Consider the following 68,905-nt stretch of genomic DNA (forward strand, 5'->3'; position numbering starts at 1 on the left):
TTTTCTGTATTATGTACATTACATGATTAATGGATTCAGGTCTGGATATACCTTTGGCATAATTACATGATTAATGACATCGACTAAAGGCTTTACTTCATTGGGAAACGATGCTGGATTCAGGCTAAATTGGGAAACGATGCTGGATTCAGGCTTTACTTCATTGGGAAACAATGACATCGACTAAAGACTAAATTCACAAAATCCACATTATAAAAAAGACTAAAGAAGAGAGAAACAATCAAGAAGGATGAGAGAGAAAACCTAGAGGGAGAAAGCTCTAAGTTTCGTAAGCAGCAAGGTAAAATGGCTCGATCAAAAAAATCTTTTAATAATAATCCTTCAAAAAAACAACAAAAAAATTCTAATAACAACAAAGCATCGTCATCTTCTAATCGAGCTAGGGTTCTGAATTTTGGCAAGGATGCCTTACGCCCGCTTGATTTAGACGATGATTTGGAAACTATTGATGAAGAGGAGGAATTGATTGATGAGGACGCTGACGCAACTGCCTGGCAATCGGTGGGACGTCCAGAGGTAAACCTTTTTAAAATCACTCTTGAGGATGTTAAGGATGAAATCAACTATTGGACGCCATCGGTGTATGGGTATGTTGTAGGGGCTAATCCACCATGGAATGTGATTTCTGGGTATTTGCATAGGGTGTGGACAGGGGTAAACCTGGATAAACTCTCTTTTATGCCCAATGGAATTTTCATTGCTAGGTTTAAGTCGATCAAGGATCAACAACAAGTTTTGAAAGAGGGATACTTGATGTTTGATAACAAACCTGTTATCATCAGAGAGTGGACGCCTTCTGTTGAACTTGTTAAGCAGGAACTCAAATCTCTTCCAATTTGGGTGAAACTGTATGATCTGGACCTGAAATTCTAGGGGACTGGATGTCTTAAAAAAATTGGGGGTCTGATTGGTAAGGTACTCAAAACGGATGAGGCTACTGAGAAAAGAAATTTTTTGGGTTATGCTCGTCTGTTGATTGAGGTACAATTGAATCAGAAATTCCCTGAGAGCATTCGGTTTGAGGATGAAACAGGTTTGGAGAGAACAATTAAGGTGATGTATGACTGGTTGCCTGTAACATGTACTAAATGCAAAGGAATTGGACACAAAGGTGCTGATTGCAGGAACAAGGTCAAGGCTGCACCTAAAGTGTGGAGGAATAAAGCCTCACGTGTGGTTCTGAGTACGCCTGTGACAGGGGGTCAAAGAGAGATTCATGTACCTCCTTCCCCTGCTAAGGCTATGAGCAGAATTAGTAGGCATGTGGTGCTTGTTGACACTGCCAAAACACAGAGTGATGGTTCAGAGACTGACAGAACAGTGGCTCCCCCTGCTCCAGAGAAAGAGAAGGTGCTTGAGCTGAGTGTCACACCAGCTGAGATGATTACTCAAGCTCTTAGTCAACCTGTTCAGAATGTGAGTCAGAATGAAGTGGTGCCTGGAAGTGGACCCAATGCTCTAAGTGATAATGGATAGTATTGGGTACTGGAATGTTAGAGGCATGAATAAGTTGAATAAACAGTTAGAAATAAGAAGATTTCTTCAATTGAATAATATTAGTTTATTTGGTATCTTGGAAACTAGGATTAAAAATAAAAATTGGGTAAATGTAAGGAAGAATGTTTGGAACAATTGGGCTATTTGTACTAATAACTCTTGCCACTCTGGAGGTAGGATTTGGGTTGTATGGAATCCGTCTGTGTATCAGGTTGATATTAGAAACATGAGTTATTAAACTATCCATTTGAAGGGCACTACTAGAGGGAATCTGAAGCAATTCTGGGTTACCTTTGTGTATGGCCTCAATAAGATAGCTGAGAGGAGGACCTTATGGAGAGATCTTAGAAACTATAGCTATTTGGTGGATGATGCTTGGGTTATTGGAGGTGACTTCAATAATGTCCTCTTCTCAAATGAGCGTTTGGGTTCTGAAATCACTCTAGCTGAGGTTAAGCCTTTCTTGGAATGCACTCATGACTCTAAAATCTATGATATGAAAGCTGTGGGATCATTTTTTACTTGGAATAATAAGCAAGAGGTGGCCACTAGAGTTTACAGTAGGATTGACAGGACTTTGATAAATGATGAGTGGTTAGATGCTTTCCCTGATGCGTATGCCCACTTTATGACTGAAGGGACATTTGATCACTGTCCTTGTGTAATTCATCTTGATGGAACACCTAGGAGAAAAGGGGCTGCTTTTAAATATTATAATATGTGGGCACTAGCTCCAACTTTTCAGGAGATTATTGAGAAGAGTTGGAGTGTACCAGTGATGGGGACCCATATGTTTAGAGTAGCTACAAAGTTAAAAAGATTAAAAGGTGATCTGAAAATGTTGAATAAGGAGATGTTTAATGATGTTGAGAATAATTCTAGTATGTTGTTGATGGCCCTGAATGATATACAGAAGAAGCTGAGACAGTCACCCCTTGATCCTGACCTTGTAGCTGCTGAGATAGCTATTCAGAAGGATTATAGCTTAATGGATAAAGCTAGACATTCGTTCCTAGCTCAGAAGGCTAAGGTGCAATGGGAAAATAAGGGGGATGATAATACTTCTTACTTTCATTCTGCTATCAAAAAAAGAAGAAGTTTGAATAGGGTGATCCAAATACATGACGAGGAAGGGAGGCTTTGTAACACCAGAGAAGAAATCAATGATGCTTTTGAAGTTTATTTTAAGAGTATCTTGGGCACTCATTCTTCTGTTACACCTGTCCATATCCAGACTGTTAGAAATGGGAAAATCCTTAATGAGGAGCATTACTCTATTCTGTCTAAGCCAGTAACTGGAGATGAAGTGAAGCTGGCTATCTTTTCCATTCCAGGTAACAAGGCTCCTGGGCCTGATGGATACAATAGTCAGTTTTATATAGATGCCTGGCCATACATTGGGGAGGAGATTACTGCAGCTGTTCTGGACTTCTTCAATAGTGGAAAGCCGCTAAAACAGGTCAACAATACTGTGGTCTCTCTTATCCCAAAAGTGGAATTGCCTACTTATGTCACTCAATTTCGCCCCATATCCTGTTGCAATGTCATTTATAAAGCAATATCTAAAATCCTTTGTACCAGATTGGGGGAAGTTCTACCTGAGGTGATTAGCCAGAATCAGAGTGCATTCATAAGGGGCAGAGATATTGTTGAGAATATTCTAATTTGTCGGGATTTAACAAAATTATATAATAGGGCATCTTCCTCTCCAAGGGTTATCATGAAGCTGGACCTCCAAAAAGCTTATGATTCCCTGGAATGGAGCTTCCTTGAGGAGATCTAAATTTCCCTAGTACATTCATCAGGCTGATTATGGAATGTGTTACTACATCTCACTACTCTTTGTCCCTTAATGGAGAGGTGTTTGGATTTTTTAAGGGGCAGAGAGGTCTGAGACAAGGAGACCCCTTGTCTCCTCTACTCTTTACTGTGGGCATGGAGTACCTAACTAGGGTCTTGAATGTAGTTCAGGAGTATAAGGAGTTTAAGTACCACCCTCTTTGTAGGAACATCAAGCTGACTCATCTGTGCTTTGCAGATGATCTGCTCATGTTTTGCAGAGGAGATAAAAGCTCTATGATACTTCTACTAAGGGCATTTGCTACATTTTCAGCTACCTCAGGACTGAAAATGAATGCTAATAAGACATTTATGGGAATGGAATCATTCAGGGATTACTGCAGGAGATTTCTGTCCTATCAGGTTTGAAAGTTGGCTCCTTACCTTTCAAATACCTGGGGATCCCTATTGCTTCCAGGAAACTTTCTGTCTTGGAATGCAATCTTCTGGTTGAAAGGGTGGTGGAAAGGATTAGGGCTTTAGGTGCTAGAAAGCTTTCTTATGCAGGAAGGCTAGTTCTTATCAAGTCTGTTCTTGGATCTCTCCATACCTATTGGGCCAGAATCTTTATTCTCCCATCTAGTGTGTTGAAGAAAATAGAAAGCATTTGTCGAAATTTTCTTTGGCAAGGTGATATTCATGCTCACTCTCCAGCTCTGGTCTCCTGGAATAGTGTTTGCCACTCAAAACAACAAGGTGGATTGGGTATTACAGATATTATTCTTTGGAACAGAGCTGCAATGGGGAAATACATCTGGTGGATAATGCAGAAAAAATATCATCTCTGGGTTAAGTGGGTGCATAGTATATATATTAAACAGTCTGATTGGGCTACTTATACGCCAAACTCTGGTGTTAGCTGGTCCTGGAGAAGTATTTGCAGATGTAAGGATAGTTTTATATCTGGATATACTGGGATTTGGTGGTAGGATGAGGATGGAACTTACACTATTGCAAAAGGATATAAATGGCTCAGAGGAGATCAACCTGAGGTTTCTTGGCACTCTTGGATTTAGAATTGTATCAGTCTCCCTAAGCATAGATTTATTGCTTGGTTAACCATCAGACAGAGACTGTTAACGAAAGATAGACTCTGCATGATGATTGGATGTTCTGAGGATAGGTGTGAAATGTGTGGGTCTGCAAAGGAGGATCATGCTCATTTGTTCTTTCAATGCCCTTACAGTTGCAGGTGTATCCAGTTACTCTCAGATTGGTGTGAGATTCTATTGCCCACAGCAAATTTGGTTGACTGGTGGAGTAGCCAGTCCTTTGGTTCACAGGAAAAGAAGGATATTGTTGCTGCTATTATTGTTGCTGCACTGTATCAGATTTGGTGGATGCGGAATCACTGCAGGCTAGAGAAGAAAATATTTAGGCCTGAGTATGTTTTACATAGAGTTAAAGAAGTTGTTAGACAAAGATGTCATAGTCAGTATAGAGGGAATTTCTCTATAGCTGGGATAATAGCTTTTGAGTATGTTTGGTCGTGTTGGATTTAACTTGATTGTAAGTCTATCTAACACAACATTGTAAGAGATGATGTAATTTTGCCAGTTGATGATATAATACTTCCTTACATTTTACCAAAAAAAAAAAACTAAAGACTAAATTCACAAAAATACTTAATGCTGGATTCAGGTTTAGGTTTCATAATTTTATGTTCCGGTTTCACAAGATAAGTTCCAGGATTTACAACATTGAGTAAAAGAAACATCTTAAGTGAAGATCAACTATTCATGACCAAGTTTCACAATTTCATGCTCCAGTTTCACGTAATAAGTTTCAGGATTCACAAAATTAGAAATACAAACTTTTTAAGTAAAGATCCTCCATTCATGACAAAGTTTCACAATTTCATGAATAGTTTCACAAAATAACTTCCATATTCACTAACTCTCTCTCTCTCTCTCTTCAACTTCCATATTCAGTGCTCCAATTTCATTTCCATCTTCGCCATAATCCAGCCATTATCATTGAGTTTTCCATCCGCCATTATCATTGAGCTTTTCGTCTGCCATTAGCATTACCATTTCTACCGTCGCTATCATCTGCAAATTAGGTATTTTCTATCTACTTTCTCAAGTTTCGATTCATCCTCCTTTTGTTTCGTATTTTTCACCATAATTTTCAATCAACTTCTTTAATTCGTCAAATTATTGTTGTTATTATCCAGGTTTTTGTTATTGAGGGTTTAGGGTTTTTCGAGCACAATTGAACACAATAGGAACGTATAAAATCAATTGAAGTCGATTTCTCCTATTTTTCGTATGTTCCTTTCCATTTTTTTAGTAGATTTCGATTCTCTTGCTTATTTCATTCAATTTTAGTAGTCTCTATATTGCCAGTTTTTGTAAGCTTGCTTGCGTATGGTTTTGTGATTAATTTATCGTTCTTTTGGATGCATGTTCTTTGGATGTATGTTTCATTATCTTATCCTTCTATATTGCCAGTTTTTAAATGTATTGTTCCTTAAGTTTTCAGTAGCTACACCTCATTTGCATTTCGTGAATCTAGGACCTACTTGTGTGAATCTAGGACCTAATTATGTGAATCTCAGACCTTGTTTTGTGAAACTAGAAGATAATATTGTTATACTTGTTAATAAGTCGATGAAATCACCTTCTCTGTTATCAAACTTACTTAAAATGTTTACATTTTGGATTTTAGTTCTGATGTTATTTTGTCTTACTTGGTGCATAATAGGAAGCAAGCTAAAATGAAGCGATCGGAACCAACTACCTCTACTAGTGAAGTATGTGAACCCGCTGAAAAAAAGAAAAGAACCTATAAAGAGCGATTGCCGGTGTTGAGGACTCGGATGTCTCCTGCTGGGCTTTACAACTTTCTCAACAATGAGGATAATCCACCATCATATAACCAGAATCAAGCTATACAACAAATGGGATTTGGTTCTCTCTTGCTTCTTAAAACAGATGTTGTTCCGGGTAACTTGGCGTATTGGCTAGTTTCGAATTACGACCCCTTTAAAGGATCGTTGTTTGATGGGAAACTCCCTGTTTTAGAGGAAGATATACATCTGTGCTTGGGATTGCCAATGGGTCCAAACATCGTCGTTGAAGCAAAAAATGGAGATAAGTGCCCTTTTTATTTGTCTATTTTGGAGAAGTTCAAAAGTCAATACAAAGGTAGTTCCATTGAGGTCAAAGACATTATGCACAAGCTCTCTACACAAAGAGATGGTGGAGATGATTTCAAGCGCAATTTCATCATTTATATCTTCAATGCTCTTTTAGGCCGTGTTGTAGGGAATCGGGCAAGTTTGAGACTTATTAAAAGTTTGGTAAACACTGACTTGATCTCCGAATTCAACTGGTGCAATTTCATCAAACAGAAATTGGCTGCCCAAGTTGAGTCTTGGCAAAAGGAGGAGTTTGAGACCAAAAAGCTGAAAGAGAATTGGTTTGGTGGACCTATTATGGTCTTGGTTTTCATTTATCTAGACCGATGTGTCTTCAAATCACGCCTTGTTACTCGGCAGTTTCCAACACTCTCAACTTGGATTAAAGAAGCTATATCCCAGAGAGTTAAGGAGGAAGTGAATGACAAAAATCCGGACAAGAAAACTTTCGGCAGGGGTTCTGTTGAGCCTTCAATGGTCATCACTCAGCATAAGCCACATGCACCTTTGCTGCTTCCTACTATTGAGTTTAGGCAGTCTTCAAAGCCAACGAGTGAACAACAACAATCTGAACATGAAGAACCTACTGATCCTCCTCTACCTAACAATTCAGGTTGTACTACTGAGTTTATTAATAAACTTGCGCTTTCCGCAAAGATTGATCCTCCTCTACCTAACAATTCAGGTTGTACTACTGAGTTTATTAATAAACTTGCGCTTTCCGCAAAGATCATGGCTTAAGCTTTCGTGGAGTACAAATGTCTTGCTAGTCAAGCTCTCAGCAAACTACCTTCCTCAACAACAGTTTCTAAACTAGTTGCAGCTGTAGATGGTATGGCAGATGGTTTTAGGTTATCTCAACAAGACAATAATGAGGAGAATGGGGAGAATGTTAAGAATGAGGAGAATGTGGGGAATTTGAAAAATGAGGAGAATGTCCATGTCCAGGAGAGTGTGGAGGGTAATGTGGAGAATAGTGGGGATAATATGGAGGGTAATGTGGAGAATAGTGGGGATAATATGGAGGGTAATGTGGAGAATAGTGGGGATAATCTGGAGAGAATGCGTGGGTGGTCTAACGCTGAATTGTTGGAGACATTGGACGTGATGGGTGAAGCTTTGCAACCAATACAGTCACATCGTTCACCACCAAAACCAGAATGCCCAATCATACCACTTGATGATCATCTTTTATCTCAACCTGAACCTTCAACGTCCTGTATTCAAGCTGATGAACAACCTGACCATTATGAGTCAACTCCTATGTTGCATGGTTTATCTCCCTCTCATAATACTGCTATTGATGATGTCCCTCCTGTCAATGAGCCCACAGTGGTAGCGGATGATCATCATAATCAAGAACGGTGGGTTGAGTACAATAGGAGGAGAACAAGCGAAAGAGATATGCAAACAAGTTCCAGTGCTATTGATGATGTCCCTCCCGTCAATGAGCCCACTCATCCCACCGTTACTGTTATAGCTACTCCTGCGACTTCTACTCCTCATGTGGTAGGGAACAGTGATCATCATATGGCCATTGATACACCAATTGTTTCCGGCCTCGATAAACCATCTGCCAGTAAGGAGTTGAGGGCATGCGATCAAATTACTACATGTTCTGAGAACCTATCTAGAGAAAAAGTATAAAATGATGCACTAGAATGGCCTCGATACACTGACATGGAATTGGTGAATTGTGTTCGAAAGAGATCAAAGAAAACTCAACAGTAATGTCATATTTTTGCTTTGATTTTTTTATTTTTTTTATTGTAATAAATATATCTACTAATTGCATTTCCTCAATAATGAAGTGAGGTTATGGTGTCCACTCCGTGGATGGAAGTCACAAGAGATGCTTTGCAGACCCTTGGACCGTGTGGCCTTATTATGGATCAAGTAAGTAACCCCTGAGTATTATTTTCCTTTTCCTGCCCATGTTTTCATTTTGTTCACGCCACTCAACTTGTTTCATTTTGTTCACATTTCATAAAATCAAGTCACTCGATGTCTATGTTTCCTAACAAATTTAATTTTGTAGGTCATTTATATGTTTTGAATTAAGTGCACACTAGGTAGAACAAATGTACTCTATTTGCCAACAACAGTATATGTCAGTTTCAAATCTTTTATATGTTGATATTCAAGTATTTTGCGTTCTTAAAGTTGTTTTGTTTCTAAAATAGCCTTTTTGTGACATGTAGACTCTTCATCGAGAAAACAACCCCATTGTTTGGGGTCAATACATAAAGTCTCATTATACTCCAGTTGATGGTAGCCATATGGACAAGGTCAGATATTTGTGATGTTTATTTTACTTATTTTGTGATTCCTGGACCTTATTTGTGAATCCTGGAACTTATTTTGCGAATTCTGGAACTTATTTTGTGAACTTATTTTGTGAATCCTGAAACTTATTTTGTGAACTTATTTGTGAATCCTGGAACTTATTTCGTGAATCCTGGACTTTGTTTTGTGAATCCTGGACCTTATTTTGTGAACTTATTTTATGAATCCTGGACCTTATTTTGTGAACTTATTTTGTGAATCCTGGAACTTATTTTGTGAATCCTGGACCTTATTTTGTGAATCCTGGACCTTATTTTGTGAATCCTGGATCTTATTTTGTGAATCCTGGAACTTGTTTTGTGAATCCTGGAACTTATTTTGTGAATCCTGGACCTTATTTTGTGAATTCTGGACCTTATTTTGTGAATCCTGGAATTTATTTTCCTTATTATAGCATTAATCTCTTGGTTTGTCTTGTACATTTACTATCTCGGGTTTTTATCCCTTTGCATAGTGAAACGGGGAAGCATTGGTGGGCTTGTGTTTGTGATATAAAGCAGGGAAAAAATTTCATCCTTGACTCAAGCGTGGATATTAATGTGGATCCTAACAACAAGCATGCCAAAGAGCTTGTATGATTTTTTTTTTTTTCCAAAATTTTGTTATTGTCTGTTCTTTTAAAAGTATACTACAAAATATATTTTGATCTTGTTATTGCCTTTTCTTTTCAGTTGTACCATGTTTCATCTATTTTGGGACAGTCATATAAATCTTTGGAGTTTATGCACACGAACGAAATTGCCAATCTCGAAGTCCCTCAACAAACAACATGGTATGTAAGCATTTATCTTTTTCCTTTTGTTAACATATCGATAGTTATTATTTTGAGAAGTTTTACGAATAAAAGTTGGACTTTCTCATTTGCTGTTTTTTTTTGTCTAGTTATGATTGTGGAGTTTTCGTGTTGAAGTGGTTGAGTGCCTTGGATGATGATAGTTTATGGACCAAAAGTGAATATTTTGAGGTAAGTTCATTAGTATACGAAAATAAAGCCTTATCTTGTCTCAGACCTTGTCCAGTGAATCTTAGGGCTTGTTTTGTGAAACTTGGTCATTATAAGTGGTTTAAAATCAACAAGCTCTGAGATTCACTGAACAAGCTCTGAGATTCACTGAACAAGGTTTGAAATTCACAAAACAAGGTCTGATATTCACCAAATAAAGATAGGTTGTCTATATACTTCATTAATATATGTCGCTCTTTGCAGAAATTGGCATAATATCGAAAATCGATCATGTTGGAACTACTTAGATGGGATGAAAATACTAAAAAGGTACACTTCATTGTCTTAAAATTGATGTGAAGTTCATTTCTTCATAACTTTGGCGAATATTTTGTAAATAAGTCGATTGTACTTGTTTTTGGTTGTATAGGTGTTTAATTAATAAGACAATTGTCCGTGTTGATGGGATGATGTGAAGTCATAATATGCAAAAGTGGGTCGAGGCTCCTCAAAAACTTGCACCATACGTAGATTTGGTAGGTCATATAGAAACAAGTTTTTTAAGGAGGATTTTGACACGATTGTTGCCTTCATCAACTCTTGTAAAGATATTTGATAGTTGTAAAGTCATAATAATTTTTCTGGGTCACTTATGTGACTTATGTGGCTAATTTGACATTGAGTTGAGTAATTTGAGCTTGTCTTGGACTACTGTTATACGATTTCCCACATTTAAGTTCATGTTTCACGAAATCACCTTCCACCTTCCGTAGGATTCTCAAACTTTGCAAGTAAACAATTGGACAAATTAAAGTCTAGCATTCACAACATTGAAAACAAATAAACGCCGTAAGTAAATCAACAAGCTCTGAGATTCACTTAACAAGGTTTGATATTCACAAAACAAGGTCTGATATTCACCAAATAAAGAGCAAAATAGATGATTTTAAACCACTTATAATGACCAAGTTTCACAAAACAAGCCCTAAGATTCACTGAACAAGGTCTGAGATTCATAAGATAAGTTCTGAGATTCACAAAATAAGGTCTGAAATGATAAAAACGCTTGATGCTAGATTCGGGACCAAGTTTCACAATTTTATGTTCCAGTTTCACAAGATAAGTTCCAGGATTCACAATATTAACCAAAATAAAACGAGCTTAAAACTTGTCTTCTTCAATCATCATCTCTATTCTCGTTGCTTAAGAATACTCCTTTACATCATTCTTCATTCTCGACTTCTTCCCCTTCTTCCTCTTCTTCCGATGTGTCTCCCTATGTGAAGAATAAAACCTTGATTAGATACTTTTTTTAAAAAAAAAAATAGTAGACAAGAGTAGTTGCGTTTTCAAGTAATAATAAAATGGAAAGACAAGAGTAGAATTATACATACTTGATTCTCAGGAGGATGCTCTGCAAACTCATTTGGACAATTTCTTTTATCGTGGTGTGACATGCGTTTACACTTAGCATACAACCTTTTCAGTTTTTTTGCCTTCATAATTGCCTTATTTTTGCTGCTCACCAACCTTTTACCACTACCTTTGTTTTTAGAGACTTTAGGTGGTAAGATCTTGATTTCTTTTGGAGCCTTGCAGTTGAGAAGGACCTCCAATTCTTGTTCCTTGGTCAAAGGCTTTGGGTTTGGCTCCAACTTCTCTCGAAATTCTTTAATTAGCTTGGCAAACTCTCTCATATCTGACTCTTCTTTTCTTTTGAGCATACCAACAGTTGTGTAAATCTCAGACCACACCCGAGACATTCCAAATTTACTATTACCAGTAAGATCGTAGTTTTCCAGCAGATTTCCATTCAAATCATAAACCGGGTTTCTGAGTGCATCTCCACCTACGCAAAATGTATTTCTCAAGTATTTCCTTAAACTTTCCCGAGCAAATCCAAATGATGTGGTTGCATAAAATACCTTTCCTTTCAAACAATTTACATGTACAACGAACATCCATTGTTCGCCTATTGTACTCAACTGCATATCTCTTTCGCTTGTTTGCGTCCTCAACAATTGAAACTTCAAAGTTAGTTACTGGATCTGGTGGGGTGTATCCACAAACACTACACGCATTTACCAAAAATTTAACCTCCTCTTGGAAGTCGAAAAACACTTCATATGTATAGACCTTCACTGCATGGGCCTCCCAGTTTGACCCGAATAGGGTTTCAGGCATTGAGTTGTGGCTCTGTGCTTCAAGAAGCTTTAGATTGTGCTTTTGTTGGTCCATGGCACTCTCAAATCTCATCCAAAATTCTACGCGAGTCTCATATTTATTTTCAAATCTCTTGAAGAAGCTATTCGAACTCTCTTATCTTTGTGTGGTTTTTAAAATATTGCCCATATTTATTTTAAAGTATCAGATTATTAGTTCAAATAATTAAAAAAAAAATTTGGTGAAGATTATGCAACGTGAAAGGTTCGGGTGCGGAAGCGTTTTGGTCGATTGTTTGCATTTGCTCGGCTTTGATCGACATTATGGATGATTCAAACGGATGAAATATTTTTTTGTATTTTTTTTTGTGTGAAATTTGGAGATATTTACCAAGCTAGACCTATAGCTTGATAATGGGCGGAATTCTCGTAATGCGACAAGAAATTACCATTAAACTTTGGATCACGTCCTCGGTTTAAGTCGAGATTCGAAACGCGTCGACTCTCTTGTTGTCTCGACACTCGTGTATGGCAACACAAGATCCTTTGACGGTTTCAGAGAAAACTTCTCAAAAACAATTTCAATTTCTTCAATCAATGATGTAAAAATGAAATACAACCTTGACTTATATAGCCTAGGATATACTTGGGCTCCAAGGAAGCATTAACTAGTCTAGCCTAGATTCTACCACAATCAACAAATTAAATTTTATGGAGAAAAAGAATTGACAACGTAAATTACAAAGTTTGACAAACAATAAATCGAAGCCTCGAATTTACGTCCAAGGATCATACACGGCTGCCTTTGACACGCCTCCAGCCGTGTGCTGCTGCTCCGCTTCCTTGATTTGCGTGCTTGCTTTATATCGTCAACCCGTAATTTATTACTTATTATATTTTATTTTTATTCGCAATTCCCGTCAGTTTTTATTGAAATTTCCACCCCCCCTTTCTACGCATCAGATTATGAGTTCACTTTTAAGAAAAGGCCAGGTTGTATGTATCAGGATATTTTGATGATTTGTTAATAATACTTCCATTCCCAAGAAAAGGACATTGAACAATCAAGCATTCAATCAAAAAATTTAATATATAGGTAATGCGAATAGGCACTGTTGACAGTTGTGCCAAATATCAGGCCTATAAATATCTAATTTCTGAAACATAATAGTATATCCTAATAACCTCTCTTCTCTCTTCTGTAAAACATTTCAAAACTCCCTATGGCACACAATGTCTCATTTATTTGTATTCCCCTATACTTGTGTTTTGGCAAATGTTCCAGGTTATATGGATCAAGGGCAGTATGTTTGTCGCGACCTCTCTAAATTGGCAGATTGTTTAATGAGCCAAGGTTATGAGATAGAGTCTTTGGTGCCTGTTATGTGCAGGCAGACTTCTCATTTTATGGGATTAGTACTAATTCAATTTGGCACAAATGACACTAGCTGCAAACAGACTTTTAAGTTGCAGGAGAAGTTCGAGCAATTTGGGCATACTAGATTTAAATGGCTGGCTACCTATTCCCGAGTTCAGGGGCCCTTTCTATGGGTAGCATCTAGGCTTGATTCAAAATATTTTAACTACACTCCAGTATGTAGAAGAGTCCCATATTCATCTAAACACGTAGGAAGATCACTCGCTGATGCAGATGAATGGTGCACCTATAGCTATATCAATATTGCTCTATGTGCATTGCCTCGAACAAGATTTTAATTATCAGCTTTATTTATTTTATTTTTGAATGTTGTTGTTTAGTTAATTCGAGAGCCATGAACCTGCGAAATTTTATGTGATGAAAAATTACAAGATTTTTAAGTTTGCTGAATATTACTTATGTTTTAATTATCACAATATCATCATTTGCTAAGATTCACTGAGTAAGGTCTTAGATTCACAAAATAAGGTCTTAGATTCACCAAATAACTAAAAGAGCGGAAAAGGTGATTCTAACCACTTATGATGACCAAGTTTCACAAAACAAGCTCTAAGATTCACTAAACTAGGTCTGAGATTCACAAAATAAGGTCTGAGATTCACCAAAAAAGGAAAAGAGCTTAAAAGTAACAGCAAAATCGACTCAATTCATAAACTCTTACAGTAACAATTCAACCAACTCTTACAGTCACACAATTAGGTCCTAAATTCATAAAATCGACTCAATTCATAAACTAAACTTTGCAAAAAAACTGAAATACAAAATCGATCCATATATTCCATAATAATCGAGCAGAAATTTTGACAAATGCAAATTGAATCAGAAAACATGAGATTTTACAATAATTACACAAAAAACGATATACCTGATTCAATAGCACTATTATCATCAATCATTGTGATATCTACAATCTCCATAGCAATTAGAGCTGCAAAATCGTCAAAAACAATGTAATAAGTGGTACGAAATCGCGAGAAAAAGGAAATCGCTCAAAATATTCGTCAAATTCGAACGTTCTATTTATGAAATCGTTCAATTTGATCAAATTCGAACCTGATATCATCAATTTATGAGTGAATTGACAGAATTGTATGAATATACTCAATTTTGATCAAAATTATGAAATTACCTGAAAATTAATCGAAATCTTCTTCTGAAATTACTTGAATCAACGTTGTTGTATGTTGTTTTGATGAAATCTACGAACAATCGCTGCAAATTGATGAGTATATGGTCCAGATTTTGTGTTAAACGATCGCACAAGCTTTGTTGCTGAAGAATTTTCAAAAAACGATTTTGTTTATTATATTTTTAGAGAGAGAGAGAGTGTATTTGGGCTTTTGTATGTTTTATTATTTTAGAGAGACAAAGTATTTTGGGCTAAATGAAAAGATTTGGAATGATCCCTCAATTTTCAGCCCAATGAATAATAGGAAGTTAGTCCATAAATTTGCTTAATGAAAGAAATTGGTGAGGCTAGCCGCCTCGCTATAATTAACGACCTCACCGGATCCGGCCCATATATATAGGTGAGAACCACCTACATAGTGAAAACCTTGAGAACTCCACCTTATGAATTTTTTTTCTAGAAGATAATGACATATTTGGATTCGGCGTAGAATTTTATGACTAGATAACATATTTCTTGGTCCAAAAAGAATAAATTATTGACGGAAATCGAGACGAGAAACATTTTATTAATTTTCATATACCTACTACTCATTTTTATGTATCTAACAATTTTCATGCACCTAGAACTCGTTTTCGTGCACCTAGAGCCTGTTATTTTCATGCACCTAGTAATAATTTTCATGCATGTAATAATTTTCATGCACCTAGTATTCGTTTTCGTGCATCTATAGCCATTTTAGTATACCTACTTGTATTTTTGTACATTAAATTTATGTTTTGTTAATAAAATCAATAAATTTTGTTTAGGTACACTAAAAATGTGTTTGAATAAACTAAACTAAGGGTAATTGATCCATCAAAACTTCCGGAACAAGATTTGATGATGATTTAGTAAGAGTTCTCACGGTTCTCATTATGTTAGTGGTTCTCACTAGGATCCGACCCTATATATATATATATATATATATATATATATATATATATATATATATATATATATATATATATATATATATATATATATAGGGTTGAGATCCTATGAGAACTCTTTTCCCATGAGAACCATGAGAACCTCAAGTTCAGAACTTTTGTACCAAATGTCCAGAACTTTTATACCTTAGGTTCAGAACCTTCGTATCAAAGGTTCAGCTATTTCACCGGCCAGTGAACAAAACAAACATAATAAGAACAACTGACACTAATTCAAAAGTAGATCGTAATTGCAAAATTAACAACTGATGACGACAAATTGAAACTAAGAGCATAAGAAATAATAAGGTTGAAACAAATATATAAATATGACCAATTTACAAAACAAAGAGCACAAAGTCAACTTAAACCATATAAATTAATCAAAAGAATATTCGAAATGTTTGTGTAAGGGATTCCGTTGTATAAGACATAGATCCGGGAATTAAAAAGACAAAAAAAAATTGAGTGATTCATACTTTAATGATAAAACAAAAACAAACCAAATGATTTGTAATAAGACAAAAAGGAGAGAAATTGAAGAAAGAATCCATAAAATGACAAAGGACATCGAATCAGATTAACATTTGGGAACTAAGAAAAGATGAGTACTGAAGAAGGCGGAGTGAATAACAAAACAGACAAAGTACCCTTACTTAAAATAACAAGTGTGCATGTCAGATGTGTGCCGTTAGATTATTTGATCTAATGGTGGAGAATGGTTCTCATAGGAAGAGGGTTCTCATAGGATCCTATATATATATATATATATATATATATATATATATATATATATATATATATATATATATATATATATATATATATATAGTGTCAAGTTCTCCTAAGTCCCTTACATCTATTGAGTCCTTAAGTCCTTATAAGGGCTCTTGGATGAAGGGAATGAAGGGATGAGATTACATCTCAATGGATGGCTACAAATCAATCTAGTCTAATTAGCTCCTCATTGCAATTAAGTTACCCACTAATCCATTCATCCTTCATTATCACAAACTCCTTCCCTCTCTCTAAATCTCACAATCTCTCCTTTTTCTCTCAAATAACAAAACCAAACAAACAAAAAAAAAACCCCAAATAATTACTCAAAAAAAAACCCCATTTTAACAGTCAAAACCAAAACAAAAGAAAAAAAAAATCACCCAAGCATTCCTCTCCTCCCCTGTCGACTGCCGTCCACCAAACCCGACCACCCAGATCTGCCGTCCACCAAACCCGACCACCCACTTCACTGCCGCCTGCCACCACCGACGACAACACACTCCTCACGCACACTTTGTCACATCGCAACAATACCCACAAAATCTACACTTTTTTTTCTATTTTCTTTAGCAAATGTTGATTTGTGTTTATGAATTTTGTTCTTCTCTTCCCTGTTTCGTTTTCTCTTTCTTCTTCTCTTCCCTGTTTCGTTTTTTTTTTTTTTTTTCAAAATTTTGTTTATGAATTTTTTTTTTCTTGTTTCCCAGATTTCGAAATTTTTTAAGTGATGTACACCACAAACAATAACAACACTAATAAGACGTTTCATCTCAAGCCTTTTTTTTTGTTTTTTTGGTCTTCTCAGATCTAGGTGTTTCATTTTTATCGTTTTCCAGATCTGATTTTTCTTTCTTTTTTTTTCTTTTTTTTTTTAAATTTTTTTTCGTTTTCGTGTATTTTTCTTTAGATGCTAAGTTTCTTAATGTAGATGATGGCGTTGTTGTGTTTTGTTACACCCGACGCGGTTTGGTTTATTGTTGGTGTTTTTTCATTATTTTTGGTGTTTTTTTCATTATTAAAGATCCGAAGGTTAATGGTTTTTGTGGAGTGTTTTACAAAAATACAAATTTATTTTGTGGTGTTTTGGGTTTTTTCTTTAATTAAAATTACACTTTTATCCATTAAAATTACACATTTTCTCCATTAAAATTACACATTTTAATTAAAATTACACATTTTCTCCATTAAAATTACACTTTTATCCATTAAAATTACACTTTTCTCCATTAAAATTACACTTTTATCCATTAAAGTTCTATTATTAAAGTTACACTTTTCTCCATTAAAATTACACTTTTCTATTAGAATTACATTTTTTTCTGTTAAAATTACATTTTTTCGTGTTAAAATTACACTTTTTTCCGTTAAAATTACACATTTTTGTGTTAGAATTACACTTCTGCTAAAATTACACTTTTTTCCGTTAAAATTACACTTTTTCCTGTTAGAATTACACTTCTTCTGCTAAAATTACACTTTTTATCCTTGGAATTACACTTTTTTTTGCTAGAATTACACTTTTTTCTGATAAAATTATACTTTTTTTTCTGCTAGAATAACACTTTTTTCGGCTAAAATTACACTTTTTCTGCTAAAATTACACTTTTTTTTGTTGTTAGAATTACACTTTTTCTGTTAAAATTACACTTTTCTCTGCTAAAATTACACTTATTTTCTGTTAAAATTATACTTTTTTTCTGCTAGAATAACACTTTTTTCGGCTAAAATTACACTTTTTCTGCTAGAATTACACTTACTTCTATTGGACTAATGTTACACTCTCAATGGACTTGGTCATATTCTCATATTCTCATTGGATTAATGTTACACTCTCAATGGACAATTTGGACAATATGGACTAACTAATTTGGACTATTTGGACTATTTGGACTAATTAATGGAGTTATTTACGACTAAATTGAATACAATATTTATAACTAAATTTGGACTAAAATTATAGAATTTTGGACTGAAAATACACTATTTACGAATAATTTTGAACTAATAATACACTATTTACGACTAAATTTAGAGTAAATTACACAATTTGAACTAAAGTTACACAATTCATTTATTTTGAGTCATTGAGATTGTGAAATTTCAATCATTGTCCACTAAAGTGTAACTTAGTAAATTGATAGTGTGTGTATCTTTTATCATTTTATGAGTGTAATTTTAGTCAAAAAAAGTGTAATTTTAGTCTACAAATGTGTAACTTTAATCCACAAATGTATAACTTTAGTCTACAAAAATGTAATTTTAGTCAACGGAAGTGTAATTTTAGTCAACGGAAGTGTAATTTTAGTCCATAAAAGTGTAATTTTAATCCAAATTGTATAACTATAGTCCAAATTTGTGTATCTTTAGTCCAAATTGTGTAATTTTAGTCCAAATTGACAAATTTTAGTCCAAATTTGTGTAATTTCAGTCCAAATTGTTCTAACTTTTGTCCAAAAGCGTAATTTAGTCATTGAGAAGGTAACCTTAGTAGAGATAAATGTAACTTTAATAATAGAGATAAATGTAACTTTAAAGAAGACAAGTGTAATTTTAAAGGAAAAAAGTATAATTTTAACAGAAAAAAGTGTAATTTTAAGGGAAAAAATTGTAATTTTAACGGAAAATTGTAATTTTAACCGGAAAAAAAGTGTAATTTTAACAGAAAAAGTGTAATTTTAACGAAAAAAAGTGTACTTTTAACAGGAAAACAACTTTGATTTTAACCAAAAAAAGTGTAATTTTAACGGAAAAAAGTGTAATTTTTTCGGTAAAAAGTGTAATTTTAATCGAAAAAGTGTAATTTTAACCGATAAAGTAATTTTAATAGATCCTAAATCACACAATACCAAAAGAAAATTTTAAATACGAAATTTGGCAAATATATATAACAAGACGGATATTAACAAAGTGATATCAACAAGGAAAAAGTAAAAAAATGAGATTTCATAACTAATAGATTTAGTACTAAAATCAAACTATAATTTGTAAAAATGAAAATAACCGGAAAAAAAAAGACCAAAACATCAAAATTGAAAAAAAAAAAAAAAAAAAAAAAGGGCAATGAAAATTGATCTCCTTTAGTAGATCTAAGATTAAGATAAAAAAAAAACTCACAAATTTGAAACAATATTATATAGCAAGACGATATATGGAGAAAAAAAAACAACAAAAATAAAAAGAACACCAAAACATCAAGTTTTTTCAAAAAAAAAAAAAAAAAAAAAAAAAAAAAAAAACGTCGGGGCGGCGGTGGTGGTGGTGACGGCGGCGGCGGCCGGTGGGTGGTGGTAGGTGGATGGTGAATGAGGAAAAGATGAGTAAATGATTTTTTGGGTTTTTTATTTGTTTGGTTTTTGGGGTTTTTTTTTTCTTGGTTTTTTTGGAGAGAATATGGAGAAGTGAGATATAGAGAGAGAATAAGATGTGATAATGAGTTGATGAATGAAAGATGAGGAGGATTAATGTAGTTAATGAGAAAATTAGAGGAAGATGGCAAAATTAGAGCATTAACCTTAATTTTTGGGTTCTCATCTTAGCCCTCCATTTCCAAGATTCAATGGCCCATAATGGGACTTATGGACTCAAATGTAAGAGGATGACTCATTTGATCTTATTACTATATATATATATATATATATATATATATATATATATATATATATATATATATAGAGAGAGAGAGAGAGAGAAGAGATCAAGTGAGTCCAACATGGACCATTGAGTCCATAAGTCCTCATAAGGGCCATTGAAAAGATGAGATGGGAGGTTGAGATTGAAGGGGAAAAAAGGGGGATTAATGCTAAATGGAGGGAATTGATGATAATTAATCACTTTCCCTCACTACCACACTAATCAACCCTCTAATTTCACTATATAAGCCTTCTTTTTCCACTCACTTCTCTCTCCTATCACACAAATTTCATTTCCCTCATCTCTCTAAAAAAATCCCTCAGAAACCAAAACAATTCCAAAAACAAAAAAATTCAAAAAATCAAAAAATCAAAAAATTCTCTCCTCTCATCCTCACCCCCAACGACTACCCCACCCTACCTCGACCTGTCCGCCACCACCACCCCACCCCGACCTCCCTCCCGTCCCTCCGACGACCATCCACCACACCGTCCACACACAGCCCCACTACCATTGTCGAAACCCCCGCCCCCACGCCCCACACCTCGACAACCACCACCACCCGCCGCCCCACAACACATACCATCGACACCCACAACAACTACCACTCCCTCCTCTCCACCATCTCACCTTTGCCGCACCACCACCGCCCCTTCTTTTTCCGGATCCGAGCGCCCGCAACTACAACCATTACCTCCTTCACACGTCACTCATCTCCGCCGCCGCTTGCTCTCCTCTTCCTCTCCCGTTTCTCTCCTTCCTCCTCCTCTCCGCCGCGACTGCTATCTTATCATTTCTCCTTTTTTTTTTTTTTCTCCAGATCTGGAGGTTATGCGGGTAGTGGTGGCTGTTTGGTGGTGAACCTTTCCTCCCCTCCTCCGCCGCCTTCTCCCTCCCCCTCTCCTTTTTCAATTCGCTTCTCCTTCTCCATTTGTGTTTAGTGATGTCGTTTTTTGTGTTTTTTGTGTTTTCATTGTTGTCCTTCCCATTTCTGTTTGTGTCGTTTGTTTTTATTTTTTTTTTTTTCGAAAAAGTGGTGTTTTTATAATATAAAAAGGTGGTGTTTTGTTTGGTTGTGGATGTTTGTTTTATAAATTTTCACATCTCGTCTTATAAAAAATCGTCTTGTTATATATATTTTTTTCAGATCTGGTTTTGTTGGGTTCCTTTTTTAATTTTTTAAATCTGGGCTTTCTTTAAATTTACAAGCATATTTATTAGATTTACACTCATATTACTTTAAATTTACACTCGTATTTCTTTACATTTACACTCACATTTCTTTACATTTACATTTACACTCATATTTATTTTACATTTACACTCATATTTATTTACATTTACACTCACATTTCTTTACATTTACACTCATATTTGTTTACATTTACACTCACATTTCTTTACATTTACACTTGTCACATTTTTTTACATTTACACTCATATTTATTTACATTTACACTCACATTTCTTTACATTTACACTCATATTTGTTTACATTTACACTCACATTTCTTTACATTTACACTTGTATTTGTTTACATTTACACTCATATTTCTTTACATTTACACTCATTTTTCAGATTCACACTCGTATTTCTTTACATTAACACTCATAATTTTTACATTTACACTCATATTTCTTTACATTTACACTCGTATTTTTGTACATTTACACTCGTTAAATTTATATAGATTTGCATTAATATATTTTTGTGGATATGAGTTGGTGGTGGAGGACGACGGTGGTGGTGTTTGTTGGTAGTCGGACTAAAGTTTACTCGTAAAGGACCAACGTTACACTTATAAAGGACCAAAGTCACACTCAAAGGACCAAATTTACACTCTTAAACCTTCAAATTTACACTTAAAATGTAACATTTACACTCGAAAAATATCACATTTACACTTGTAAAATGTTAAAATTATATAAATTCAAAATTTCCGTCACAAAAATCAAATTTACACTCTTAAAATGTTACATTTACACTCGTAAAACCTCACATTTACACTTGTAAAATGTTAAAATTATATAAATTCAAAATTTCCGTCACAAAAAAACAAATTTACACTCTTAAAATGTTACATTTACACTCGTAAAACCTCACATTTACACTTGTAAAATGTTAAAATTATATAAATTCAAAATTTCCGTCACAAAAAAACAAATTTACACTCTTAAAATGTTACATTTACACTCGTAAAACCTCACATTTACACTTGTAAAATGTTAAAATTATATAAATTCAAAATTTCCGTCACAAAAAAACAAATTTACACTCTTAAAATGTTACATTTACACTCGTAAAACCTCACATTTACACTTGTAAAATGTTAAAATTATATAAATTCAAAATTTCCGTCACAAAAAAATCAAATTTACACTCTTAAAATGTTACATTTACACTCGTAAAACCTCACATTTACACTTGTAAAATGTTAAAATTATATAAATTCAAAATTTCCGTCACAAAAAATCAAATTTACACTTTTAAAATGTTACATTTACACTCGTAAAACCTCACATTTACACTTGTAAAATGTTAAAATTATATTTCCGTCACATTTACACTTGTAAAACTCATACAACATTACATTTACACTTCTGAAATCTAAAACTCAAATCTGATTAATTAGGGGCTAGAGAGAGAAAGAAAAATTAATTAGTGTGTAGAAATTTGATTAGTGGTAATTTTTTTTGGTAATTTTCAATCTCAACCATCCATCTCAATCCAACCATCCACATTTTTTTCCTTTTCTTTTTAATGGCCTTTAATCAAATTCATCTCAACCTTCCATTTAGTCCATCCAATGGCCCTTAGAGAGACTTATGGACTCAATGGTAGAGGAGGACTCATTAGATCTTACCTCTATATATATATATATATATATATATATATATATATATATATATATATATATATATATATATATATATATATATATATATATATATATATATATATTTCGTAAAGAATTTTTAACAAATTTAGAAAAATATTCAGTTTTTTAATAAAACATAAATATTTTTATTTTTATGAAATAATTTAAAATCTTCTCTAATGGATGCTAATTAATTTTAAATTTTGATTTCATTGTTAACTTTTATTTTGATTGTATATATTGTAAAAAGTGTAATCAAATTCACTTATGTAATATGATATATTGAATTTATCATGAGATTTTGGGTTAAGAGCTTAATTTCACCTTTTGCATAATTTATGGGGCCTAATTGCAACAATCCAAACTTAAGGGGTTTAATCTCACGACTAGTTAAAGTAATGGGGCTTAATTGCCACTTTTGCGAAAAAAAAAACTTGTCCGAAAAACCCTACAATAGTTGTTAATAAGAACAGTCAAAGTAGAACAATAGCTTGCCTACCCTCCAAGAAAAATAAAGTCAACAACAACAATATTTGAGCCTTAGAGTCTGTTTGGTAAAACTAACTGAAAAGGTAGTTGAAACCTGAAAAGGTAGTTGAAACCTGAAAAGGTGACTGAAACCTGAAAAAGGTAACTAATAAGGTAGCTGAAAATTAGGAACTGATAAAGTAGTTGATTATATAAAAAAGTGTTTGGCAAACTAACTGAAAATGTAACTGATTTTGATGAAATGACGTAAAAAGATATGATAATTATTTAATAGTATAAATTTAAGGGGTAAAAACGGAAAATCAAATCAAATCAGGTACTTGAAATTTCAAATGCTACTCTAGGTAGCATTTCATTTCAAGTAGCTTATTTGGTTAAATAAACTACTTGCCAAACGCTTACAAAAAAATAAATTACCTGAAATTTTGGTCAAATAAGCTATTTTAACCAAATTAGGAACTTGAAATGCCTTGCCAAACGGAGCCTTAATCCCAAAATGATTGGGATCGGCTGACATAAATCATCATTTAGAACCGTCTAAGAAAAATAAAATCATCCACAAATAATAAGTGTAGGGTCGTTTTATTGAAACTATGTTTTAACACAAATTCTCATTATAGACGGTAGATATCTGTCTATAGTTATAGACGGCCCAAATATCCATCCACTTTAAATAAAGACAAGCAACAAGTTACCTGGTAGAACCCAAAATGTTACCACTTTAATCATATTTGACTCTTCTTTCACTTTAGACGAATATATCCGTCTATAGTTAGACTAATGGATGTTTTAATCTACCATTCCACCCCTACCAATCTATAAAATATAATTAAAATGTTACCCTAAAATGACAAATAAACGCCACCTAGACAAAGCCACGTAGGATCCAAAAAGCCACCTAGATTAAAATTTAATGTGACGTGGCATATTTAAATGTGATGTTGCATATTTTAAATGTGACATGGCGAATTAATGTGACATGGATTATCAATTTATTATTACATGACATTAATTTAAATCATTTATCTATAAATTAATTTAATTCACTTATATATATATATATATATATATATATATATATATAAAATTAAAGGATATTATCATTATTCTTAAATTAATTTTTTATATTAAATATATTGTCTTCCAAAATTTATATAACTCTTACAAATCTATCTATACAATATAGTTAAAAGGCTAGATTAAAGCATTTAATTTAATTCCACATGACATTAGCATTTAGTTTAATTCCACATGATATTTTATACCCATTAATTTCTATTAAATTTTATTGATTATTTAATTATTATTTATTAATTATTATTAGATTATTGGTTATTTGATATAATTCTTAAAAAAAAATGATTACTAAAAGTGTTTACAAATATGTCATTACATACTGTGTAACATACAAATAAAGAAAATCAAAATACATCATTAATATTCTTAAATTAAATGTATATATTAAAGATTTGATGAGCTAAAAAAAAGATGTAACTTACCAAAATTCACATAAAAGTTTCATAATTTACAATTATATTTCACATTTTAATTGAAACTTCTGGAAGAGAACATAGATATTAGTGAATCGGTTAAAATTTTTCATATTAACATAACTCGTAAAATTAAAGTATACAGTTATTTATTTCTTTAAAATATATATAATAATAATAGTATAAAAGGCTAACATTGAGTACACTATAGTTAAAAGGTTAGATTAAAGCATTTAATTTAATTCCACATGGCATTAGCATTTAATTTAATTCCACGTGATATTTTATCCCCATTAATTTCTATTCATTTTTATTGATTATTTAATTATTATTTATTAATTATTATTAGATTATTGGTTATTTGATATAATTCTTAAAAAAAATGATTACTAAAAGTGCTTACAAATATGTCATTACATATTGTGTAACATACAAATAAAGAAAATCAAAAGACATCATTAATATTCTTAAATTAAATGTATATATTAAAGATTTGATGAGCTAAAAAAACTAAAAAAAGATGTAACTTACCAAAATTCACATAAAAGTTTCATAATTTACAATTATATTCACATTTTAATTGAAATTTTTGGAAGAGAACATAGATATTAGTGAATCGGTTAAAATTTTTCATATTAACACAACTCATAAAATTAAAATATACATTTATTTATTTCTTTAAAATCTATATAATAGTAATAGTATAAAAGGCTAACATTGAGTACATTTTTAAATGACATGTGATATAACCACATGATTTCAAGAAGCCATATTACAAGTCCTATTATATCATAATTATTTTCTTTTATCTCCCCTAATATTTATTCTTACAATTACAATATTAGAAAAAATTAAAGAAGCCAATAAACTTTTTATCTTCTTCCACTTCAATACTTTATTCAATTCACCACAAGCATTTAACCATACTTTTCATCTTCTTTCTCCATATCTCATTTCTCAAGTTCCTTTATAATGATTCATATTTTTAGTTTACCTTGAAACTTTTGATGATATTATGACTTTTTAATTATTACTTTTTTTTTTCTTGAGATGATAATGTTTATTCCATGAGCACAACAATAGACATGCATTTTTATTATAAATTTTTATCAGCCTACAGTTCATTCGGTTTTCTCATGTTCTCTTTTCCATTATAAGATTTTAATATATTGGTCAAACTCATTTGATAATATTTTAAATATACTTGGTAAATCTATGCAATTTTATATTTCGTGTACAATTGATTTTAGCATAATACGGAGTACTACTTTGTACAATTGATTGAATTTTCAGGAGCATGACATACTTGGATATCAGTACGTGCAAATGACAATCGACAAGTATGTGGATTTTTTAAGAGGTAGCATGATGTTTCTCATTTTTTTTTCTAGGAATTTCTATTTTTGGGAGATTGTTTTATTTTAATTATTAATACAAAACTCATTTGATAATGTTTTACATATACTTGGTATATCTTATGCAATCTTGTATTTCGTGACGTGTACAATTGATTTTGGCATAATACTAATTTGTACAAATTGATTGAATTTTTAGGAGCATGACATACATGGAGATCAATACGTGCAAATGACAATCGACAAGTATGTGGATTTTTTAAGAGGTTGTTTCTTGGAATTTCTTTTTTTGGGAGATTTTCTATTTTAATTATTAATACATGATAATCGGTGAGTACAAAATACAATTTAAGAATTACCAATTTTTCATATATTAGTTCAATATCAGTTAACGCGATATTTGATGTTGGAGGATGTGTTCATATGGATGATCAAATCTGAAGCTCTTGAATGGAGTAATCACCATATTGAGGATGTATTTTTATGTCGTTGATCATTTTAATTGATATTAGCCTATCTATTTTTGTTCCAATAATTATGCTAAAAGTTTTAGCCTATTTGTTATTCTTGGCCTTTTAGCTGTAGTGATAGTATTGACACAACATTGACGGATAATTCTTACAAGAGAAAACAAAAACCATCAAATGATAATTAAATTTGAAATGAAGAGACACATATTCAATGTATTCAATTACTATATTAGTCTTACTTTATTCACTTTGTTAGATTATTTTTCTTTTACCTATTGAAGGAGAAAAACTAGACAGCCTTTGGTAAATTGGCGGTTAAGAAAATCCTCAATCTCCGGAGCACCAATATCATATCTTGAAGTTACATAATACATAACCCATGTATAAGTATTAATCATTGATTTCTATATAAACAACTTATGTCTATATACATGTAATTAGACTATTTAATTTGAGTATGATGAATTGAGAATGCGAATCATTACTGAATTTACGAGTTAGCATAAATCATGAATTATCAGAGCATGAGCAACGTCATCCGTTCAACATATACATTCAAAAAAACTCTATTAAATGCCTAAATCCCATTAATTTACTAGGTTGTTAATAGAGGAGGAGAAGAAGAGTTGCTTATGATTAGATTTTTTTTTTGTATCTCTTACAAAGGCCCACATTTTAACGACAAATACGGTACCTCTATTCCCCACTAATCTCATATTATTATTATTATTATTATTATTATTATTATTATTATTATTATTATTATTATTATTATTATTATTATTATTATTATTATTATTATTATTATTATTATTATTATTATTATTATTATTATTATTATTATTATTATTATTATTATTATTATTATTATTATTATTATTATTATTATTATTATTATTATTATTATTATTATTATTATTATTATTATTATTATTATTATTATTATTATTATTATTATTATTATTATTATTATTATTATTATTATTATTATTATTATTATTATTATTATTATTATTATTATTATTATTATTATTATTATTATTATTATTATTATTATTATTATTATTATTATTATTATTATTATTATTATTATTATTATTATTATTATTATTAAGGGATGTGCAAATTTTCATTAAAATAAGAATAAAAGTTTACATGAAATTGGTGGGGAGCGAGAGACAACTGGGCTCCCACACCTTAGCAATAGAAAGCTAAGTCTAGTAAAAATGTAAGCGGCTACCCGAGCCCCGCATCCCGAGGTACCGAGAATTTACGGATCCGCGAGCAAGGCAACAAGATCCGAACCCGGCTCCCCAAGTGAAGAGAAGGAGAAAGGAAGGAAACCATAACCCGCTATCGCGCACAAATCCCCATACTTAGCACACTTTATTTGAGCAAAGATCAACGACAACCCGGCCCAAGCACAAAATCGCCAACCTGGGGTCCCGAGTCAAAGGTGAAGAACCCGTCAGTCGACGCACACATCACGCCCGTCCCAAGAATAAAGCAATAAATCCGCAGGACGAAGAGAGCCACCATGCCCATCAACCAAACCGATATCAACCTCCTTCCCCCAAAGAATACCGGATCTATAGCAGGGATGTCGAAAAGAGTGTCCCGGACAAGGTTATGCCGATGTTTAACGCCCACAAGACCAAGACAAGACAAGAAACAGCGTGGTCCCCAAAAACATCCCCAAAGAAAAACCCGAGAGCAAGCCGGACAGGGCCTAGATACCGTGAATAACGGAACACCAAGACGATACCCAAAGACACTACGGTAAGTCCTCCCGTTCATAGTCCGCCCCAACCCCGAGATAGAAACCGCACGTAACCAATCGGAGGAGTGAGAACCCCGCCGAGATCGCCATAAAGCAAGTCGGGCGAGGTGTCAAAGAGAAAACAGACTCGAGGCAAAGAAAGAACCGTCGTGAAATAAATGTCCGCAATTTCTTCATAAGTTTGGGGGCGACAATTTCACCGGGGTGACCTAAAATATCGAACTCGTAGTCGCAGAAACACGCACGGCATCATCAAAAGCAGTGGCGGCAGGCTACAATACGGAAGAAGGGCCGAGGAGCTTAGCTCGCAAACCAAAGCAGATCGCAAGCGGGACGCAATAAAAGCATAAAATAAAACATCTCCCGCCGCATAGACACCAAGACCACCAAGATGAAAAGGGAATGTAGCAAGGCGCCACCGCCAATCCCCAAAACCCGGCCCCGACGCGGTGACAATACGTTCAAGCCGGAACGAAGAGCGGCATCAAAAGGAAGATGGACAGACCCAAAAACACTAGGGGAGCAAGTACGAAGGGAGAAGTATAGCTTAGAAATACCAAGACAAGCTCAAGAAGAAGCAACTCACATTGCGGGTCCTCAATCCTCGCAACCAAGTCCATTAGCTCAATGGTCTTAGTTACTCTCCTAGCCACAATCTCACCGCTAAAACCAGACAAAATCTTGTGAGTCCTCCCAAATCGTAACACCGCGCAATGGCCGAGAAATAGAAGTGGGGAAAACCCCGGAAGCCGACTCGTGGATCCTCAGCGAGGCCAAAAGACCTCCGTCTTGGAGACATTAAGATGTAAACCAAAACGAGGGCCATCCAACATAATCAAGTCCAAAACCTTCCCCACCTCCAAAGTATCACCCACGATGGTGCCATCATCTAAGTACCAAGCCTGCAAAGTGAGGTCAAAAGTGTCCCGGATCTTGCAAACCAAGGGATGCAAAACCAACGCGAAAAGCAAAGGCCCCAACGGATCACCTGCTTGAACACCCCCGACAAGACCACAAACAAGTGCTCCCCATAAAAAAGGCGGGCGGGCTGGAATAACAAAACTCCACCCAACGGGGAGAGCCGGCAACGACGGCGAACCTCTGAAGCATGGTCGAACGGTCAACAAGGTTGAACGCATTCTCGAAATCAACCAAAGCAAAGATAGAAAGCCCCTCCCGAGTCCCCGAGCCTCAATGAGCCGGTTCAAGGCATGCAAGATAGCCTCTCCTCCACCTGACACACCCACCCCGAATCGAAGCCCATCAAAATAAGAAGATAAAGACGAACCAACCATAGAAGCACCAACCTTAGAGACAAGCCGTCTCCGGCACCGTACCAACAAAGAATAGGACGAACTCCACCACCCGGTTTAACGAGGGGTGTGAGAGGGGCGCTGGCAATGTACTCACCCTGAGGAAGAGGACACCGGCCCTCAAGAAAAAGATTAACCACCCTAGTAATAGAAGTGATCAAATCATCGAGATAGCCACAGTAGCCGCCACTCAAACAAATCCATAAGGTGTTGGGCACGAAAACCATCCCTCCCACGGGAAGTACCACGAGGAAAGCTCCGAATCATATCCAAGACCACCGCCGAAGAGGCAACCAGAGGATGATGATCCCTAGACATAGGAGGCAATGAAGGAGGCGGGGCGACAGGATGCTTCTCACGCAGGCCCACGAGAGTGGCATCGGAGTAGGGGGCAACCCCAGAGGAAGAAAGCACCGACAAAGCGACAGTATAATGGCCATCGAAATCTTCCGCCGACATTGACGGAGGTTAAGCTCACTCAAATCCAGATCCTCATCCACAGAAAATGAAGAAGGACCCTCATCCAAACAACCTCAGAATAACCGCAAACCCCCCCGGTACCCCCAGGCAAGGATAGCCCCGACAATACTCTCCTCCTGGCGCATTGTCGCCGAATAGCGATCCGACACTCATGATTACTCCGAGGAGCGAAAGTTGAGCAAACAAAGTGGTAGAACAAGCGAGACGAACCCAGCGAGAGAGATCACCAGGGGACATCAAACACCGCATCCAAGGCCCCTTTCAAAGCCCGTGCAAACCCCAGACGGCACTTAGGAGGAATAGATTTCACGGTACGAAGGCCTAAAGACAATAACCGATCCGCGAAGATAGACCATCGAACGAGCTCCACACTATCATCGAAGAAGTCAAGTAGAAGGAGCCAAAGGTCTCGGAATACCATGAATATGGAAGGAGTAAATGCCATCAACACAATCCGGATACATCACAACATCACCCCGACTATGCCGACATCGAGCTCTAACAGTACGGGTCATAAAACACACCCCACACAACCAGAGCTCCATCCGTCTCAAAGAACTCTCGGCATTGGAATAAACAGTCAAACTATCAGAAAGAGTCTGACGCGTAAGGTCCAACGCACCGTCATGACAATGTCGGACCTGTAAATGTTTCTGCCAAGCTGCCTTTGTAAGACCTTACCGAAACCATCTCGACACCCATGAAGACCCGAAAAAGGACAATGGTACCGCACAAGCTCGGGCATGGAGAAGAAATCCCTCCACCAACTCACACGGCAAACAATATAGACCCCAAGCAAACCACCCGGAGATAACCACAACACCGGTCACACACAAGCAGCCAAAGGCCAAAAAAAAAGGAACTAACCAGCGGCCTAGAAGGTAGCCTAGCTGACCACCACCACACGACCTACACCGTTGGTGATCGACAAACACGGCATCCACAAACAACCACAAAAGTCCGTAACACCCACCACACCCACAACAAAGAGCAGCGGCCGGACACCAGCGGAAGTAAAATAACAGCACCCCACGGGTAACAACCACCAGCAGCAACAACAGTAAAGGAAAGAAACACCAAAAGCGAACCCTAAAAACGCAAAACAGGAACAAAAAAGAAAACCTTACCGGTGAAACAAAGGTAGGGCAGAGGCGGCGGCCACAACAGCTAGGACCGGCGACGTGAGGTCTGGAAGTCAAAGGGTGGTGGCGATGGGAAGCAACAACCGCTAATAGGCGGCTATGAACCCAAATGCGAAAACCGCAACCCTAAAAAGAAAACCCACGAACAAGGCAGCCGCCGTTCAGAAACCACCAACAAACACACCCCTGACCGGCGACGTGAGGTCTGATGGTCGACGTGAGGCGGTGGTTGGCAGCCGACGACGGTAGAGAGAAGGCAAGAAGCACGATGCCCTAAAAACGAAACAACAACAGACGGCAGGCAACACGACAATCAGCACCGACGAACGGCAGGCAACCCAAAGTCGACGTCGTGGAAAGGCGACGGTGATAATGGTGGCCGTGACTGACAGACGTGAAGACGGACGGTGGCAGTGTTGTAAACGGCAGCGTGAAATCGCACAGTCGCCTCTCTCTCACTCCTCACTATTATTATTATTATTATTATTATTATTTATATTACCGTGTTATTATGTTCAATCTCATAATTTACATCCTATTTTATCGCCTGTAATGTTTCCAAATCAAAATCTGTTTTATATAAGTAGTATTAACAAAAAAGGAAATTTGTTAGGACCCGTGATTTTTCACGGATTTCAAAACTAGTTACACTATTATAGCATTTCACATTTGCCAAACACACAGAAGAATGTCATCAGACACTCAGATAAGACCGTTTACGACCTTATCGAACTGAATGTATCTATCAAAACAAAGCTGGAATTAAGTTTATCAAATACACGTATATTGGTTGTTGTTTAATACAATGTGTAAACTATTGTACAATGGCCTGTAGGCACCAGTATTCACAATATATAGATGATATACACCGTTTAAATGAATACACAACTCTCGCAATCTCTATCTAGCTCCTTGATCAAAATTTGAATATCAATTTACGGGAAACAAAAACAAACTCCTGATTTTTTGTACAAAAACACTCGAACAGAAAGTTCAAAGAAAATGCGTAAGATGTTTGTGACAGTGAGAATCGGGTTCTTAATGATCGTGACTTGGATCAGCAGCACCGGTTGGTGAAAGGGGTTCATAGGGCACAAAGCCACGACCACCAAAAACGGGTCTCATAAATTTGACATCAAACTTCCTCCACAAATGGTGTACTAATGAAGTGTTACGTTTCACATTCAAACCAGCACTTGTAGATGGCTGCTCAGCATCACCGACGCCATCTTCGATCAAACCCCCATTTAGAAAGAATGGGATATTCAAGTATTCAAGACTTGGTATATCAGTTGCATCTGAATATGTACGTAAACGACCTCCCAGTATAGCCCCTATCAGAGGCTTGGTAGCTGTACCAAACACCTATTCATACAATAATAAGTCTTAAAAAATAAAATGTAAGCCCAACGTGTTCAACTATAAATACTACTCCTATTACCTACAAATAGACCCATTATTATCACTAACTTGTATAATAACTACTCCGTATTTTATAATTCAATTCTGATACGGGTCAATCTCATTGGGCGTAATGTTATTTCTTTATAGGCCAGTCTCACGATATAATCTTAATATGAGACTCTCCTATGACAGCAAAAAAAGTGAAACAGTCAGACCCGAAATCTTCAAAGTTACCACGAATCTTGTACGGACTCTTACTCTAGTACATAGGGAGTATAAATTAGGTGTCCATACTCAATGTTACTTGGACTCCTGATATTGTCTCCCATACTGTGTCCAACACTTGACACTTGGACATGGTCATATGACATTACGACAACTAAATTACAAAACAAGATCTGTTTATAAATTAACAAAATCTGACACTCTGAAAAACACTCATATGATCGTATCCAGTTGCCTCTAGCCGCGTTGAAGTAACATAGACCACACCGCTAAATAATGTGAAAAGAATCAAAGATACGAATAGGAAATGAAACTACGTAGAATACTAACCATAGTACTGAACAGAACGACAATGATAGTGCAGGTGATCATGAGTGATCTCTCACTCGACACAGTATCGCCAGAGCCTGAAAACTGCAGTAGCACATATTTAATAGAGAGAGACAAGTCATAAAACCTTGATATCTTAAATTATAGTGATGAAATAAGTATGTACCGCATTAAACGACAAAGCCACGGTAACTGCACCTCGCATAAGTCCTGCCCACCATATTATAACCTGAAACTTATAATCAGTAAGAAACAACAAAAGTGTAGTTATCTTAAAGATTCAATTTGGACAGAGACGTTGAGGCGTACTTGTCTACGGATATCAATTTTTTGTTCTTCTTTCTTCTTAAGACAATTTAATATACTTGCAAGCGGGAATACGAATGCTGCTCGTCCAATCAAAACTAAAGCAAGCATTGAGGAGCTGACAGCAAGGAAAGTCCCTGCACTGGATTGAAGAACATCACATCATTAGTCCTTTGGCATTGTAATCAAGCATTGTTTTGTCAAATGTATGCATTTCCCTTGTGTTGAAAACCGGAGAGATTCTTTTTGAACAATCTATGTTAAGACTTGCAACAAGAATTGCATGGATGGCACTACTTCACCATATAATGATATAAGAAATGCAAACAGCTTAGCAAGTCAATTTGCTTTATTCCGTCAAATTCTAAAGCGATGAAATATGAGTCATTGGTTCCATTGAAACGAGAAATAGTTTGTAGTAAATACCAGGATAAAATTCAGAATCAATTTGGACAACATTCTCAAGTTTCAAACGTTACTTAAAATTCAGGTGAAAGAGAAGGGTAGGCGTACCTTGCATTGCTCTCTTTCCATTTGTCAATGTCTAGTGCATCCATACCCACGTACAAAAATATGAATGTTTCTGCAATAAATGACATTGTAGCAAAAGCATGCCTGCAATTCCACAAGTACACGGATTCAAATATTTATCCTACACATGATTTACGCTCCAGGAACAAAATTTCTTCCAAGGAGTCTCTATCTAAAATTGACAATAAACCACAATTAATATATATATTACTTCCTCTGACCCAATCATTTGTTTACCTTAAATCTTCTATGTGAGAAGTATTTTAATTAAAGGTAAACAAGTGACTCGGACAGAAAGAGTATATAGATAGAGTTTTGAGAGTAACACAATCCACAATTTTTACAGAAGTTTAAAATGAAAGGCAAAGCTCTCACATGGAAGTTATCCTTGAGCGCTCTGATACATTGTGCCATGAGTAATGTGACATGACAACCCCACAGAAAAATACAGTCAAAATGCCACTAAGACTCATAAGCTGCAAGAACAAATAAGCCACTTTTAAAAGGTTTTTGAGTAACAGATCGTAGCAGGTATAATTCAAATGCAATTTATCAAGAGTAATGTGGATATACAGAAAAAAAGGAAGTAGCAAACTCAGTATACTTTTTAGATTTTTGGATATTCACTGCAGTTTATCAAGAGTAATGCAGATACACAGAGAAAAGGAATATTGTGTAATAAAGTTAGATGACAAGAGTTGATGTATGCAATCTTCAACACAGAGAGGTTTCTGAAAAAGCTATGATGAAAATTGTGTCGGTCAGCTATATCATTGTGTAGAAAAAACAATCACAAAACCATTGTATTGTACACAATGAAAACAATAACTGTACAGTACTTACCTAAAAAATACAGATCTTTTACGAGACGATCTCACATTATTTTAAAGTGAGACCTCCCATTTAGACTTCGTGTATTTTTGTCATTAATCATTGTTCCTGTTACTTTATATGGTGGACACAAACCTTATATGGTATGTCTCTTACTATTTGCAACTGCGTGGAAAAACTACTACCTACGAATAACATTTATAGAACAACTATACCACAATATTCATTCGAAAGTATCTCAAGAAAATCGCGAAGTGCACTTCATGCATTATAATGGTAATAAAATACGAACAAGTTCTCTACTTGTCAATCTTTGGAGTTCATACCTCAGCTATCATGTAAGACAAATAAGCCATGAGCATCATAAGAGCAATTTCCCGATCTGTAGAATGTCTGGCAAAGAATAAAGAAAGATATCAGGTTTTGTCGTAGATTGTAGTAAACAGAAATCAAGTGGACAATCTGTAGAACTCATGGACTCTACATAAAAAGGTCATTCAACTTTTCTCGTCAAGAAACTTAAGGATGGCATTTGGTATGTAGTAATGGTCTATGCAGTGGCTATTGCCTTATCTAAGAGACACAGAAACAGCTATGTTTGTATTTTTAAAGCACATGTATTTCACTGAATTATCTTTTTTGGGGATTTGCTAATCTAGACTTAATTTCTTGAATACACGTAGAGTTGCTAATATGTATGCAGTTCGTGAAAATGGCTACAAGAAACAGATAACTACGATAAGAGAAATATAATTGAATTCCATCACCTTCCAATGTACAACTTCTTTATGAGATATGCGCTCAATAGACCAACCTGTAATGTTCCAAATATTTGCAGGTTAGACTAAGATGATCTTAGAGGACTCCAATCCACAAAAGGACGGCAGAAGGGTAATAATAGCAAATGATCCAACAATAGAACATGTTCATCAAAATTTACAAAAAACCACGTTGGATATGCTTAAAAAAATCATTTCAAACAAAAAATGCTAAAAGAACATTTGTACGTTGGACAAAAGTAGCATTTTAGGTCACCAAAGAGGGAAATAACATGCGAGGCACGAAAAGGCAAGTCGACTAGAACTTACTAATACTCCAAGAACTGTACTGGTGATGAACAAGTAAAGAAAGGTCCATAACAAGGCCAAGGCAGTCATGGAGCTCAGGTTGCTCAAATCAAGTGATTGGACTGCATTGAATAGAACAATCGAGGTTGCGTCATTCACTACACCCTCTCCAAATACTATACTGTACAGTAATGGTGTTTCGTCTTGATTCAGCACCTGCAACAAACAAGAAAGAACAATTATGATTGTGAGTATGTTTAAAGTTTAAAACTACCAGTAAGAGTTATAGATATCGCTTCTTTGAATAACAAGTATATTTGAACGACTAAAAAAAAAGGTACACCTGCAAGGTACAAACAGAATCCGTGGCCGACAATATGGCGCCCATGGCTGCAGACAAACCAAGCATTGTAAGTCTAAGCATAGCAATATGTAGCAGCACATAATATTCTTTAAAAAGCCCTCAATGATAGATTACCCAGATAATCGTTAACATTCAGTTGGGTCAAACCGATCTTCCTGAACAAAAATAATACACCTGAAATTTCAAAGAAACCGGTCATTGCTTGACAAAATTTCATAATCCAAGTTTTAAATTGATATCCAATCATCCTTTTCATAATCATGTAAAGCAAGCTCTACAATCATGGTATAATTTATTGCATATTCCTGAATGTAATTATCAATCTAATACTCCCCCTTTGTCTTCACCAATGTTACTTTTTATTGTATTCCATTATCCATGCCAGACAATAGCTTACATTTCCTTTTTAGCATGTTTGTGCGTTAGAAATGGACTTCCCAGCCTACTTGCATGTGTTTTTACATTAAAACTGAAAACAAATATAAACTATCTACGGGAATAGAAGGAATATCAAATACAAAGTATCGTAAACTGCCATATAGTACTACATGCTTTTGACATAGATCATTGTTTGTTTAAAAACTTGCAAAAAAAAAAGTAAAAATCTTACACCAATTAGCTTGACGAGAAAAATGCTAGAAGTTTTAAACTAGTTAAGGTGAATTGTTTTAGTTACAAAGATGACAGAGTAAGGAATACAAAATCTACTTGTCTTACCTGATGATACAAGGCAAAATGATATTATGGTGCCTAGCACGCCAAACGTCAAAATCAATGAAAAGTTCTTGAAAAATTCCTTTTTCTTAACCTGGAACCTACAAATACCCACAACTTCAAATCAATATACATCCGAAATTTGCATGTTCTGTACAATCAAGGCACATCCTATATATTGGATTACTGGAGGTCTTTGATACAATGACTCTAATCAAAGATCTCTTTAACTCCAGGCCTGAACACTCAAATTGCAGCATATGATGGAGTAAGACGACAGTTAGAGCAAGCAGGAATGCCTAAATAGCATGAATGGATTTCAGCCATCAAGCCGTCATATACAAATCTGAAGCCATCTTGTAAGAAAATCTTATGAAGCGAGCTTACCCTGCATTGAAAATGATTGGTGGAAGCAGGTAAATAAAAAAGAGCTCTTCATTAAACTCAAGTATACGTGAGTTTTGGCCTTTCTTTATCCATAATACAATTCCTCCAGCCACCAGGCCCTGCATATTAGCAATAAATTTGATCACATAACCATGAAACAAACGGCAGGTGGCAAAATATGCAGTACATGAATAGGCCACCTATGAAAGTTGCATGTCAAACGTCAATTGATTTTAAAAGGAAATGTTTATCCTCATAGATACATGTACAAAGAACATGCTCACACGAACAATATGTATCTAATCATGACACGTCAACTATCAACCAACCCGATTTTGGCCATGGATAACAAATTAGAATAGGGAATTGTTCAGCGTAGGTTATCAAGTAACCATCTGCAACATCTAATCATATTGAATAAGCTCTTACTCTATCATATCAATCATGGCCTGACGTACGAGTCCTGAATAACCAAATTTAAGAACCAAGTAAAATATCGCACCAAAATTAATAGAGAAGGGACTCTCAGTTGTGAGCTCCTCCCAACTGACAATAGGAGTAAGCTACAATTCACCATTAACTAAATTAACTGAAAAATATAAGACTTCCCCATTACCTAAAGGGCTCCTGCAAATAGCAGAGTAAAGAGGTTTTGGATGTACGCATCATGTTGGTTAAATTGAAATGCTTGAATGGTCGGATGAATTTTAGAAACTTTAATCCTTGAAAGATTGGGTCGGGACCCATTACTTGTGATTTTATCGAAAAATAAAGAGTGAAAAGCGCGTACGAGCATTAATGGTGACAAAAAAAGCGCATAAAATAAGGATTTTCGCGTTAAAATGCTAGCAGGAAGCAAGAAAGCGGGCCAAAATGAAAATTGTGTCACTAATTGCATTAAGAGCATTTCATAGCAAAATCTGGAATTTCATTCTATGCCAACATCCAGGACTTAGAGATCCACTTCAACGCTAAGGCCTTGATCAGATACCAAAATAGGAGGGAAAGGAAGGGGAGAGCGAAGGAGTAAAGGGAAAGGGAAAGGGAGGGAAGGGAAGGGGAGGGGGAATGGGGAGTGGATTTGTGGATGTTTGGGGGAATGTGGAGTGGATGTTTGGATATAATTTCCCTCCAAATCTTTCCTATGGTGGAGGGATTTTAATTTGCCTTGGAGAGTTGGAGTGAAAATAGATCCCTCCAAATCCCTACTCCTCCATTTCCTCCACCCTTATTTGCTATCTTAAAAAGGGATTTTAGATCCCCTACTCTCCCTCCATTTCCTTTCCCTCCAAATCCTTCTATCCAAAAAACACTAAGGCTATATCAGAAATTGCACACAAAATGAGTCTACGCCACGTCCATAAGGATGAGAGAGTGCACTTCATAAGTCCTAAAGAGCCTTCACCCTAGACAAAAGCCATGAGACTACATATAACATATGCATACAACATACCCTTCTAATGTTATATACCTTATATCATAAATGATGTAGTGTGAGCACCCATGCGACGGTACTGAAAATTTGTTCAACTCTATGAAACACCCTCATGTGGTCAAAAATATCTAATACGAGCTCTTTTAAGTCGCTCAGGTTTGGAGAGGCGGTTTTGCTCAACCCTCGATACAAAATTCTATTCCCTATTCACCAATCCACCATTCCATTTCCACCACTAACAACATTAACATACATTTATATTTTATGCAAAGCATCTCTCTAATATGCCCTTTTGGAGTAACTGAAAATTTCTTCAATTTGGTATCTTGACTGTTGATAGAGATATTATTCTACCAATAATGTGTAGTTTTCCCGATTAAGTTACAAAGTCGGAAATCTGTTCAGTTACGTGTAACACCCAAATGTGATCAAACCTATCTAATAGATGCTCTTCAAGTCACTCAGATTTCGAGAGGGGGGTTTTGTGCAACCATTGATAAAAAAAGTCTACTCCCTATTCACTAAGCCACCATGCCAATATGCCATTACACCACCAACCGCCTTACACAAGACTAACTCAGCATACATTTATAGCCCATCTAAAATGTACACCCTTTTTAATAGTAACCGAAAATTGTCCAATTATGTGTATTAACTCTTGACAGAGATATCATTAAACCAATTAGAACACAAGTACAAGTCTCTATCATGTCTAAAATAGAACAAGCCCACATTTTAACATCACATTTAATTTTCCCATTCATAAAGTTGGGAAAGATTCATTTTGGGTCATTCGGAAATAGTCTCTTTGTGTTGCTAACACAAGGGTAAGACTGCACATCCGACCCCCTTGAGGCACTGGGGTAATGGTGGTGTTGTATAAAGTTGGACAAATCATGTGTATCAAACTATCAAATCTCAAACATGGGTCAACCTATCAAATCTAATCAAACACATTTACATCAAATAGCGGTGGAAAGGTAAGAAGGTTAAGACGGTTTAGCGTAAAATAATAAGAAGAAAGAATTACCAGAAGAAGGGAGGCTATGGATTCATTAGCCCATCGATTTTCTTCCAACAAATGGCCAATTATAATACACAAACAAATTAAACTGAAAAATACAGTTATAGATATTACAGTATTTGTATCAAATGGGGATTTTTCATGTACAGAATATGGTATTTCAAGTATATTATTCATTTTTTGTTTGTTCAATGATGCTCTCTTTCAATGGCACAAAGAATTGTTCAGTATATTGAACTAAAGGAATGAGCTTTAATTTGGAGTAATTTTAATTATGATCTGCCCCAAATCTTCTTTAATATAATTAAAATAAAAATGCATAGTCATGATCACAAAATTAATTAATTCCAAACTGAGAAAAGTAAGAAAAGGGTGAAATTTAACTAAGCATATCATGATGATCCGGCCAATAGTATTTTATCTTTTCCTCCTTATTCGACTTCTATTATACGGAGTTGTTGTACACTTGTACATATATTCATAGCACGTTAGGATTGTCTTTACATTTTTAAACATTAGTCTTGAACCCGTGCAAATTACACGGGTATACTATTTAAAATATTATTAATATAAAAAAATGTATAAAAAAAATTAATATTTTCCCATTTTTAAAATAATGGTCAAAAATAAAATATTTGTCGTTTTGGGTCGGTTTTGAAAATATTTGTCAAAATGGTGTCCACGTAGGCTCGGGATTTCTAGACCTGAAACACGCCACTACTAATGGCGTGTTTTGTGAAGGAAACACGCCATTAGTAGTGGCGTGTCTTTACAACAATTTTTTTCCTCAACTGACTGAACTTTAAGAAAAAAAAAAAAAAAAAAATTACATAAGACACGCCATTAGGGGTGGCGTGTTTCCCCTCCGAAACCCGCCATTCCCAATGGCGTGTTTGTTTTAGTCCATTTTTTAATGAAGTTTCTTTCCGTACGCATTATAAACACGCCATTGGTAGTGGCGTGTTTTAGGTCCAGAAATTCCGAGCCTACGTGGACACCATTTTGACAAATATTTTCAAAACCGACCCAAAACGACAAATATTTTATTTTTGACCATTATTTCAAAAATGGATTCAGTTATATTGGATAGTTTAGTTTGAAGTTACAAATTTCTTTACTAATTTGTATTTGTGGACTATATTTGGGTTGTATTGCTCTGTTGCTTTATTATTGTACTAGTTTAAAATCCGTGTAAAATTGCACGGGCATATGTAAAAGCATTTTAAAATATACTAATGCTTAAAAAATTATTTTTGTTTAGTTATAGAACCTTAAACACAAAGTGTATCTTATATTTCTTCAATTAATACAAATAAAATCTTATATTCCTTCAACCAACACAAATAAAATTAAATTGAATTTGTGGTTACTTGTATTTCTTTGATTGTTGTAGGTCACGAACTTTTCTAATACGTTAATTGTATTAAACATTGACAGGTTACTAGGTGCTCCATTCATTTGAAGTCACAAGTTTCAGGCTGTAGACTCTCTTGATTTAAAAATAAGAGGCGATTAGCTCGATATGATAATGTTAAAGATGACATTTTTTTGTTGGGTTTACAAAATTTACGAGACAGGACACCGAAGCTGAAACAAGTGAATTGTTATGGCATATCAATCCGATAATATGTTGAAATTTTTCTTCATAAAAATATTACCCCGTGCGTGTGTTACAATAACACATTTTTAAATCTAAAAGTGTATGCATTTTGTTGATTAATTAGGTTTAACTGAAATTCAGAAGAATTTGAAGACAGAGAAGGAAAGAAATCCAGGAATTTTGTTGATTAATTACTGCATTTTTCTGGGTGTTACACTGTTACTGCATTTACAATGTACTGTATCTCTTATAAGATTGTTATTGGTTGATTATTTGAATTATTCTGATGAAATTGTGGAAACCCAATTCAGAATTCTGTGTTGGAAGTGATGCATTGAAAAGCAACAATAGTTGTGAGAGTTTGTCCCACATCGGTGGGAAACTCCTCCTTTTTGTTGTTTATATTGCTACCTTCTACTAATGGGCTAAGCTATTGGTCCAAGGAGGCTTTTGTGGTGAGTGATGGGCCTGTGGGTATGGGCCCAAACACACACGCGCGCTGGCCCGGTCCGGGCTCGGGTTTGGGTTTGGGTAGACCGGGCCAAAGGCCCCTTTTTACCATTTTGGGCTTTTGAGTGTGAAGTGGGCTGTGTATCTAACTGCTTTGGGAATCAGTCAAATAAGACTGTTAGTGGGCGATTAAGGAGCTGTTTAATCTCCACTAATCACGTCTTTGACCTCTGATTATGGGGAACCGTTTTTGCTCTATAAATAGAGCAACCCCTCTCAGTTTATACACATCAATTATCACACTTACCTTCTCTCTTTCTCTTTTGCTCAATTCTAATAAATTTCTGGGTAAAGTTCTACTATTATTTCGTTCCAAGTCTCTCAGTACCTTTTTGGGCTTTTGAGTGTGAAGTGGGCTGTGTATCTAACTGCTTTGGGAATCAGTCAAATAAGACTGTTAGTGGGCGATTAAGGAGCTGTTTAATCTCCACTAAACACGTCTTTGACCTCTGATTATGGGGAACCGTTTTTGCTCTATAAATAGAGCAACCCCTCTCAGTTTATACACATCAATTATCACACTTACCTTCTCTCTTTCTCTTTTGCTCAATTCTAATAAATTTCTGGGTAAAGTTCTACTATTATTTCGTTCCAAGTCTCTCAGTTCCGAGTGGGCGGAACTGCGTGGAGGCTGTAGTGTTAACCTTGGGGAACTACCGGCACTAGCTGATCGCCACCACGGTCGTACCGGAGAAATAGTTTTCAAGGCAGTGGTTTATACACGGCACTACATTCGGGTTTATTTTTTCTCATCGCTTCTAATTTCGTCTTCGACTGGTATTTCTATTCTCCTTCTGTTTCCGCATCTTTCGAATAACAATTTGAAAACTATTTAGTTGCTGTAACTATGTCTGTTATGTCGAAAATTGTTCCTGAATTGGCGAAATTGGAGTCGTTTGACGGTCACAATTATAAGCGTTGGTCCCAGAAATTATTGATGTATTTTGAGCAGTTAGAAATTGATTATGTTTTATTTAATGACCCGCCTAAACCTATCACCCCTACAGATGTTGAGACGACCCCCCCTGCTGCTAAAGATGTTAAGTCCAATGAAGAGGATATTGCGAAATTTGTAAAGGACAACAAAACTGCTAGGTGGCATATTCGAATAATATGACAAACACCTGTTTGACTTATTTGCTGTAAATAAGTCTGCTAAGTTTATTTGGGAGTCTTTAGAAACTAAGTATGGGGCTGATGATGCGGGGAAAAAGAAGTATGTTGTGGGAAAATGGTTGGGATTTCAAATGGTTGACGGGAAACCTATCATGGATCAAGTCCATGTCTATGAAAACTTATGTGCTGATGTTGTGAATGAAGGCATGAAACTTGATGATATTTTCGTAGCTAATGTTCTGCTAGAGAAATTCCCTCCCTCTTGGTCTGATTACCGAAACCAACTTAAGCACAAAAAGAAAGACCTGTCCCTTAAGGAACTTATAGGACATATGAGGACCGAGGAGGCTAATCGCCTTAAAGACCTTCTGCTAGTCAATCGTGGTATTCTATTTTGTAAAAGCTAATTTGGTTGAGTACGGTGGTCCGTCTTATCGAGAAATATAAGGGTAAGGGTAAGGCCAAGGTTGGTCGGGGGTAAGAACCAGGGTCTGCAAAGAAGAATGGTCGGGGAAGCATACCAAACCGATTCCTAAGATTGAGTAAAGTCTGCTAAGGGTCCTATTGTCTCGCTATGTTTGTGGAAAACCTGGGCACAAAGCCTACCAATGTTACGAGAAGAAATCTGCTGAGGCCAATGTTGTTGTGATGATGACGTTATTGCAAATTTGTGGTTGTGGAAGCAAACGGTGGGTAATGTTCTTTGAATGGGTCTTGATCCGGAGCTTCGAGACACCTCTCTGTCTTTGATAGGGGTTTATTTGCTTGAGTTCGAGGAAGTTCTTTGATGGGGAATGCGTCTACATGGGTAACTCTTCATCTGCAAAGATCATAGGCAAAGGCAAGATCTTTCTCAAACTCACCTCGGGGAAAACACTTGCTCTCAGTAATGTTTTATTTGTACCCTCATTGCGTCGAAACCTTGTGTCTAGTGCCTTGTTAAACAAAGCTGGTTTGAAACTTGTTTTTGAGGCTGACAAGGTGGTAATGTCGCGTAATGGGGAATTTGTGGGCAAGGGTTATCTTTCTGGGGGTCTTTTTGTATTGAACTCTGATTTTGCTATTAATAATATTGCATCTTCTTCTGCTTATATTGCTGAGTCTATTGATGTTTGGCATGGTAGGTTAGGTCATGTGAATGTGGATTACATTAAAAAACTTAAAACTATGAGTTTAATTCCGAGTTTGACGAGTCAAGAATTCTCTAAATGTGCTAGCTGTGTTGAGGCTAAGTTTACAAAGAAGCCTAGTAAACCTGTGACTACTAGGAACACGAGTCTTCTTGAGTTAATTCACACCGACCTAGCTGACTTCAAAAATGTTGCAAGTAGAGGTGGCAAGAATTATTATGTTACTTTTATAGATGACTGTTCTAGATACACCCGTGTCTATTTGTTTAAGACTAAAGATGAAGCAGAATAATCTTTTATAAATTTTAAGAATGAAGTTGAGAACCAACTTGACAGAAAAATTAAAAGGGTAAGGTCTGATAGAGGTGGTGAGTATAAATCCAGTTATCTAGCTGACTTTTGTGCTGCAAACGGTTTAATACATGAGACTAGTCCACCTTACTTACCCCAATCCAATGGTGTAGCTGAACGTAAAAATAGAACCTTAAAAGAAATGATGAATGCTATGCTTTTAAGTTCTGGCCTATCTGACGATATGTGGGGGGAAGCAATACTTTCTGCTTGTCACATTCTTAACCGTGTACCTCATAAGAAAATTGACAAGACCCCCTATGAGATTTGGAAGGGCTATCCTCCTAACCTAAGTTACCTTAGAGTATGGGGGTGTTTGGCTAAAGTGGGCTTACCTGATTTTAGGAGACCTACCGTTGGACCTAAGACCTATGACTGTGTGTTTATAGGTTATGCTCAAAATAGCTCTGCTTATAGATTTATGTCTTTGAGTGATCGTTCTATATCTGAAGCTAGAGATGCGGAATTTTTTGAGCATGTTTTTCCTTTTCATAAAACTGTTGTACCATCTCCTAGTTTACCTGTTGCATCTTCTGATATGTCTTCACATGCTAGTGCTAGCACTTCTATTGATGTTTCTGTTGAACCTAGAAGAAGTAAAAGACCTAGATGCCCAAAGAACTTTGGTGATGATTATGATACAACTATGTTGTCGAACTAGGATACCTTTGTTTGTGCTAGTGATGAGTTTGTTTCACTTTTTTAATAGATGACCCAAAAACCTATAGTGAGGCAATGAAATCCATTGATGCTAATTTTTGGAAAGATGCTATTAAAAGTGAACTTGACTCTATTGTGTCAAATCAGACTTGGGAGTTGACTGATTTACCTAAAGGTAGTAAACCCATTACGAGTAAATGGATCTTTAAAAAGAAAATGAGACCTGACGGTACAATAGAGAGGTTCAAAGCTAGACTTGTAGTTAGAGGCTTTACACAAAAGAAAGGTATTGATTATTTTGATACTTACTCTCTTGTGACCAAAATTTCGACCATTAGGACTCTTGTCGCCTTAGCCGCTATTCATAACCTTTTTATACATCGATGGATGTCAAACCGCTTTTTTGAATGGTGAACTAAGGGAAGAGATCTATATGTCTCAACCTGAAGGTTTTGTGATTGAGGGTCAAGAGAGTAAAGTGTGTAAACTGAACAAGTCACTTTATGGACTGAAACAAGCACCTAAACAGTGGTATGAGAAATTTAACAACACTTTGATAAGTAATGGCTATGTGGTTAACAATTCTGATTCATGTGTTTATTCAAAAGTAATAGAATCTGATTGTGTTCTTATATGCCTTTATGTTGATGACATGTTAATACTTGGTAATAATTTAGAGGTGATAATTAGAACCAAAGAATTTTTGTCATCACATTTTGAGATGAAGGACTTAGGAGAAGCTGATGTTATCCTAGGAGTTAAGGTCATCCGAAACCCCAATAGAATCTGTCTAAGTCAATCTCATTATGTTGAAAAAGTACAGTGTTGAGAAAGTTTAACTGCTTTAATGATGTGCCTGCTAGAACACCCTATGATCCTAGTGTACACTTGTGTAAAAACTTGGGCAAGAGTGTTTCCCAAGAAGAGTATGCTAAAATCCTAGGTAGTGTGATGTTTTTAATGAACTGTACTCGACCAGATATTGCTTATGCAGTTAGTAGACTGAGTCGTTATACACATAACCCTAGTAATGAACACTGGAATGCTCTTCGTCGTTTACTAAAATATCTAAAAGGAACAGTTGACTTATGTTTGCATTATAGTAAATTTCCTGCTGTGTTAGAGGGATATTGTGATGCGAACTGGGTTGCAGGTAACGATGAGATATGTTCTACTAGTGGTTATGTCTTTACCATGGGTGGAGGTGCTATATCGTGGAAGTCCTCTAAACAGACTTGTATCGCACGCTCTACCATGGAATCTGAGTTCATAGCTCTTGAGTTGGCAGGACAAGAGGCTGAATGGTTGAGAAACCTTTTAGCTGATATACCAGTGTGGGGCGGACGGCTAACACCGGTCTCCCTACACTGTGACTCGCAGGCTGCTATTGGTGTTGCAAAGAATAGTGTCTACAATTCAAAGAAGAGACACATTCGAATAAGGCACGCTGCAGTTAGACAACTCCAAGACAACGGAGTGATTGCTTTGGACTATGTGAAGTCCGAAAACAATCTTGCTGATCCCTTTACTAAAGGGCTGGCTAGGAGACTAGTCGTTGATACGTCGAGGGGAATGGGGCTTAAGTCCTTAGGTCAAGAGTGAGACTTGACTAGGTCTAAAGCTTCTATTTCTATGGCGTTGTATGATTCATAGCCTCTACGGTGGTGCTTTTGAGACGCACTTGATGAATCATACACCAGGTTGGACTTAGGTCCTTAATGACTCATGTGAGAAGTGCTATTGAGAAGCACTTGAGTCACCTAAGTAGGTGTAACGATCATTAGACTATGAGAAGTCTTCTGAACACATCTATTAGTACCGAGGTAAACGCATAACTCTAAAAGAGCACGTTGCACTTTCGCGGAACGATCCTAATATGAAGGTATGATATGTGTTGTGGGGGGTATCGACCGAAGCTCAGCTAGGAATTCAAATCGCAAGATATTCTCTCGCTGTAAGTAAGTTGTTTCCTCATTGCACTAAAGTGTCAATTCAAATCGAAAGATATTGATACCTAAGTATCCAATCCTTCCTTTACCCAGTTTTTTCTTAGTTCTTTTCTTCTCCATCAGTGGGGGATTGTTGGAAGTGATGCATTGAAAAGCAACAATAGTTGTGAGAGTTTGTCCCACATCGGTGGGAAACTCCTCCTTTTTGTTGTTTATATTGCTACCTTCTACTGATGGGCTAAGAGATTGGTCCAAGGAGGCTTTTGTGGTGAGTGATGGGCCTGTGGGTATGGGCCCAAACACACACGCGCGCGCGCGCCGGCCCGGCCCGGCTCGGGCTCGGGCTCGGGTAGAGCACCTGCGGTGCGGGCCAAAGGCTTTGGCCCCCTTTTACCTTTTTGGGCTTTTGAGTGTGAAGTGGGCTGTGTATCTAACTGCTTTGAGAATCAGTCAAATAAGACTGTTAGTGGGCGATTAAGGAGCTGTTTAATCTCCACTAATCACGTCTTTGACCTCTGATTATGGGGAACCGTTTTTGCTCTATAAATAGAGCAACCCCTCTCAGTTTATACACATCAATTATCACACTTACCTTCTCTCTTTCTCTTTTGCTCAATTCTAATAAATTTCTGGGTAAAGTTTTACTATTATTTCGTTCCAAGTCTCTCAGTTCCGAGTGGGCGGAACTGCGTGGAGGCTGTAGTGTTAACCTTGGGGAACTACCGGCACTAGCTGATCGCCACCACGGTCGTACCGGAGAAATAGTTTTCAAGGCAGTGGTTTATACACGGCACTACATTCGGGTTTATTTTTTCTCATCGCTTCTAATTTCGTCTTCGACTGGTATTTCTATTCTCCTTCTGTTTCCGCATCTTTCGAATAACATTCTGCATCAAGAATTCAAATTTTGGTTTGGATCTACTTTTTGTTGACCATTTCCAAATTTTTTGTATAACATGGGTATTACTCCCTCCGTTCCGTTGAATTCCATACATTTGTAGACTGTAGTACTTGTTATATTAGTGGCATTGTTGTTTCTACAATTGTTTTTCGAGTTTTTATGTTTTGTGTGTATTTTTATGAAATTTAATCTGATCTACAAATGCAACGTCTGATGATCACATTGTTGAATTATGTGTAGAACTGGACTGTTTCAGACTCCTGTTAGCAAGCCTTCAACAATTACACCTAGAGCAAAATTAGTAAGCTCAACATCACTAAAATCTGATGCTGATTCGCCTTCGCCTAATCCAAGGTTTTCGCTTGATCGGCCATCTCCAAAGACGGTTACTTCTAGGCCAGTCAGTCGGTCTTCATCCAGGGGTTCTACACCCGATGTATGTTGAACTGTTCTGCTGAACTTTTGCTTAGATCAAAATATTATATTGAAATGGTTGCAAAGTCACTTGATGCGAATCCCAATGTAGAAACGGGATATTCCTATTTTTTAATTTGGTTGTTTTCATCCGAACCCCCCTTACCCCACAATTTGCAGGAGCTATTGAGGCACTTGGGTAAGGTTATTGTTGTTTTAAGTTTACACTTTATATGGGACCCCTTACCTTGTCATAGGCAGGACTAAGGAGCCTTGGAGGCAGTGGGGACGTGGGGTAACTGGTTCAACATTTCTAACTTATAAAGTATCACTCGTATTAACTCTATATAATGAAGTTACAAATAGAAAACATAAAGATATCATGAACTATAGAACCTTCATTTTGTAAGGGGCTAAAAAATAAGGAGAAAAATCATAGAAGAATAAATGCAAACGGGCATTTGAGTACAATGCTGGGTTGCTTTATGTTCTTTGTCAACAAAATTTGAAAAATTGGCATTCATAAATAAAAATGGGACGTACTTTTTCACATACGAATTTTACTTTTTTACATACGTCTTTTACAATTTTACCCTTATCATTTTTTCATTCCCTCATCCAATTGATTTTTTTTTCTCCCTTCCTTATCTCCCTTCGCCACCAACACCAACTTTGTTCAGCACCCCTTGCTCCGGTCAGTCCAATCGCCGGCCAATGTTGCTCCGGCCGACCTCACTAAAAACTCTGTAAACAAAAAAAAGGAAATAAAGGAATGGCAGGCATAATGAATTGAAGTTTGGTAAGAATGATGTTGGTACAATACTACGAAATGTACGGATGAATGGATGATGGAATTAAATCAATTAATGCATCACCCTCACGCCGACGCTACAAACTCACGCACCATCCAGAACCACTGTCCACCACCCAAATCACCACGCCTTTATTAATAACAATTGATAAACAAGTAAACTATTAATTTTACTAATTAACAAACCCTAATAATTTTAACAAAATATATTAACAATTGTTAACAACAAAATTACTTCACTAATTGAAGATTATAATCCATTATCCAAGTTTTTAGAACAATTGGATTCGATTTTAGGGAAAAAGGTGTGTAGACTTAATTTGTTTAGGTTTAGGAAAAGGGTATGATATGTCAAGTTAATGAAAAAGTAAAGTTTGTATGTGAAAAAGTAATTCCGATAAAAATAAGCTAAAGATTTTGACAACAAAAGAACGTAGTTTTTGGTACTAAGCACCCTATGAAAGTTCAATTCCCGGGATCAATTTGACCACTGATAATAAAATTTGAGTCTCCACTGTTGCTCAAAGTTGAAGATATATACAAAAAGCAATACAACTCAATTTATCTTGCGCAACATAATATGAATTTGAGTCTCCACATAAGAAACAAAAAGAAGCAACCGTCAATGTCAATAAACTGAAGAAGTGACAATAAGAATAACACTAAGGGTGTGTTTGAATTGAGTGATTTGGAGGGAAAAGAAAGGGAGGGAGAGTAGGGGATCTAAAATCCCTTGTTTGGATAGTAAATGAGGGTGGAGGGAAATGGAGAGGGAGAGATTTGGAGGGATTCAATTTCCCTCCTCCAAGCCTAATCAAAATCTCTCCACAATAGGCAAGATTTGGAGGAAAATTGTATCCAAACACCCACACTCCATTCCCCCTCCCCTTCCTTTCCCTTCCTTCCCCTTCCCTCCTTCCCCCTCCCCTCCCTTTCCCTCCTTTTTTCCTATCCAAACACACCCTTAAAAAAAAGGTCTACATTAGATTAATCATAGTAACTGAAGATCACATAATGTCAGGACTGTGAATAGATCAATAAAAGAGAAAAAGCAAGTAGATCAAAACCTGCAACATCATTAAATGATAATACTACGTATATAAGATTTGTAAAAACGGATTACCGATGAAACAATCTGCAACTTTATGTGCACAAAAGATCTAAAAAAATGTTGTAATACAGAGAACCCCGATCAAGAACCCAGAGAACTATAGTCAAACTTTATCAAGGCATTTTGTTGTTCTTAAAATACTTCAAAAATCAACTTATAAGCATAGAACAGCGAAAGACCAAGAGTAACAATATAGGAATTGATGACTAACAAACCAAGCAAAATCCTATTCTTATAATATAGATACTCTTATGTATGAAATTAATGTTAAGTAAAAAGACGCAAAACAATTTAATGGAATAAGTGTAGAAGATCTTTATTATGCAGAAGGCGCACTTGACCAAGAATTAAGGACACGCATACTGGGTAACGAAGTGTAAAAATACTCTTGTACCGAATTTCACATACTCGTACTCTTTGAAATTGATAACTCACACAAAGACTATTATGTCCACTTGTTTGTGATGGCTTAATATGCAGCTTCAATAGCTTTTGCTGTTGAGATAAACATTCGAAAAATCGATTTGTAAATGTAATACTCCGTATAAGAGGAGTGGGGATCCTCTGTCCCATTTGGTGTCCCAATGTGGGACATAAAAGTGGGACAGAGGATCCTTACTGGTATAAGAGAGGGTATCCGTCTAAAAACTTTCATTGTTGAATATATAACTCCTATCAAATGGGGCAACAGATTGAAAAAATTATACAAAAACAGAATTACAATAATCCTTGGGGAGTATTTGGTAGCCACAAAATTAAGAGAACATCTGGCAAAGGATTGTGTTTTCAACCCCACAATATTTGATTGATTCCACATACACTTCTAATATTTACTCCGAATTCAATAACCAAAAAATATATTAAAAGATCACATCAATTTGATTTATATGTAACGTAAAATGTGATGGAAAATGATTGACGGCGAAATCATATCCTTTAGAAATAATCCATCGAAAAATTATAATACTATTATAATATTCAATTTCCTACAGTAAACTACTCTCTCATCCTTATAATCAACAATATTGTAAGAGGATGTGCTATAGAGAAGAGCTTTTGATTCTCTTAATTTTCTTCTCCCTTTCGATTTTTTGACACCTCATTCACTTTTTAATCACGTCATTTTCCACTATCTCCATCTTCTTCCTCTATTATTTTCCTATATTTTTCCACAATAGAGAGTTTTCTCTTTCTCTTAATATTAACCACTACACTCTAACCTTCAATTTAAAAAAAAAAAAATATAAGAAAATGATAATATATGACAAATATTGATTGGTTGAATGGCACAAGGGCCAAAACAAAACTTCCTCTAAAATTAGAGAGTCTTCTTCATCCTCTTACTAAAAGACACTCTACATTAGTACCATGATAGAGATGATCTCTTCTTAAAGGAGAGAGTGTGCTAAGAGGGGCATAATCTTCTCTATTGTACATGCTAATAAACGAATGATCATATTTCCTCTTAGTTATCAAATCATAACAATATATAATCCCCAAGATAACAGTTAAATCGTAAAATAAAATTGGAAAAGCAAAATCCTTTAGTTAAGTGCGTGGATTACAGTAAAAACATTCAACTTTGTGACTTACTAATTTACTTTGGTCATTCATAAAAACAATTTAAAAAATAAAATTCAAAATATCAGATAATCATAAAAATTAAAGAATCATGTACTAATACTCCGTACAACTTAAATAAGTAGCGTATAGAACCCAAATCAATCAAAATTTGAAAATTATAATAAGGGAGAAATTAGATATCGTAAAAAATGGAAGCAAATATAAAATAACCAATTGATCGATCGTAGTAAAAATCGCAAAAAACTATCAAAACCAATTTAAAGGCAATTGAGAGGAGTAACTAAACATACCAGCGTGATAAATGCAATTAAGTTGAAGCTCCATCAGAACGCGATTTGCGCTATTAGATTCATCTTAACTCTTTCATGTTAGTTGTATTATGCAGCAAATTTTAGGAAGCGGAGCATTAATAAATCAGTAAAAACACAACAATAAATAGATACATATAAATCAGCAATTTTCTCAACGGAAATTCAATTATTCATAAAAACATGTAAAAATGAAACCATACGAAGGTAAGTGATGCAATTAGCTTGAAACTCCATCATCCCTCAATTAGATTCCTCCACAATCTTACTTGGAGAATACGTGCTGGAGTTCCTGCAAAAGATTTGATTTCGAAAATGAGTGAAAACTGCGAAGTAAAGGCAGAGAGAAATAGAGAATATGAAGAGAATAATGGTGTCGGCTAAAAAAAATGTATGCTTAGAAAATTTTAGGGTTCAATACTTAGACGCATAGCATTGAACTGAGCGGGAAAACTTTTAATGTAGAAGTGACACGTGTCAAGTTTCATGTGTAGTGGTTCCTCTATTATTGTTTTATATAGATATAGATATAGATATAGATATAGATTGATATTTTTTCACAATATAGAGTTTTCTCTTTCTCTTAATATTAACCACTACACTCTAACCTTCAATTTTAAAAAAAAAAATATAAGAAAATGATGATATATGACAAATATTGATTGGTTGAATGGCACAAGGGCCAAGACAAAACTTCCTCTAAAATTAGAGAGTCTTCTTCATCCTCTTACTAAAAGACACTCTACATTAGTTCCATGATAGAGATGATCTCTTCTTAAAGGAGAGAGAGTGCTAAGAGGGGCATAATCTTCTCTATTGTACATGCTAATAAACGAATGATCATATTTTTTCTTAGTTATCAAATCATAACAATATATAATCCCCAATATAACAGTTAAATCGTAAAATAAAATTGGAAAAGCAAAATCCTTTAGTTAAGTGCGTGGATTACAGTAAAAACATTCAACTTTGTGACTTACTAATTTACTTTGGTCATTCATAAAAACAATTTAAAAAATAAAATTCAAAATATCAGAAAATCATAAAAATTAAAGAATCATGTACTAATACTCCGTACAACTTAAATAAGTAGCGTATAGAACCCAAATCAATCAAAATTTGAAAATTATAATAAGGGAGAAATTAGATATCGTAAAAAATGGAAGCAAATATAAAATAACCAATTGATCGATCGTAGTAAAAATCGCAAAAACTATCAAAACCAATTTAAAGGCAATTGAGAGGAGTAACTAAACATACCAGCGTGATAAATGCAATTAAGTTGAAGTTCCATCAGAACGTGATTTGCGCTATTAGATTCATCTTAACTCTTTCATGTTAGTTGTATTATGCAGCAAATTTTAGGAAGCGGAGCATTAATAATTCAGTAAAAACACAACAATAAATAGATACATATAAATCAGCAATTTTCTCTTTGAAAATTCAATTATTCATAAAAACATGTAAAAATGAAACCATACGAAAGTAAGTGATGCAATTAGCTTTAAACTCCATCATCCCTCAATTAGATTCCTCCACAATCTTACTTGGAGAATACGTGTTGGAGTTCCTGCAAAAGATTTGATTTCGAAAATGAGTGGAAACTGCGAAGTAAAGGCAGAGAGAAATAGAGAATATGAAGAGAATAGTGGTGTCGGCTAAAAAAATGTATGCTTAAAAAATTTTAGGGTTCAATACTTAGACGCATAACATTGAACTGAGCGGGAAAACTTTTAATGTAGAAGTGACACGTGTCAAGTTTCATGTGTAGTGGTTCCTCTATTATAGTTTTATATAGATATTTTTCCACAATAGAGAGTTTTCTCTTTCTCTTAATATTAACCACTACACTCTAACCTTCAATTTTAAAAAAAAAATATAAGAAAATGATGATATATGACAAATATTGATTGGTTGAATGACACAAGGGCCAAAACAAAACTTCCTCTAAAATTAGAGAGTCTTCTTCATCCTCATACTAAAAGACACTCTACATTAGTTCCATGATAGAAATGATCTCTTCTTAAAGGAGAGAGAGTGCTAAGAGGGGCATAATCTTCTCTATTGTACATGCTAATAAACGAATGATCATATTTCCTCTTAGATATCAAATCATAACAATATATAATCCCAAGATAACATTAAATCGTAAAATAAAATTGGTAAAGCAAAAAAATCCTTTAGTTAAGTGCGTGGATTACAGTAAAAACATTCAACTTTGTGACTTACTAATTTACTATGGTCATTCATAAAAACAATTTAAAAAATAAAATTCAAAATATAAAATAATCATAAAAATTAAAGAATATGTACTAATACTCCGTACAACTTAAATAAGTAGCGTATAGAACCCAAATCAATCAAAATTTGAAAATTATAATAAGGGAGAAATTAGATATCGTAAAAAATGGAAGCAAATATAAAATAACCAATTGATCACTCGTAGTAAAAATCTGGCAAAAACCTATCAAAACCAATTTAAAGGCAATTGAGAGGAGTAACTAAACATACCAGCGTGATAAATGCAATTAAGTTGAAGCTCCATCAGAATGCGATTTGCGCTATTAGATTCATCTTAACTCTTTCATGTTAGTTGTATTCTGCAACAAATTTTAGGAAGCGGAGCATTAATAAATCAGTAAAAATACAACAATAAAAAGATACATATAAATCAACAATTTTCTCTATAGAAATTCAATTATTCATAAAAACATATAAAAATGAAACCATACGAAGGTAAGTGATGCAATTAGCTTGAAACTCCATCATCCCTCAATTAGATTCCTCCACAATCTTACTTGGAGAATACGTGTTGGAGTTTCTGCAAAAGATTTGATTTCGAAAATGAGTGGAAACTGCGAAGTAAAGGCAGAGAGAAATAGAGAATATGAAGAGAATAGTGGTGTCGGCTAAAAAAATGTATGCTTAGAAAATTTTAGGGTTCAATACTTAGACGCATAACATTGAACTGAGCGGGAAAACTTTTAATGTAGAAGTGACACGTGTCAAGTTTCATGTGTAATGGTTCCTCTATTATAGTTTTATATAGATATTTTTCCACAATAGAGAGTTTTCTCTTTCTCTTAATATTAACCACTACACTCTAACCTTCAATTTTAAAAAAAAAATATAAGAAAATGATGATATATGACAAATATTGATTGGTTGAATGACACAAGGGCCAAAACAAAACTTCCTCTAAAATTAGAGAGTCTTCTTCATCCTCATACTAAAAGACACTCTACATTAGTTCCATGATAGAAATGATCTCTTCTTAAAGGAGAGAGAGTGCTAAGAGGGGCATAATCTTCTCTATTGTACATGCTAATAAACGAATGATCATATTTCCTCTTAGATATCAAATCATAACAATATATAATCCCCAAGATAACAGTTAAATCGTAAAATAAAATTGGTAAAGCAAAAAAATCCTTTAGTTAAGTGCGTGGATTACAGTAAAAACATTCAACTTTGTGACTTACTAATTTACTATGGTCATTCATAAAAACAATTTAAAAAATAAAATTCAAAATATAAAATAATCATAAAAATTAAAGAATATGTACTAATACTCCGTACAACTTAAATAAGTAGCGTATAGAACCCAAATCAATCAAAATTTGAAAATTATAATAAGGGAGAAATTAGATATCGTAAAAAATGGAAGCAAATATAAAATAACCAATTGATCACTCGTAGTAAAAATCTGGCAAAAACCTATCAAAACCAATTTAAAGGCAATTGAGAGGAGTAACTAAACATACCAGCGTGATAAATGCAATTAAGTTGAAGCTCCATCAGAATGCGATTTGCGCTATTAGATTCATCTTAACTCTTTCATGTTAGTTGTATTCTGCAACAAATTTTAGGAAGCGGAGCATTAATAAATCAGTAAAAATACAACAATAAAAAGATACATATAAATCAACAATTTTCTCTATAGAAATTCAATTATTCATAAAAACATATAAAAATGAAACCATACGAAGGTAAGTGATGCAATTAGCTTGAAACTCCATCATCCCTCAATTAGATTCCTCCACAATCTTACTTGGAGAATACGTGTTGGAGTTTCTGCAAAAGATTTGATTTCGAAAATGAGTGGAAACTGCGAAGTAAAGGCAGAGAGAAATAGAGAATATGAAGAGAATAGTGGTGTCGGCTAAAAAAATGTATGCTTAGAAAATTTTAGGGTTCAATACTTAGACGCATAACATTGAACTGAGCGGGAAAACTTTTAATGTAGAAGTGACACGTGTCAAGTTTCATGTGTAATGGTTCCTCTATTATAGTTTTATATAGATATTTTTCCACAATAGAGAGTTTTCTCTTTCTCTTAATATTAACCACTACACTCTAACCTTCAATTTTAAAAAAAAAATATAAGAAAATGATGATATATGACAAATATTGATTGGTTGAATGACACAAGGGCCAAAACAAAACTTCCTCTAAAATTAGAGAGTCTTCTTCATCCTCATACTAAAAGACACTCTACATTAGTTCCATGATAGAAATGATCTCTTCTTAAAGGAGAGAGAGTGCTAAGAGGGGCATAATCTTCTCTATTGTACATGCTAATAAACGAATGATCATATTTCCTCTTAGATATCAAATCATAACAATATATAATCCCCAAGATAACAGTTAAATCGTAAAATAAAATTGGTAAAGCAAAAAAATCCTTTAGTTAAATGCGTGGATTACAGTAAAAACATTCAACTTTGTGACTTACTAATTTACTATGGTCATTCATAAAAACAATTTAAAAAATAAAATTCAAAATATAAAATAATCATAAAAATTAAAGAATATGTACTAATACTCCATACAACTTAAATAAGTAGCGTATAGAACCCAAATCAATCAAAATTTGAAAATTATAATAAGGGAGAAATTAGATATCGTAAAAAATGGAAGCAAATATAAAATAACCAATTGATCAGTCGTAGTAAAAATCTGGCAAAAACCTATCAAAACCAATTTAAAGGCAATTGAGAGGAGTAACTAAACATACCAGCGTGATAAATGCAATTAAGTTGAAGCTCCATCAGAATGCGATTTGCGCTATTAGATTCATCTTAACTCTTTCATGTTAGTTGTATTCTGCAACAAATTTTAGGAAGCGGAGCATTAATAAATCAGTAAAAATACAACAATAAAAAGATACATATAAATCAACAATTTTCTCTATAGAAATTCAATTATTCATAAAAACATATAAAAATGAAACCATACGAAGGTAAGTGATGCAATTAGCTTGAAACTCCATCATCCCTCAATTAGATTCCTCCACAATCTTACTTGGAGAATACGTGTTGGAGTTTCTGCAAAAGATTTGATTTCGAAAATGAGTGGAAACTGCGAAGTAAAGGCAGAGAGAAATAGAGAATATGAAGAGAATAGTGGTGTCGGCTAAAAAAATGTATGCTTAGAAAATTTTAGGGTTCAATACTTAGACGCATAGCATTGAACTGAGCGGGAAAACTTTTAATGTAGAAGTGACACGTGTCAAGTTTCATGTGTAGTGGTTCCTCTATTATAGTTTTATATAGATAGATAGATTTGAGTCACTACTTTCAGACTAATATTGCTATAATGGCCAGTTTTCATCTTCAAATACGGAGTATTGTTTTCAGTATGCACTCTCATAGAATTATTGAGTACACTATCAGACTAACTACTAACATTGCGTCTTAATTTTTAGTTTTGCTGACATGATGTTGCACTTTTTATCCATAGCTAAAATGAATATTAGTGCACAAATTCTCATTGCGATTTAATACCATTTTTCTATTATATGGGCCGGATATGGGTATGCTAGCAGATATTAGAAATACGATAAAATATTATGGTGGGTTTGTTTTTATATTATAATATACAATTAGTCTCCTGTATAACAGATATATCCGTTATTATAGTGAAACGGGTCAAGTTGGTATCATTTAAGAAGAATTTGGTTGGGTATAATTTTGAGAAATTAAATAATTTTAAAAAGGGAAACAAATTAACAAATATTGTTTTCTATATTCCTTCCTAAAATCGCGTTATTTTTTCGATTCACCCAAAACTAAACAACGCACGCTTTCTCTTCTCTACTCACTTTTCTCTCTTCTCTCTCTACTTCCATAAACCCTAGCTTTTTTCTTCCCCCAAAAAGCAGATCCGAAAAATTGGGTCTAATTTTCCAGAGATGAAGCGCGTGAAAAGGGGTAGCAAGAAAGGGCGCGGGTGAAGCAGTCTCTAGTGATGTTGAAGGTATGATTTAGTAATTTAATAGTACTAATTAATTTGTATGTAGTTTCATAATACTTAAAATTGTTGGTTGTGTTTTTGTTTTTGTTTTTGTTTTAAGGAGACGAAATTCCAACAAAAGTAGCTACAAATAACAATAAGAGAAAAACTACATGTAGATCTAGTGTAGCGGATGAAGCCGTGGAACTACCACGGTCTGGTCTGTTTGTTGTTCAATTTTGTCAATTGGATTTTTTTTTTTTTGAAAATGTATAAAAATGCATGTTATTGTATTATTTGTTAACACAATAAGGTAATCTTGGAAGTCCGATTTCGATGAAAGGAAAAACCTTAGAAACTGAAGTCGAGGTGGTAGAAGCCGGGATAGTTGAAGATGGGGCGGCCGTAGAAGAAGAGAGGGTACCAGTGCAAAATGACGCGGTTGTTACGACAACTGAAGATGGGGTTCCTGCTCGAAAAGTTAGACAAGCTCCGGTGAATTGAAGACGAGATGGTAAGATGGTGGTATCTATGGATGGAGCTCTGATCAAGTAAGTTGACTATTTATTGGGTTTATTGTGTTTAATTTTGTGTTGTTTGTCCCTTCATTTTGATCAATTTAGTGGCCATCATTAGATTATATTGTGACCATTTGTTTTTTTTTTGTGACCATCTACGGATTGATAATGTAACTGGGTTTTTAACCTCTTTAGATTACATTGTGACCATTTGTTTTTTTTTGTGACCATTCTTCTGAACTTAGTCGCTATTAGTGCCTAAAAATGTTTATGTGACGTCTTTTTAGTTTTGTACGTTTTTAAGATTTAATTGTGACCAAGTTTTGGAACATTTGTTGGGTAGTAGTTTTTTTTAATGTTTGTAACCTTTCTTTTCTATTTAGTGTCCAAATTTATGTTTTATATAGCTTACATTTGATTAGGAGTAGTTATTTTACATTGTTTTTTCACCATTCTGATTAAAGTTGTAAGTAATTTTTGACCGTATGTAGAATTTGGTTAATTACTTAAAATTTGTGTTACCTTTTTCTTGGTTGTGACCAACCTGATTAAAGTAGTGGCCATTTTTTGGTCATAAAAAGAATCTGCCCAATTTTACGCTATGTATAGATCTTGATTAATTACCAAAGGGTTCTGTTATTTTGAGTAGTTTGTGACCATTCAATTCTACTTAGTGACCAAAATTAAGTTTTATATAGTTTAACATTTGATTAAAAGTAGTTGTTTTACATTGTTTGTGACCATTATTATTAAATTTGTGGCCATTTGTTTGGATTTCTGTTTGTACCATATTACGAGAAGGTTGTGACCATTCTGATTCAACTAGTGTCTATTTTTTGGATGAGCATCAAATGTGACCGATTATAAGCTATATATAGTTTTTGATTAATTACCCATATGTTGTATTATTTTGAGTTGTTTGTGACCATTCTGGTGTAGTTAGTAGTTATTTATTGGCTGTGTATTTTATCTATTATTATAGCTGAATTATAATTGGTATTTTGTATCATATTAAGATTATAATGTGACCAATTTTAAACTATTTGTAGCTTTTGATTAATTACCATAGAATTGTGTTATTTTCTGTTGTTTGGATTTTTGTTTGTACCATATTAATAGAAGGTTGTGACCATTCTGATTCAACTAGTGACCATTTTTTGGATAAGCATAAAATGTGACCGATTTTAAGCTATGTATAGTTTTTGATTAATTACCAATATGTTGTATTATTTTGAGTAGTTTGTGACCATTCTGGTGGAGTAAGTAGTATTTCTTTTGATGGTGTATTTTATCTACTATTATAGTTGTATTATAATTGGTATTTTGTATCATATTAGTATTATAATGTGGCCAATTTTAAACTATTTGTAGCTTTTGATTAATTACCATATAATGTGATCAATTTTAAACTAATTGTTTGTTCATGATATTCTCTTTTATAGCCACGTTTGGTGAATTGGATGATGACAAAGCGGGATTTGGAACTTGTATCAAGGTTACATGAGATTAAAACTAAAGAAGTGGAAAAGCAAGCTAATGTCACCCCGATTGTTGAAGAGAAGGTTCGTGAGGAGATTGAAGGAGAGTGCATTGTCCTAAGCAACCACGAGATTCAAACAAAAGCGTGTATGTAAGATGCACAAGGTTGGCAACAAAGAAAGGAGCTGAGGGGCCGTTGTAGAGGATGATTGCGTAAAGGATAAGTAGCAGATTGGTGAAGTTGTTGGAAAAACATTGTTATTTTAATTGGATTTGGTAGATGATTAAAAACTGTTGTTGCTTTCTAGTTGAAATCTTCGTTTAATTTGCGAACATCTATGAATTGAACTCATCCTATTTTGGTAATCTATTTCAAGTGAATGAACATCTATGAATTGAACACATTATCTCTGGACTGTTTCCATAGTACGCATTGTTATTTAATTAGTCATTTACTTTTGTGGCTATATATCTGCTATTGTAGCCACATATCTACTACTATTTGTACGTTGTTACTAATAACAAATCATGAAACTAATTTGTAACCTCTATAGATCAGATCGTGACCTTTTTTTTTGTGGGATCATTCTTCTGAAATTAGTGGCTATTAGTGCCTGCTGTCAAAAAATTTCTGTTTTTGTAGCTTATTATGATTAAATTGTAACCAAATTTAGGAACATTTGTTGAAGAGTAGTTTTTAAATGTTTGTGACCATTCTTTTATACTAAGTGACCAATTTTAAACTAGTTGTAATTTTTAATTGAATTAGTTATTTTATCTTGTGGCCGTATATCTACTATTTGTGGCCATGTATATGCTATTTATATAGCTTGTTATTAGCAACATATCATGAAACAAATTATAACCAAATATCGGAAAATGTAGGTCGAAAAAATAAATATGTGACAATTTAATTAGAAAAACAATGTATATTTATTTGGTGAGCATAATGACTAGCTACCTTCAAAAATTCAAGCAAAACAAAAATGCATTGTTCCAACTAACACAGAATAAAAAAATATTTTGCTTATAAGAGCCTAGGAATGGGAGTGTATGGCAGTTCGGCCTCATTTGTTTTAGCGGAACGGTTTGACTTTCGTTTTTGTATCCAACCTTTCTTCCTTTGTTTACGCCCTTCTCATTGGATATGCCATTGACATAACTTATGCCTTGAAGTTGGATAAACCTAGCAATTGAGTGATAACATTTGATCAGGGGGTAACTATTAATAGCGTAATTATAGAATGTATCCATTTTACTATGAATATGTGACCATTTAAGTACATTAAGTAACCATACTATAACAGGTTAAAGTAATGAAACAACAACCATTTTTTTAAGCACATAATAGCCACTAATTTAGCCTGAATGGTCACAAACAACACAAAATAACACAATTCTATAGTAGTTAATCAATACCTACACATAGCTTAAAATTGGTCACATTCTGATCTTAATTAGATACAAAAAAACGGATTTAATTCAGAACCTAAAAATGGTCACTAATTTCGTCAGAATGGTCACAAACAACACAAAACAACACAATTCTATAGTAGTTAATCAAAACTTGCACATAGCTTAAAATTGGTCACATTCTGATCTTAATAAGATACAAAAAAAGGATTTAATTCAGAACCTAAAAATGGCCGATTTGCATATTTTGAAAGATATAACCTTGAACGCATTGAAATTATACAAAAGAACATTCAGGCTGAATTTAGAGGCATTAATTTGAAAGATAGAACATTGAACATTGAAATTAGATGAAAGAACATTAAGGCTGAATTTTGGACGATTTGCATTATTTTGAAAGATAGAACAAAAATCGTTCAATGACATTGCTAAATCGTCAGTGAAATGAGACGAAATTAAGACTACAAAAAAACGTTCATTACCTTCTTTTAAAGAAAGAATTGATCCGTCCTTCAAAATAATAGAACTAGGATTAGCATCTTCATCTACAGATGGGCTGACAATATCGTCGTGATGAAATGCGGGTATTGTATCATCATTGTCATTAATCATCTTTCGCAGGAAAAAAAAAATGAATGAAAAGAGAGGGAAGACAGAGGTAGAAGATGAAACTGAAAAAATGTAAACGTGGGATAAGAAAAAGTCAAAAGAGAATATTGTAAATAAGGTATGTGTATTATCTAGTTGCTATTTTTGTGGAAATTATATTTTTTTAAACATATGCCTAATTAAATCAACCCATTTCACATGTTATTTGGGTTTAAATAACCAGTATCCGAGTCCGTTTCACTATTGTCGTGTTTACAACCGTTGTAAACAAGAATTAATATATGCGTGGGGCAACAAACTCACTTTACATTTAATGTCTCAATGCATAAAAAACTTCACCACATGATCTTTACGTCAAACTCTCATCATCACCTTTCAAACTCTCTACACCCGCCATCTTCCATCTTCTTCCTCAAATTTTATTTAAATTTGCAGATCACATAAACCCAAAAAAAAAAAATGGTTGATGTTCATGTTTCGAACATGGCGATAGAGAACAGTATCGATGATGTCGGGAACAATGGAATAGCGGATCCAGTTGTTGTCGTTGTGAATTGTTCGGTGGTAGTGATGAAGATTTTGTGACGATGTTGATGAGTAAAGGTTTGTACATTATCATTTTGTAATTGATGTCTTTGTTGATGTGAATTTAGGGCAATAAATATTTTGGTGGATGAGTAAAACGTGATTTAGTGACGATGTTGATGAGTAAAACTTGATGTGAATTTAGTTCATAATCTTTCATGATGAGATTGTGTGTCGTTGTTGATGAGGAAAGCTTGGCGATTGTATTTCTAAACTTGTTCATGAAATTTTAGGGCATATTTAGGTCAAAAATTAGAAGGGAATTTGGTTGTTGTTTTTGTTGAATCAATTTGTGTTTAGATGAAGGTTTTAGTTGATGATGAAGATGAACATAAACTAAGGAGCACAAATCCGTTTATAAAACTGATAGCAGGCAATGTGTAATAAAAATAAAATTCGTCTTGAAAAGATTACCGTTTAGCGTATAGTGTGACCACATCAGAGTTCAGTGTTAATACTTTAACCAAAATTTAAAATTTAGTTGGATTTGCCATTGATCTTTGATCTTTAATACATGTTACCATTTTTGCGTAGAGTGTGACCATTTTAAATCTCAATGTTACCATGTTAAACAAAGCGTAAAATCTTTTAGTTCAGCGTTATCATGTTACCATTTTATTGTAATTAATTATTTAAAGTTTATTAATTAGACTTTAACTAATCAACTAACCAACGAATTAAAACAAAGTGTAAACAAAAACGAAACAAACGAAAGAGAAGAGAAGAGAGAGACACACACGGTTTTTGAAGTGGTTCAGTTTCACAAATCGAAACCTACGTCCACTATTTTCGATTAATAAATTTAGTACTTTTCTACGGATTACAAATTTAGTAACCCAACTCGTACAACTAACCCTAGTTGTAACTCAAGTGAGTATCGCTAAATACTCGAGTGACTAACTTACGCTAATAAGAAAGCACAAATGATTCTACTAAAAGTTCACGGTAAGTTGTTTCATCGACTGACTTACCATCTTCATCTAAAGTCAATTTCTTATCTGCGACCATAGGAGTAGACATAGCATGAGAATTTTCCATTCCGAACTTTCTAATTAATTCCTTAATATATTTTTGTTGATGAATTTTGATGCCTTCCTCAATTTGTTGAATTTTGAGACTTAGGAAGAATGTTAATTCTCCCATCATACTCATCTCGAATTCTAAGTCATCAATTCCGAAAAATACTTGCACAGATTGCGGTTGATTGATCCAACAATAATATCCTCGACGTAGATTAGAACAACGTAAAATCGAATCCTCGGTTTTTAGGAATAGGGTTTATCCACAGATCCTCTATTAAATCCATTGTCAAGTAGAAATTTCGATAATCTGTCATACCATGCCCTTGGTGCTTGCCTCAATCCATACAAGGCATTGTCTAATTTAAAGACATGGTCTTCAAATTTGTTATCCTTAAATCCAGGAGGTTTTTTACGAAGACTTATTCTTGTAGATACCCATTTAGAAACGCTGTCTTGACATCCATTTGGAAGAGTTTCATTCCTTTATGAGCTGCGAATGCTATCAGAAGTCTAATAGCTTCAAGATGAGCAACGGGTGCAAATGTCTCGTCATAATCTATTCCTTCTTGTTGATTATAGCTTTGTACCACCAATCTTGCCTTATTTCGAACAATGACCCCAGCATCATCCAGTTTATTTCTGAACACCCAACTGGTTCCAATTACAGATCGGTCCTTGGGTCTAGGAACTAAGTGCCAAACTTTGTTCCGTTCGAATTGTTGAAGCTCTTCTTGCATTACTATAATCCAATCTTATTCTTCGAGAGCTTCCTTATTATTCGTAGGTTCGATTGTTGATAAAAAGGAATAGAAGGAGCATAAGTTGTTCAAGGATCGTCGCGTTTGAACACCTTTTTTAATGTTACCAAGTATACTTTCCATAGAGTGTGAACTCTTATATTTCCATTTTGTTGAAGTACTTGGTTCTTCATTGATTTTTCTCTTTCACCACAACCTGCAAAACGATTAGATACAGTTAGGTACCCAAGCTAGGATGGATCCTTTGACGTTAGTCACTCTAAAAACAAGATCTGTCCTAACCCATACTTGTTGTAACACCCCCATATACCAAGGAGCCTTAACAAGACGTTCCTTAGCATATAAGGGTGTTACCAACTCGGTTACCCGAGGATAGTAATCATCAAAAGTCGATAAAAGAACAATTATAGTTTATTACAAGATTAACCAAACTACTGATATGAAAGGTACAACTCAAAACTACTATGTGAACTACTCTTGTCATGACTCGTGTAGAACTCATCCCGCCAAGACTCCAGCTACCATCCAAGACATCACCTGCTAAGACTGACTGCTCACCATAAGGGATCACGGCAGACACAACAGAAACAACAAGAAGACAAACCACACAGGGTCAGTAACTAAAGAAAGACACAACAACGAAAGCCAACACACTACAGACACAACCAAGCACACACATAAGCCACGACTACTCCAACCAATCACCGTCACCGACTGTCCACTGGATCAGCCTTGCCTGTGGGAGACCGCAGCCGTACCCACCAAATCCCCGCTCATTATACAGAGCGATAAACCCAAGTTTCCTTAATGTGCACATCCCCTCATGTGGCGGGTTCCACAGAGGGCGAACCAAGGGCGTGAAGCCACTCCCGAAAGTGATACCACTCAGCCAGAGACGCGCCCCAAAGATCACAGACAGAAACAAATAAATCCACAATATTACGACAACGATAGACACACCGGCACATCACCAACCAATTATCACAATCCGACAACCATACAGATATAACAAAAACCAAACCACATCACAAGACACTCTAGACAACCAACCGTACTGAGTAGGCGAACCTACCTTTAGCCAACCACAGCGACTCCACGTTCAACCACATGACATCACCCAAGCAAGCAATACACCTATACAAACAGTACAATAAACCATTACAACTACTACAACCCTAACTGAAAACGACAACGACAAAGATGATGACGATGACATACCTACGCATAGCTATCCGGTGTCAAGACGCTACCCGACTCAAGCAACCTATATCCAAGGCATAAGCATCCTCAAAGGCTCCAAAGGAAGGGATTATGGTGAAGGGAAAGAGGAAAGGCGACATCTAGGTTTAGAGGGAGGAGGCGGAAATGATTTGTGATTCTACCAAAACACGATTATAAATCCCCGCTGTAAAGACGCTACTCGATCGAGTAACTAACTTACTCGATCAAGTGACCCCTACTCGATCGAGTACTACAGCTACTCGATCGAGTAGCCTCGACTAGATCGAGTACCACTCACCCTACGCTTATCATGACACAAGACATCTCTCGTACGGTTTCCCAAAGACTAAGACATAACACTAAGGTCGGTCAACGTCCGTCAACGGGTCCCTAATAGGACGGTTATTACAGTCTTACCCCCTTAAAAAGAACTTCGTCCCCGAAGTTCGACTCCTCCTCTCCCGGACCACACTACAAAGACACCAAAATCAACACCACCGTGTACCCGACGCAGGTCAACCAAAATTGTTTAGCAACACTGTCCCACTACGTAGGTTCCTTAGACATCATCATCATCAAACACCTAACACTCAACTCACACGCAAACCTCGACGAGTTACTACTTCCTTTGTGAATTATTAAACACATACCAACCACAAGAATGATCAACTCGACTGTCACTTGCACCACTATATCATATTATTAAAACATGCATCAATACAACTACGAGACTATACAATCATTCATCACCGGTCAACAATTACCACTTGTATGACACACCACTCAATGGTTTAATCACAAATTTACAACAACACATGTTCCTGACTCACACCACACATGTTTCATTATACTCAATTACTCTGACCTTTCAACGCAACTCTGCTGATAACGTTGAATTCTCAAGCCATCATAGCGAATATCTACCAAAAAAGAAAGTATGCAACATGCTATTTCATTTAACAATTATAAATTCTTACCATCATGAAGCTATTCTATCCAAAACAATCGTATAAAACTACTCAAACAATCACTTTCGTATACTTCAAAATACCACAAAAATACCGCGAAATTGCTATAATTACATCATTTTTCTTTTGCGACATTACTCTTCCCCTCTTAAAAGGAACTTCGTCCCCGAAGTTCACCATCTAACAACTCCCTGTCCCTCAGACCGATACAAACGACATTACTTTGACATTACTCATAAACCACCAAAACAACATTGATTCACGCTAACAAAACCTACTCCTTGACATTACTTAGTTACAACTCATACGACATAAACCACAGATATCACGTAATACATTGCGAATAAATTGTTACAAGTAGCAGTTAATTCAACAATTATTTGTTATACGACCTTCCCGAACAAATGACAACATTATAATCATAGTATTCGATTAAACCACGACAGATGATACCCTCATAAAGATTACAAGGTAATACAAATACCACTAAAAACTGTGTGAAGTGATCAAGATGCATATCCGACTTATGGCAGAATCAACACTTACTAGACATTACTTAACCACGACTTACGAGATGTAGATATACATATATATAGAATTATCTACTTGGGACAATATCGCCATGCAATACGGCCAGGGGCGGATTTACAGGGGGTGATGGGGGTGAACCCTCACCCCCATTAATTTTTAAAAAAAAATTTGAAATAGTTTAGGGAAAATAATTGCAAACGAGTAATAAATTGCAGACCCACCTCTACAACTTCCTCCTTTGATCAGTTGAATCACATTTTCTTTGATGCCACTGATAAAGACAAATGAAGAAGATGAAGGCACATAATTTACTGGGTTTTGGTAAAGAAACCGTGGGACTGTGAGCAAGAGGGTAGAGTTATGGGTAATAGGTTTTATTTAATATTTTATGTTAGTTTTGATAAAGAAAACGTGTAAAAACTTTTGGGTAATTGAAAAAAGTACCATTTAAAATAGGTGGGCCTAGTGGTTAAAGTCTAAATAATTTTTTCCTTTATATTTTGTTTCTTGGCTAGATTTTTCTTAAATAATACTTCCGTATTTGGCTTACATTTTATGGTCTATTATTGTTAATTAGTATAGATCCCGCGCAAATGCGCGGTTTTCTAGATAAATATATTAGAGAAACTAACAATTAGTAATAGTATTAACTTCAATTGAAATTTAATTATAAAATTTACTATTAATAATGTCTAGTATAAGAGGTAGTAGAAAAGAGAAGATTCAACATTTTAAATACTCGTCGCTTTTTATCAAAAATTAACATTTGATATAATTTTTTTCATAACAAATCTATATATTTTAAAATTTGGGCTATCAAAATTTTATACTTTTGATAGTATTCACAGGCAAAATTTGTGAGATTGGACTCCGAAAAGAGAATGTAAGCTTTGGTTTGGAACTTTGAATGAGTGGGAGTAATTGAAATTAAACAGCATGGCAATTATAGATATTACATAATGAAGCCCGATTATAGAGTAATTTTCATTTAGGCGGGAAAATTTTGAGATCTCTTTTTCTTTTAGTATAAGGGGGATGCTCTAAGTGTCGTATCCGTGTCTAGAATAGTGTCAAGATACGTGGTTGACTGTGTCCCCGTGTCATTTAAATTTCATAATCCCGTATCCGATACTCCAATACGATACGTATCGGACACGATACTTCTTTCTTGTGTTTGAGTAACATAGGTTCTACATTGGAATGGAAA

At 34.9% G+C, this 68,905-nt stretch overlaps 1 protein-coding gene and 1 long non-coding RNA gene across 2 annotated transcripts; both read right to left on the minus strand.

Moving 5' to 3' along the window:
• Positions 1 to 32,054: 32,054 nt before the first annotated feature.
• Positions 32,055 to 40,364, minus strand: LOC141637703 (sodium/hydrogen exchanger 1-like). Its single transcript, XM_074447151.1, has 14 exons — positions 39,922 to 40,364; positions 37,457 to 37,575; positions 37,073 to 37,170; positions 36,470 to 36,529; positions 36,335 to 36,381; positions 36,013 to 36,207; positions 35,692 to 35,738; positions 35,251 to 35,317; positions 34,469 to 34,569; positions 34,076 to 34,177; positions 33,566 to 33,704; positions 33,423 to 33,485; positions 33,257 to 33,340; positions 32,055 to 32,662 (listed from the first exon to the last, which is right to left on the minus strand). The coding sequence occupies exons 1-14, from the start codon at positions 40,090 to 40,092 to the stop codon at positions 32,336 to 32,338; spliced, it is 1,620 nt and encodes a 539-aa protein (XP_074303252.1). The 5' UTR covers positions 40,093 to 40,364; the 3' UTR covers positions 32,055 to 32,335.
• Positions 40,365 to 49,073: 8,709 nt separating this feature from the next.
• On the minus strand, positions 49,074 to 51,100 carry LOC141637700 (uncharacterized). Its single transcript, XR_012541868.1, has 2 exons — positions 50,904 to 51,100; positions 49,074 to 49,290 (listed from the first exon to the last, which is right to left on the minus strand). It is a non-coding gene; the product is annotated as an uncharacterized LOC141637700 (long non-coding RNA).
• Between the last annotated feature and the right edge of the window lie 17,805 nt (positions 51,101 to 68,905).

The sequence above is a fragment of the Silene latifolia genome, unplaced genomic scaffold, assembly GCF_048544455.1.
Source record: "Silene latifolia isolate original U9 population unplaced genomic scaffold, ASM4854445v1 scaffold_134, whole genome shotgun sequence".
Lineage (NCBI taxonomy): Eukaryota > Viridiplantae > Streptophyta > Magnoliopsida > Caryophyllales > Caryophyllaceae > Silene > Silene latifolia.

Bases quoted from the DNA above. Each gene is read 5' to 3' on its own strand.
- LOC141637703 (XM_074447151.1), bottom strand. From the start codon at position 40,092: ATGAATAATATACTTGAAATACCATATTCTGTACATGAAAAATCCCCA. The intron at 37,171-37,456 runs GTAAGCTCGCTT...GGGTATTTGTAG, and splicing joins CCAATCATTTTCAATGCAGG to GTTCCAGGTTAAGAAAAAGG. The intron at 33,486-33,565 runs GTACGCCTCAAC...TATAAGTTTCAG, and splicing joins AAATTGATATCCGTAGACAA to GTTATAATATGGTGGGCAGG.